The 70,115-nt window shown below is 41.3% G+C and overlaps 5 protein-coding genes across 11 annotated transcripts in view; 2 read left to right on the top strand and 3 right to left on the bottom strand.

The window, feature by feature from the left end:
* cdh4 (cadherin 4, type 1, R-cadherin (retinal)) overlaps nt 1-19,496 on the top strand; it is a 265,718-nt gene extending 246,222 nt beyond the window's left edge. Inside the window, exons 9-16 of one of the 2 annotated variants that reach the window (XM_086198562.1) lie at nt 2,475-2,660; nt 2,760-3,013; nt 5,897-6,039; nt 10,440-10,676; nt 11,361-11,594; nt 11,714-11,853; nt 15,290-15,463; nt 16,361-19,496. In XM_086198562.1, the coding sequence (XP_086054688.1) occupies nt 2,475-2,660; nt 2,760-3,013; nt 5,897-6,039; nt 10,440-10,676; nt 11,361-11,594; nt 11,714-11,853; nt 15,290-15,463; nt 16,361-16,567 (1,575 nt within the window). In that variant the 3' untranslated portion in view covers nt 16,568-19,496. Of the gene's footprint in view, nt 1-2,474; nt 2,661-2,759; nt 3,014-5,896; nt 6,049-10,439; nt 10,677-11,360; nt 11,595-11,713; nt 11,854-15,289; nt 15,464-16,360 lie in introns of both variants that reach the window. The other variant, XM_086198561.1, reaches the window with a different exon arrangement.
* A 10,768-nt stretch (nt 19,497-30,264) lies between these two features.
* On the bottom strand, nt 30,265-46,999 carry LOC147267619 (transcription initiation factor TFIID subunit 4-like). 4 transcript variants are annotated; one of them, XM_086198556.1, is made up of 16 exons: nt 46,674-46,999; nt 45,528-46,129; nt 45,162-45,295; nt 44,885-45,004; nt 43,202-43,291; nt 42,327-42,449; nt 42,063-42,152; nt 41,737-41,952; nt 41,475-41,616; nt 41,260-41,359; nt 40,855-41,024; nt 39,596-39,726; nt 39,312-39,437; nt 38,443-38,499; nt 38,240-38,356; nt 30,265-31,575 (listed from the first exon to the last, which is right to left on the bottom strand). In XM_086198556.1, the coding sequence occupies exons 2-16, from the start codon at nt 46,096-46,098 to the stop codon at nt 31,411-31,413; spliced, it is 2,352 nt and encodes a 783-aa protein (XP_086054682.1). In that variant the 5' UTR covers nt 46,099-46,129; nt 46,674-46,999; the 3' UTR covers nt 30,265-31,410. The 4 variants fall into 4 exon arrangements, with proteins under 4 accessions (XP_086054682.1, XP_086054680.1, XP_086054681.1 ...); XM_086198554.1 differs by lacking the exon at nt 46,674-46,999 and having other exon boundaries at nt 30,266-31,575; nt 45,528-46,661; XM_086198555.1 differs by lacking the exons at nt 30,265-31,575; nt 46,674-46,999 and adding an exon at nt 35,708-37,170 and having other exon boundaries at nt 45,528-46,661.
* On the top strand, nt 46,647-51,592 carry LOC147267618 (protein LSM14 homolog B-B-like). Of its 3 annotated transcripts, none has more exons than XM_086198558.1 (9): nt 46,647-46,665; nt 47,992-48,133; nt 48,236-48,399; nt 48,506-48,632; nt 48,732-48,923; nt 49,003-49,080; nt 49,280-49,420; nt 49,501-49,627; nt 49,702-51,592. In XM_086198558.1, exons 1-9 carry the CDS (start codon nt 46,654-46,656, stop codon nt 49,856-49,858), a joined length of 1,140 nt encoding a protein of 379 aa, XP_086054684.1. In that variant the 5' UTR covers nt 46,647-46,653; the 3' UTR covers nt 49,859-51,592. The 3 variants fall into 3 exon arrangements, with proteins under 3 accessions (XP_086054684.1, XP_086054685.1, XP_086054686.1); XM_086198559.1 differs by lacking the exon at nt 46,647-46,665 and adding an exon at nt 46,777-46,930 and having other exon boundaries at nt 49,702-51,591; XM_086198560.1 differs by lacking the exon at nt 46,647-46,665 and adding an exon at nt 46,970-47,872.
* Nucleotides 50,478-58,054, bottom strand: cdh27 (cadherin 27). The gene is made up of 15 exons (XM_086196700.1): nt 58,034-58,054; nt 57,385-57,507; nt 57,067-57,216; nt 56,172-56,313; nt 55,912-56,075; nt 54,296-54,478; nt 52,883-53,190; nt 52,666-52,808; nt 52,324-52,560; nt 52,023-52,244; nt 51,479-51,600; nt 51,280-51,390; nt 50,977-51,036; nt 50,795-50,875; nt 50,478-50,678 (listed from the first exon to the last, which is right to left on the bottom strand). The coding sequence occupies exons 1-15, from the start codon at nt 58,052-58,054 to the stop codon at nt 50,478-50,480; spliced, it is 2,268 nt and encodes a 755-aa protein (XP_086052826.1).
* A 1,194-nt stretch (nt 58,055-59,248) lies between these two features.
* On the bottom strand, nt 59,249-68,912 carry LOC147267616 (dysbindin). The gene is made up of 4 exons (XM_086198552.1): nt 68,691-68,912; nt 59,990-60,142; nt 59,753-59,896; nt 59,249-59,654 (listed from the first exon to the last, which is right to left on the bottom strand). The coding sequence occupies exons 1-4, from the start codon at nt 68,731-68,733 to the stop codon at nt 59,422-59,424; spliced, it is 573 nt and encodes a 190-aa protein (XP_086054678.1). The 5' UTR covers nt 68,734-68,912; the 3' UTR covers nt 59,249-59,421.
* Between the last annotated feature and the right edge of the window lie 1,203 nt (nt 68,913-70,115).

Genomic DNA, 70,115 nt, shown 5'->3' with positions numbered 1-70,115 from the left:
AGCCACTCTTCTGTTAATTGCATGATTTTTTTTTAATTCACAAATTAAACATAGTATACACACAACATTAGTAAAATATTTTTTAATGTTTGTCAAAATAAAAAATCTGTTTTGTGTCATATTAGAGCATTATGTTCAACATTTTCTCAATTAAATGATTGTAAACATAACTGTAATCAGCAGAAGATAGATGAAATAGTTTTCTGTATTTTAACACTTCCTCTATTGTGATACATTAATTTGAGTGTTTACCCCGCTCCTCAGACAGCCCAATCTCAACCTAGCCCAGGTTGAAAATTACAGGCCAGTCTTACCTCTGCCATTTCCTGTCCAAAATATTTGAGCAACCAAGTTTCAGAGCATATGCAGAAGAACAACCTGATTGACTCTTATCAGTCTGGCTTTAGACGTGACCACTCCACTGAAACTGCGCTCCTGTCACAGAATTACTGTGACTGGATAGAGCTGCTGGTCAGTCCTCTGTCCTACTGCTGCTGCTGGACCTGTCTGCTGCCTTTGGCACTATGAACCCTCAAATTCTCCTCTTCACACTCTTTAAACTTGGCATCTCAGGATCCATTCTGTTGTAAATGAAATTAAGCAGTCATGGAGATTTCCTTTATGTAGGAATGGTCCTGATCAAAGAGTACTCCTTGATTCCTTACGTTAGTGCTGGGGCCAGGGTGATACTATCCAGGGTACCTATTTCATTAGATAGGGTGTCCCTAAGGAGTTTTGGGCCCAGCACAATAACTTCAGTTTTGTCACAGTTTAATAAAAGTAAATTGTGGGTCATCCATTTGATTCTTTTAGACAGGCCTCCACTTTAGTCAGCTGATTTGTTTCATGTGGATGCACTTATAAGTACATCTGTGTGTCGTCAGCATAACAGTGAAAATTAATTGAGTGTTTCCTTATTATGTGACCTAGTGGAAGCAGATACAGAATGAAGAGGAGTGGTTCAAGCACAGACCCTTGTGGAACGCCTTAACTGACTGTAGTGGTTTCAGAAGAATAATCATTCGCAAGTACAACCTGAAATCGACCTAGTAAATATGACCAAAACCAGTTTAGTGCAGTTCCTTTAATGCCAATGACATGTTCCAGTCTCTGTAGAAGGATATAATGATCAATGGTATCAAAAGCTGCACTAAGATCTAATAGGACCAGCACAGAGACCAGTCCCTCATCTGATGCTAGTAGGAGGTCATTGGTAACTCTGACAAGTGCTGTTTCTGTGCTATGATAAACCCTGAAACCTGACTGGAAATCCTCTAATAGGCTGTTGCTATGAAGAAAGTCACAAAACTGTTTAGCAGATGTTTTTTCCAGAATTTTGTAGAGAAAAGGAAGATTTGATATTGGTCTGTAGTTGGCCAAAACTATAGTTTTTACCTTTGTTGACAGGGGATAGTAAGTCCTTAATGACAATAAACCTGCACCTGAATCTCATTAATTCCACACTTGTCTCTCTGACTCCAAATCTCTGTTGAGTTTACCATGTTATAAGCCCCCTCCCCAACTTTCACCACAATTTTGTATGCATTAAAGGGAGAATGTTCCATTTGGCTGCCTAACTGCACAGCCAAACAGTCTCAGAGGGTATTTGGTAGAATTTGCGCTCAGATGAAATGAAGGGGCAAACACATCAGAGAATGAGAGTGCATATTTAATTTGTTCTGAGCTTATCAGTCTGGTTGTACTGGAGAGGATGGGAGAACGAGGATGTGAGGAGGGAGCAGGAAAAAGAAGGTGGCTTCAATACCTTGACGATGAAGTCATTAAACCTGGCAGACACACTTCTTAAACAAGTTAACACTTCACAAGAGGATACATGGATCATCATTTGACAATGAGAGCTTCTAGTTTGTGTGTGTGTGTGTGTGTGTGTGTGTGTGTGTGTGTGTGTGTGTGTGTGTGTGTGTGTGTGTGCAAGCAACCAGAAAAATTTCTATAGTCAGACGTGTATCCTATTGCACTGTAAATCCCTCCTCAGGCTGAACAGCTGTGACAAAGTTTCCTCCAGAGTTATTTCAGAGGGGATTTGTTTGAGATTGCAGCATAATGAAGATCATTAGCCAAAGATTATTCCTACTGTTGCCTTAATTACAGCACTTATCTAATTGCTTATTAAGCGCTAGATTTGGGGAATGCACCAAATCTAAGCACTTGTGATTGAACAAATCCATTAGTTAGTAGACATTGTGTAGAATAAGGGACTGAATTAACATAATGAAAGAATGATTCCCCATAATTCACATTTAAACCTGCCTGCTTTTTCCTCTTCTGTCCAATTTGTTTCGTCTCTCTTTCAATTCCCTTTTTTTAATAGAATGAGCATCATTAGCTAGACCTTTAAAAAAGTTTATTTTTATAACATTATTCTGGACATTGCTAAAAGATTATTGATAGCATGAGCAAATGAATTTATTAGATTGCTGATTCCTGGAACATATCCTCCTCATCCTCTGTAGTTTTCTGGAGAGGTACCGGAGAATAAAGTGAACGTGGTGGTGACCAACCTGACAGTGGTGGACAGGGATCAACCCCACAGCCCAAACTGGAACGCTGTATACCGCATTGTCAGCGGAGACCCCTCAGGACATTTCACCATCCGCACTAACCCCATCACTAATGAAGGCATGCTAACTGTGGTAAAGGTAAGAACATGAAATTGAAAAAAAAATTATGTTCCATAAACATTCAAAACCTGTTGTGCTGTGTCTCTAATGTCCTGTAACTAATTATCTCTTCTACAGCCGGTGGATTTTGAGATGAACCGTGCTTTCATGCTGACAGTGGTGGTGTCCAACCAGGCCCATCTGGCCAGTGGCATACAGTCATCTCTTCAGTCTACAGCGGGGGTCACAATCTCAGTACAAGATGTGAATGAGCCACCTGTCTTCCCTGTCAACCCCAAGTTGATCCGCTTTGAAGAGGGAGTTCCAGCAGGGACCATCCTGACTGTGTTTGCCGCTCAGGACCCTGACCACTTCATCCATCAGATTGTCAGGTAAGTTCAGTGCTTGCTACATCCACAGCATTTGCAGACTCCATACATTCAACCAAAGAAACATCATCCACCATACCACCATAACTACCATCAACACCCTGAAACGAGCTTACTATGATATTTTTTTCAACTCGAAATGTTTACCTTCACCAAGGAGATAATGTTGTCAGCAAGGTTTGTCCACCAGTCAGCAGAATTATGCAAAATATATTATGTTGAGGGGGTGGCACGGTGGTGCAGTGGTTAGCACTGTCGCCTCACAGCAAGAAGGTTCCGGGTTCGAGTCCCAGCTTGGCCTGGATCTTTCTGTGTGGAGTCTACATGTTCTCCCTGTTCCTGCGTGGGTTCTCTCCAGGTACTCCGGCTTCCTCCCACAGTCCAAAGACATCAAGAGAGGACGAGGCTGATTGATACTCTAAATTGACCGTAGGTGTGACTGTGAGTGTGAATGGTTGCCTGTCTATATGTGTTGGCCCTGTGATGGACTGGTGACCTGTCCAGGGTGAACCCTGCCTCTCAGCCAAAAGCCACTGGGATAGGCTCCCCTCTAACAGGATAAGCGAAAGAAAATGGATGGATGGATGGATATTATGTTGATTTTCACCAAAGTTGTTGGAGGGGTGCAGGATGGGCCAAGAAAGAATCTAAAACATTTATGGGATATTAGTTATAGCACCACCAGCCTCAAAAATCAACAAACTGACTTAGAGCCTCCTAACACTGGGTGATTTGCACCATGCCAAGTATGTTTGCCACTTAAAGGCTGTTTTGTTATATTTTTGCCTAGTGTGAGTGCTCTTAACCACAGCCAGGCACAGCATGCTTCCCTGGCCCTTGCACACACAGTTTGAAAAAGTTAAACTGATTTCATGCACATGAATGTAATGCGGAGAACAGTTTCCTATTTTAGCTGCACATACATCAAGTGAGCAAACCTCTGCATTTGGAACATGAATAAATGTCCACATAAATTTAGATAAAAAGTGATGTTACTGCACAGGGAGGACATGAGAATATTGTTTCTGTGCCACTCGTGCTTTGTCTGTTTTTTGTATAAGTGGCCCCTGTGTATTAAATCAAGTAGAACCTACAGTTTGAGATGAAAACTAGGGCCTCCCTCAGAGTTTCCCTGTCCTCCCATATTTGACTCTGGTCCAATCCTGCTCTTGTCAATCAACAAAATATGAAATCCTAACCCTGACCCAGAAGATTCCTGATCAAATTTAACAACACAATTAGATCGACATCAAAATTACCCTCTATTGTCTTCATGTAATGTACAACAACATAGTGTTGAGTGTTCTTGAGCATCACTTACTGGCAACAGGAATTGATATTTGCACCACATTGGACACATCAAGCTATAATCAGGTTTCTTTATTCTATTGACCACCCACACACTGCAACAAGCACTTGTGTTGCTGGACCCACTCATTGCTGTGTGTAGCTTCAATTAGAGCCCAAACATGGGTGAAGAGCTTCCTAGTTTTAGATACAAGGTAGCTAACTCTAGCTTTTGGAATATGTGACCCGATAGGGTTATGGGCGGTCTTCAATCCTTATCATAATAAACCTTCTGCTCTCAACAGAAAAAGTAAAAAAATGTGTCACTCATAGTGTTGTTTTTGGCAGCCATTTTAGATTTCGTCTTAGTCTTAGTCTTTCGGACTAAAGTGCTTATTGGTTTTAGTCAAATTTTTGTCATTTTCATATTTGATAGTGTTAGTCCAGTTGTAGTTGACGAAAATTCAAAAAGGTTATAGTCTAGTTTTAGTCAGTTTTATATACAAAAAAGAAGTATAGTCTTTTAACAAATTAATTTAGATCATTAGGTATTGGGGATTGCTGTTGGGCAGAAACTTTTAATTTACACACACACACACACATTTTTTTTTTTTTTTGCCCCCCCGTCAGACTTTTCTGATCTTTGCCACAGCAGACACAGATGCTCAGCTCAATCTTAAACAGCCTCTTTGCTGCTCTATTCCCCAGATGGCCATGCTTGAACCTCTGGACCAGCACACACAACAGACACACAAGTGTACACACATAAGTTTGCCAAAACATGTGAATGTGATGCACATGTGACTCCGTAAGGGAGAGAATGATGTGAGCAGTAAACGGGAAATGAGCCAGATGGGTTTGCTACGCTTCTTGTGTTCTCTCTCTCTCTGTGGAGACTATTTGATTCTTAATTTTTAAAAGAATTTTTTTTATACGTAGATTAATGTTTGAACATTACATCAAAGAATAACTTAACATTACCTTTGTTAAATTATTGTATTTGCACACAATCCATTTATTAAAATGTTACTTCTCAAGGAAAATCATCATCTTGCATTTCCCAGGTAACCAGTAATGCTGCTCACAAATATAGCTCTGCATGTAAAGAGCTCATCTTCTTCCTTTATCCCCTCCATGTCAAAATAAAATGCACTTACTTCAGACCATATTTTTCATTTTATAATCATATTATTGCACTTATTTGTGTTTAGTTTAGTCAAATGGACAGGTGAAAATCCCTAATATGTTGTCTTAAAATGCCTGTTGTAAATTTAGGGCCACATTTTGAGAAATATCCATGTTCCTCCAGTTTTCCTGTGTTTATTCCCACACATCTGCACATTGACATTAACCCTGTTCTACTTTGCTATGAACCATTAACTAATGTACAAAGGAAAGAACAGAGGGCATTTCTTGCACAAGACATTGTATCTTTGTCTTCAATTTGTACTGAATTTAATTTTTTATCCCTCTCTCTCTCTCTCTCTCTCTCTCTGCCTGCCTGCATGTGTGTGTGTGTGTGTGTGTGTGTGTGTGTGTGTGTGTGTGTGTGTGTGTGTGTGTGTGTGTGTGTGTGTGTGTGTGTGTGTGTGTGTGTAGATATTCCAAGCTTTCAGACCCAGCCAACTGGCTGAAGATCAACAGGACCAATGGTCAGATCACCACCATGGCACTACTTGACCGAGAGTCCATGTATGTCAAAAACAACGTATATGAGGCCACATTCCTGGCCTTCGACAATGGTAAGTCTGGTAAGTGAGGGTGACTATTAATGTTGTGATTGTCAGTAAATCGTTGGAAAGATGCCTGCCCTTTTGATCAAGACCCTTGTCGCTGTACTTGTGGAAGAGTTATATTATTTGTCAGTTGGTCAAAGTTTGGCTTTCAGGGAGTGGTGGAGGTGTACTGCTGTCAAGGAGTCTCGGGCTAGGGGGAATACAAAGCGAGAGCATCAATGCAAAATGGAATATGGCACAATCACTTTATGTCCTGTCAAACTTTTTAGAGGCCAGAATTGGGATTAAAAATAAAATCTAATATGTAATTTGGTAGATATGATTAATGGAACCTATAGCTGGGGAATTGATCCAACTTTATTTTAAACAAATATTCACTACTCGGGCAGCTTGGTGGTGCAATGGTTAGCACTGTTGCCTCACAGCAAGAAGGTTCCGGGTTCGAGTCCCGGCTCGGCCACGGCATCTTTCTGTGTGGAGTTTGCATGTTCTCCCTGTTCCTGCATGGGTTCTCTCCAGGTACTCCAGCTTCCTCCCATAGTCCAAAGACATCAAGAGGGGACGCCCCCCCCCCCTGTGACCATTAACAGGAAGAAGCGGAAGACGATGGATGGATGGATTCAATCACAACTCTCCTAAAACTGGTGCAGGCAAAATCAACATCCAGAAAAAAAAAATCTGAAGGGTGTGTGGTTTCTGTAGCTGTTGGTCATTGGCATAGAGATTCAAATGTGTGTTAGCATGATGACAGTAAACTCTTTATTAAAAGTAGTCAGTCACCTTAAGGAACAAAATTATGCTGAAGCTGAGCAACAGAACCTCTGTTGTATAAAGAATGCCGTTCCATGCTGCAACCATGTGCATGCTACTTCACTGCCAAAGATCTCCCATCAAATGGATGGACTGAGAATGAATGAGTGAGCATGGGACAGTCTGTTTATATACCATACCCTAATCTACATAGCCAACTTTGTGTAAATATACAGACTGATAGAATCATAAAGGTCTGATTATCACCTGCTCTAACAATTTGCAAACTAAAGAACTCAAGTAGCACAAACAGAGGTGCCTACTCAGGCGGTCTTACATCAGTGGAAGCTGATTGGTTCCCCTGAAGCATGCAAACATCAGCTCAGAGTGTTGATAGTCTATTGATTCTGGCACTCAGACTTTCAACAAGGGGATATCCACTCTGGTTGAATTTTTTTGTTGTTTGGGCATAGATGCCTTTATTGAACAATGAACAGACAGGAAACAAGGGAGAGAGGGGGGGGTGGGACATGTAGCTAAGGACCTCCGGCCGGGATTCAAACTGGTGTCAACTGTGTATATGACATGCGCTCTCACCACTCAACCACCTGAGCGATTCTCCATCCATCCGTTCATTTTCTACCGCTTTTCCTGTTAAGGCTCGCGGGCAGGCTGGAGCCTATCCCAGCAGCCTTCAGGCGGTAGGCGGGGTTCACCCTGGAGTCCATCACAGGGCCAACACATATTGACAGACAATCATTCGCTCTCACAGCCACGCCTACGGTCATTTTAGAGTATCCAATTAGCCTCGTCTGCATTTGCATGTCTTTGGACTGTGGGAGGAAACTGGAGAACCCACACAGGAACAGGGAGAACATGGAGACTCCACACAGAAAGATCCTGTGCCTGAGGCACGAGGGCTCAAAACCGAAACCTTCTTGCTGTGAGGCGACAGCGCTAACCACTGCACCACCGTGCCACCCCTGAGTGAGTCTGTTTGTAGTTATTCTACTCAAGTGAAGCGCAAGAAGCAACACAGCACACAGCCAATCATAACGGACAAGATAGTCAATGGGCCCCAGGGCCTTTACATAGTTGTTAGACCAAGTTCGAGTCTGATAGAGAAAACAGTGTTGGAGCACAACTCTGATGAGCTATTGGGTTGTGCCGCATCAGTAATTTAGTTCAGCTTCCTGACAGTCTGTTTGTGGGGGGGGTGTTGTCAACTGAATAACGAGGCCAGGATTCACTGCAGAGCAAAACATTTGTTCATCTGCTGTTTATAGAGAGAATATGGCAAAAGAAATGGTATTAGTGGTTGATACATCCACTCTTTCAAAGCTGTGTTTCTCAACCACTCGGGTGCACACTCATGGGTGGGCATGAAAGCCACTTTTGAGACACAAAATGCTTTCAAATTGAAACTCTTTGAAACTTTGTTAAAGGAAAATTGTCTTTTTAGTATTGGAGAGTAATAATGTGAGCATATGAAGCAAATTATAGGTTTACGCCAGATGAGACTCATTGGTGTCAAGATAGGATCTGTCCCAATAAACAATGAATTAATGAGACTTATTACATTTAAACATGCACTTCTAATTTAACGGATGCAGCTTTTTAAGTACCGATGTAGTGTGCCAGGAAACAAATGGTGTTAAATTATTTGTTTGTTTTTTTCAAGGGAGTCTGTTTCAAGTATGAATATGTGGGCCTTTATTGTAAAGGTGGAGAACAGCCCTTATAAAGTACACTGCTCCATAAGTGCGTTTGTGATTTGAACCATGTTCTAGTATGAAAACAAATGCTTGCAATTGTAATATCCCATGTCCACAAGCCAGGTTCCCTTTTGTGTTTTTGAAAGCAAGCAGAGTTCTTTAAAAAGAAGGCAGTGCTTCTTCCCAGCACCTTGTTGCACAGCATCAACTGCAATTTAAACGGTTAAAAAAAAAACAACAGCATTTCACAGTTCAGTTACTGTTTGTACTGCAGTGAAGTACATTAATGATGCACGAACCGTCAAAGACGTGTCTCTCAAACTGATGGGTCTGTGCTGGTCTGGTACTGCTGAGAAATCCTGAATAAGTCATGGTAAGATTGTTTTACTTGATGTTGTAAAGATTAGCATTTGAGTTATTTCCAAGTGGCAAGAGTGAGCGTTGTCCCATCCAGAATGAGTCTCTCCTCAGCCTCTCAGGAAGTTCTTAACACAAAGACGAAAGAATGCATGTGTTCTTTCCTATATTCTCTTCAACTAAACACACACACTTGCAAGCCCTTGGGGGAAGAGAAAAACCTGTCCTCCTGATTGTTTCTGTATCTGGACACCTCATTTTCACAGTTTTACACATGAATCACCAGGAGGTCATTCGAATGGAAAAATTGGGCTTTATTCAGCAACCATCTTAAAAGCCACTGATGCAGGTTTCACAGAGATGCTGACATTTACCAATGATTTAATTATTTGGATTGGAACTGAATTTGCAAACAGAATCTCAACAGAATATGTGAAATGGGCACAACTTCTTAACATTGCTTTACTTGGTGATGGCAGCTGTTAAAATTGTCAGTATACTACAGAAACAATGGGCATTATTCAAGAAATGATTTGTTCTTAAACACTATCAAGCTTGTTTGGCCCTAAACTTAGACTTACAGACTACAAACAAACCTGATGGCTATACTTGTGTGTAACTCCGTGCTCCTGACAGTTTAACAGAGAAGCTTCCGAACTTAACATTCTCTCAGAGTTAATTGTTAAATCGTAAAAGTATGATAAGACAAGTGGCAATTGTTGGGGACAAGAGCAATCTAGACTGAAATATGCTTATCGTTTATAAAATTTCTAATAATAATTTTCTTTTTTTATTTTATGCTATTGTTTTTATCAAAAGGATTCTGGTGGTTCCTGTGGGAAGCGGGAAATGTTATCTTTAAATAACAAGACTGCAGCGGACCAGACACTGACAGGTGTATGGCGGTGCTCAGATGCCGCAGCAGCAACACCTCAAAGTCCCTTTCTAGTAACTGTGGTAAAACTGTAAAGTGGCAAAATGAGACTGCAGAAATTATGGACATTAAAAATCACACAGAAGATAAAGGAAGTGGTGCGTCTGTGGTATAGTCCATTTATACTAACATTGGCTTTGTGCTTCTAACAATGAAATTTATGCTTCAGCAAAATGGTGTTTTCTGCCATTTGTATGGATTATCTTGCTGGACAAAACCACAGAGCAATGACCCCAAATTCATTTAAGAATCTGATTAGCCTTTGGCTGTGGGAACTAATGGGGATGCTTACTTCCTGATTAGCTCACAAAAATATATAATTCTCGTAGCATTCATGGGGAATTGCCAGGGGTTTTCCTGTGCATAAAAGTAACATGTGGCTCCTGCTTTCATTTACAAGGACCGTTATACTGGTTAAAACACATTGTGAACTTTCCTTGTATGACCTTTCTGAAACAAAATTGACTGAATATGAATGAGGCCCACAGTTGTTTATCAACCTTTCAACACTGACATTTTCTATCATTATTGCTTGAAGGGAGACAGGTAAGTAAGAATTCATTGTACGATGTAACCACTGTGTTTTTATTGTGGACATGAGTGGACATGACATCTCTTTGTCGCTTGTGCTTCCTCTCACTTATTCGTAGGTTCTCCTCAAGCCAGCGGGACAGGAACCCTACAGATCTACCTGATTGACGTGAATGACAACTCCCCTGTGCTGATACCTCGGGAGGGTCAAGTGTGCCAGCGTGCCCGCCCAAACTCCTGGATAAATATCACAGCATCCGACGCTGACGCAGACCCCAATGAAGGGCCATTTATCTTTGAGCTCCCAAAAACTCCTGTCAGCATTCGCCGTAACTGGACCATCTCTAGACTTGGCGGTAAATAAATGCTGTAAATTACCTTGAAAATATTTAAGAATTACATTGCAAACATAAATGATTTACAGTTACAGTTAAGTCAAAATTTAGGAGGTTCAAGGGACCTTAAACAGGAGTAACTGGTAACATCAATAAGGGCACCAGGGATTGCTTTAAGCTGTCCAAGTCCAAGTTTAACAAAATGTCTCATGGTGAGGGACATGGGTGCCAGTGCTGACATATGATCTATCATTTGTGGCAAATGAGTTACATTCATCTTGCTGTCCCCCAAGCATCCAATCTGTCAGCCATCCACTCTGATGGATGTATCACAGCAGCTGTCTTAAGGACAAATCTCATCACATACCTGGATTCGTCTTCCACAGAGGCTGTTGTCCAAGTTTGCCTGAGTGATTGATGCTGAAGGTTATATGTTGTGGGTTTTTCAGTCTTTAATGTCTCTTCAATTCACATATATGCATGTCAGAATGATTGCTGCACATTTTATTCCTTTGCAGCTTTTATTTGTCATTCACTCCTACCCACGCACATGATGACATGATATCCTGCGGTATACAAAATGTTTCTCTGTCTAATCTTATTTTCCCCATGCTCTTCCTTCATGTCTTTCTGTCCTCCTACACATTCCCCTACGTCTCTTCATGTATTCCCATTTTGATTTGTTTCCTTTGCTTCACTCTCTAGGTGACTATGCTAAACTGAAGTTGAACATTCCTTACCTGGAGGCAGGTGTGTATGAGTTCCCCATCTCTGTATCGGACTCAGGGAACCCTCCTATGTCCAACCGTTCCTTGATCAGAATCAAAGTGTGTCCCTGTGATGATAACGGGGACTGCAGCACCACAGGGGCCGTAGCAGCAGCTGGCCTTGGCACAGGGGCCATCATCGCTATACTCATCTGTATCATCATACTGCTGAGTGAGTGCTACGAAGACGGTCAACAACAGTTTACAAGGGCAACTTAAATGTAAAAACTGTACATCCTCCTCTTCTCTCTCCATCATTTTCCATTGATGTTTGGCTGTCTCTCCTTGCAGGCATGGTTCTCCTGTTCGTGGTGTGGATGAAACGCAGAGAGAAGGAGAGGCAGGCAAAGCCCTTGCTAATTGACCCTGAAGATGATGTCAGAGACAACATCCTCAAGTATGATGAGGAAGGAGGAGGAGAGGAGGATCAGGTATTGTTTGGAGAAAGTGAATTTATTTATCTCCCAAAATCATGAAAGGTTGTTATTCAACACAGCTCAAACACAACAGCAAGCAGGACTGGCAAATGGAGGTCAGCTAGACAGCAGCTTGAGTCTATCAGATAGTTTAAGTTGCAGTCGAGCTTTAAGAGGACTTTTGACAATGTTACTGTGTACAAGAATACGGGAGGAAGGGATTTATTGATGAAAGAATGTTTGCCTGGGAAAGAGGGTTAGGTGGCAGTTTGTCCTCTTGCTGATTGCAATAAGTCATTCTTCTGTTCACCTTTTCCATCATGTTCCAAACAATTTAGCAAGCAGCATCTCTGGCAGTGTTTTTCACTCTTCAAATAACCATGCAAACTTTTTAGGAACCACCCTCATTGTCAGTCATTTTTTACAGCCTGACAAGCATATAAATACCTTTCTCAGGTTTCTGAATGAATTTCTGAGCTCCAGACCAACAATAAACACCTGACTGCTAGTTAGTTCAGCTTTAATGAATGCTAGTGGTGAGGCACAGGACTGTCTCCCAAGTCAAACAGAGTTGTCACCAAAAAATTGGGAGTGAGATGTTGCTATTTTATGTGATGCATAACCTGAGCTACCTCTTCCACCTCAGTCTAACCTCGCTCTCTCAGCTTCCAAAACGAGCGGTTTCTCCTCTGTGAATATATCCGACCCCTTTAGTTGTCCAAAGTAATCTACCCCATCCTTTCTTAAAAAAAAATTGGCCATGGTTTGTAGCAGCAGTTGGTCTTTGAATCATCAATAAATGTTTAGTTTTGTTGACTTTAATTTTAATAAAGCTATTGAGGTGTTGTGTCAAATCAGTGTGGCTACCTAGGAAAGTAATTCAGGGTTTATATCTGACTTTAAAATAACAGATTGTTTCCACAGCGTTTTCACAGCATGTTAATGTTAAAGACACCCTAGTTCTATTTATTTCTGTATAAAAAACTGTCAACACGATCAGGGTATCGCAGCGGCTGCACTTGGCAGGAGTTACCTCCTGCAACTTTGTGGGGTGGTTAGCATAATCACTCACTTCAGACACTGTCCTAACGACTAGACACAGAGCTGGGAACTTCAGACCTTGTGACTTTATAGGGTTTTCAAGTGGGCACCCAACATCTTTGGTGGTTCATGAACTAGCCCACGACACCTCAGTGGGGCTCGACAGCAAAACCAGCATCCTGGAACTGCTCCCTCAGCCCATCAGGTCTTCCGCACTCAGCTCTGCCCCCCCTTTCCCCTGCCAGCCTGATTTAGCCACCATTTGCCTTTCTTCAGCCAAAGCCACCTGGATGCTGCTACCTCCTTTGTGATGTTTTTCGCCAGGTTCTTATGGGTTGACCCTCTGACCCCAAGCATTCTCAGTACGCTCCAGATGAGCTGTCCTGGGAAGCCCCTACAACTGACTTCCAGTGGTAGGTTCCAGACTCTCCGCACCCTCTGCTGGCTCTCCAGGATGAAGAACTGATTTACCCCGCTTGCGCTCATGTGCCTCCTCAATCCTTTCCTCCTTGGGCAGTTCTCAGTTCTATAAGGGCCACCTGTTTGGAAGCTTGGAACCAAAGCATAGTATCTGGACAGAGACTTGTGACGGCAGTCTCTTCTGGAAAGTTGTCTTCCGATGTCAACTCTCATTTCCCAGTACTTTGCTGTGCCGTGGATCCCTGTGCCCCCATCGTCCTTTCCTGCCTTCTCCCCTGGCCTGAAGAAGGCAATTAAGTGAAGGCCTTTGGATGGGCATTAGTGGTCCTCCACTTCCTCTCTTTTTCCAGTCTATTGGCCAGTTGCGCCAGCACCTGGTCATGTAGCCATCTAAACCTCCCGTTAGGCTTGGCAAACAGGATGACAGGATGTGTCCCAGGTTTGCTGGTTTTCCACATGGCGCACATCATCTGCAAACCTCCACCTATGGAGATTTGTTGGTCTTGGTAGCATGTCATACACGGAAGAGAGGAGGAACTTTATACGATGCCCCTCCATGTTCCAAATGTCCTTCCAAGTGAGGGATCCTCCTCACACACTGTCCCACCTTGTCCAGCTGCCCTGTTGGCTCACAGCTACTCCCTGGCTTGCCTGCCTTTTTCCTCGGCTGCCTGAATCTCCCTCTGCACCATGCCTCTCCTCTCCTTTGCTTTTGCCTCCTTCCAGCTTGTTCGTGTAATGCAGCCAAGGCCCAGCCTTCCTTGGTTCACCGTGCCCACGATGTCTGCATCCTGACATTGAGTGGTTTGAAATAAAGTGTATTTGTTGACTTTTGAGACAATGTATTCTGTTGTAACACTGCTAGCATTCATTGCAGCTAAACTAGAAGTCAGCTTTTCAGGAAGGTTCCTGCAGGTTAGCTTGTGTCCTCTTTTTTCCAGAAATGTGTTTTTTCCCCCTTTTACCCCATTATGATTCCTCCCTTGACACTGCATTGTCCAACTTAGGTGGAACCTTTAGTCACACTGGCCAGTTTTGGGCCAGTTGAAGCATGCTGGAGTAACTGAGCTCCAACAACATTATCTACAGTAAATATGTGACATGTTTCATGGCATAGATTTGGCATAAAGGTGTGTGAACAAGATTTAGAGGTTGTAATATACTGTTTACCTTGGATTCCACGTGTTGTTGAAAATGAAACTCTTTGCAGATGACACTTTTCAAGAAATTAACATTTTTAAATACACCTACAGCACGCTCTTATATCTTATATCTAAGATATTTAACAACATCAATAAAAACCTTCAACATTGATTTGCTCTAATATACACTATGTTTTATTCAAGAAAATGTCTTTGATACTTGCTATTTTCCAACTCCAACTCACAACCGTTGAATTAATGAACACACACAGTATGAAGCAGCTGCTATGTGTATAGATGTATTTTCATGCTTAAGCAACTGTGAGGATTTAGGTGCAACTATTTACAGTATCAGCTGCAAGAGTGCAGAAACCCAACAAACAATTCTGTCCATGACATGGAGTTTAGCTATTTGTATTGAGAAATTAGAGTTAGTTTCGCCTCACAGACATCAACAATTTATATAAATAAAACGGCAAACAAAAATACAATAAGAATAATGATCACATGAATATAAAAAAAATTGAGAACAGAACACAACATAGCATGTGTTTTGCTGGGGAGAGACTGTGAATTAATGACTCCAGCGGTGTGATTTGTTCATATTATGAATTTAATGATAAATGTTTAATGAATTTACGGAATATAGTCAGGGATGTTACAAACCACAGCAGCTATCTGAATTCATCGTGTGCTTGTATTGCTGTTTTGATTTGTTTTTATACATTGAAAGTGAATTTTGGGTAATTTTATGCAAATCTATGATCGTGGTGATATGATTGCAATGACCTGACAACCTGTAGGCATAATGCTTTTGTTTGTCTTTTCCTCCATGGCATTTCCTCCAGGACTATGACCTGAGCCAGCTGCAGCAGCCTGAGTCTCTGGATCACATCATTAGTAAGATCAATAAGCCAGCAGGGGTGCGCAGAGTGGACGAGAGGCCCGTGATCCCTGAGTCCCAGTATCCCGTAAGGCCCAGTCTACCCCACCCTGGAGACATAGGAGACTTCATAAATGACGTAGGTTTAGACTGCATGTACTTTCTGTGACTGTTTCTATTCCTAGTCTTGTCTAACAGTTATTTAAAGATTTACAAATGTATTATCTCTAAATATTTCAAGGAACTTTTTTCCTGTCCAGAATTTAGTTCCTGAAAGCTGCTACAAATGTAAATAGCTCACTCACCTGTGTGACAGCATTTAGCCATCAAGCCATCAATAAAAAAACCTTTTGTGAATATTTCAATGTGCTTGAGTGGGATGAGACAGGGTTTGTTGCAGCTTCCCTCTGTGCCCATTGCAGTACAAATATTTTATACTTGTGAGTGATTCGACCCCCTATCCTCCTTAAACCTTAATAAAGGAAAACTGCGTCAATAACAATGCATTCTCTCTCACACACAAACTAGCCGGACTTGTAATGTTAATGTTGTAAAAAGAGGTATTACCTTTATTTCCTGTCATGCGACATAGAGCATATTTAAATAAAAGGATACAGTTCGCTGTATATGACAAAAAAAATGAATTGGTACTGGAAATAAAAAAGCCTTGAAGCAATTTCTCAAAGGCAGTACTGACCTATTTGGCACTCATTGTTTCTCCACATATAAGTCTTAAGTATTTTAATTTGATTTAATTAATTTAATAATGTTTTCTTTTTTCATTTTTATTTATTATATTCTTTCATTTCCTTTTTAATTTTATAAACTAGCTTGTCTTAATACATTCGTTTTGTTATCTATCTGTATTAAAATATTTAGTATATGTGTTCCACGGCGGCACGATGGTGCAGTGGTTAGCACTGTCACCTCACAGCAGAAAAAATAAATAAATAAAGAGACTACTTGATGGTGGTTGGGGTGGTCCCTGTCACTCCAAGTCGGTTTGGAGAGTTCATTCAGGTCTCTGTGTTTCCAGGGTCTTAGGGCAGCAGATAATGACCCCACAGCTCCTCCCTATGACTCCCTGCTGGTGTTCGACTATGAGGGCAGTGGTTCAACTGCTGGCTCTGTCAGCTCACTCAATTCCACCAGCTCAGGGGACCAGGACTATGACTACCTCAATGACTGGGGTCCTCGCTTCAAGAAGCTGGCTGACCTTTACGGAGGAGGAGATGATGACTGAACAGAGGAGGCGGGGTTGGGTGGGACTGTGGCAAGGTCAGGAGAGGTGGGTCATTTGGATGGATACTCCTCTAAACCACGGGCAGGGACCAGGATCATGACGCAGGCTCCATGGTAGACATGTGAGGAGTGGACCCTTAGGCAGACTGCCTTCGCTCACTGCAACCAAGCCTGCAATCATGAATTCCGCTGCAACGCAACTGTATTCTGGCTTTATACTTTTTAATGGCAAGTTTGTAGTGTGATGAACTTTTCTTTTCTTTTCTTTGTTCTCTCACCGTGCTGGACCCCGAGCACCCTGGGGACGAATCAAGGCGGTCGTGAGAGACTCACATGGTGAATTTGTGCTTTGATTGTTAAAACGATACCAACTCTCGCTTTAGTCTCACACTGAAGAGAATGTTTTTTTCCGGAAGATGCTCTCTGACTTTCTCTTTCACTCTGTCAACTTGAATTTCCTTATAACAGAAGCACTGTCATTTTATAAAGTGCCTTTTGTGGTGTGTTTTTGTATCAGACTCCTGCTATCTCAGGATTGGTTGCCATTCATGCAGTACAGTGGAGGGGCTTTCTCTCGCTGCCTCCTCTGCACTCCTCACACCAACCCTGCCTGTCACTCTCCTCTCCCCTTCACAGTCCCACGAGGGAAAGACACAACCAGGAAAGACTATTAGACATCCCCATGAAATACAGCCTAAAAGAAGCCAATAAGAGTTCTTTCAGTGAGGACAAGCCTCTTCTAAAAGGACCTGCTCAGTTTCACAAACATAACGACAGCAACACACTCATATTGTGTGAAACCATTTTTATACTTGTGGGGGTTTTCTAATTTAGTGGAGAATGCCTGCCTTTCCTCTGCGGACTCATGAATTTTGGAGCCTTTATGACGAGACGCTTGCCTGCCCTGTATGGTTTTGTGTTGCTTTCTCCACAGCGTAACGCTTATGTAGGCATGATCTGATTAGTCAGACAGTGTAAGAAAGTGGAACTGGAATTAAGGCCTCTGAGAAGTACATTTTGTCGCCTTGAACATTCCCATTTTTATAGGCCAACAAAACTATTAAAAAGGTGCATGATTTTTTTTTTCATGTTTTACTCAAAGCACTTGTTACTATGTGGTGAGAATGTGAAAATAGTCAGCAGAAACTATATGAATATACTCTGTATAAAGACACGAGAAAATAAAAAAACTGTAAGATACCTATTTTTGAAGTATTGATGAGGATAAAAAATGCTGCTCTCGTTCTCTGGCTCGACACAGGGCAAAGGGGATTTTTTGGCCCATTCATTTTTGATGTGTGATATTAAGTTTCTTTGTCAATCGTTCAATCATTTCAAGATGCCTGCTTACACATTCTTTGTTTTGGTTTTCTGCCTTCCTTTTTTTTGCGTATTTTTCTCTAAAAATGCTTTGTTATACTCCTTTTATATATAAAACACAGCCTTCCCCTTTCACTCTGTACGGTCTCCACAGACTTTTTCCTCCTGTTGACCTCTAACCTCGGGACAACAGTAGGTTCATTGCCCATGCCTGCTGATAGTTGTTCTATTATTCAGTGTACTGCGGTTATTTTATTCATTCATATAGATACTGGATGTGTACTTCAGAAAATAAAAGAGAACTGTTTTGGAATCTTGCCTACATGCATCATTTTCAGGTCTTTGACATGGCTTGGCTGGTTTAACAAAACAAAGTCAAAGCTTTAAAGAATAATGTGCCACGTTGATCCTCTTCTGGATTTATTATAGCTTATTTTCAACTGGCCAAGTGTCAAGGCTACTACATGTTGAACTTAAGCATTTCTGACTTTGGTACACCTTAGTGATGGTACCAATGTGGACTAACCATGAAAATACTAATTAAATCAACAAAGTATTTCTCCACAATATCCATTAGAATAATTGTATGTTTTGAAAAATGATGTAGCTGCTTTAAACCCACAGTTTTGTAGAACACGGTTGTTCATGAAAGGATTGTTTTATATTTGTAATCTATCAAGTCTTTACTTTAAAGTGTTAAAAACACTCGTGACGTGGAACTGACCCCTTTAGATTTACACAATTAATTACTGACCCCTTTGTTTGGCTGTAGCTGTGTTGCTGATTTTTTTTTTTTTACATTATTAAAAACTCCACTATTTGTCCTTGTATTGCATCTTAGAAGAAGGAGCAAGATAGCAGCATCTGAGGTCAAGAGCTAAATTTGTGTCCATTCCTGTGATTTCAATTAGTCAGCTGAAGCACCAAAAAACCCACTGGGGACTTAAAGGGATTTAATCCTCTCCGGCTGTGTGTCTATCAATTAGCCACACCATTAATCCCCACAGCGTAATCTCATTAGATGGAGCGCCTTTAATGAGACACCCAGAGAGAACGCAAGAGGCAGGCAGTAAGCGAGAGGGAGAGAAATGAGGTGGTGGAAAGATCCAGGTAGGCCACATGGAGAGGTGATTAGTAGGATGGACGATGAGGGCTCACACAGGGAGGGACCTCGAAAGTGAGGTTCAAGAACAGCAGGAATTTAGAGAATGTCTGGAAATGAAAGGAAGTGAGATTCTTAACCTTGGACTGTCCACTGTGGACATAAACAAGAGGGACTAAAGGATCAGAGCAAATCTTTGATCCTTTAGTTAATCTATGTTGAATATCAGCAATGAGAATAAGATCTAGTAATAAACCTAATTTCAACTTTTAGTTATGAATTAGCCCGCAAACCTGTCAAAGCCATCTGTTTTGGGCCTCACTGCTCCAAAGTGTTAATCACATTGGTTAAAAAGCCATCAAGGTCATAGCTACAGTCGTCTGATGAGACGATTATTTTCAGAAAAAGTGTCTTTGATGGTCTTTACTGCGTTTCACTCATACAGATGAGCAGAGTGAAAGTAGAAAGCAAACTGGAGTTGCCCCTATGATCATGATGGCGTATATAGACTGAGAACTTTGCTGCTGGCTTGCAGCCAGTGCCTTGTGTGTTGTAAATAAAGTTCTACTCTTCAAAAATGCCTTGCCTTTTTATTTCCGCTTCATATAGCGAGTGAGCCTCTGGTATAGAATGGAACAGTTCAAACTTAACAACACCACTGGATGTTTGCTGCTTTACTGTTTGGTGTTAATATTCAGCACAAATATGAATTGGCTCCGCTGCTTGTTTTACTACTGACACCAGTCTGGGTGTTCTGCTATTTTAGAACTAAAAGACTCAAATGAGATCAAAACAGCAGAATAAATGTGATGTCTGAGTCCCCCTAGTTAACTAACTTACTTGAGGGCTCTTAAAGAGCGTATACCTCTGCCGAGGCAAGCCAAACCATTGTAAAACAAGCAGGCATCAGGAGTCACAGTGTGTGGCAGTTCTTTATAGCAAGAGGGTAGTTAAACCTGGTCATATAGATTTTGCATGAAGGAACATGCTAAGGTATGGAATGTGGTGAAAGTATCACTGGTGGCATCCACTATATAGCGCTGGTGAACACAATTCAACATAAAATATGTTGCTGTACCTCACACTTAGTTCATGCATTAACCTGCCGATAGACGGACAAATGCCGTCAGAGTTAAAAATAAGAACAGAAAAAAGTTTTCCAGCGGAAACAGAACTCAGCTCTTCATACCTGATATCTCAACCACCCTGAAGCAGCAGATAAAGGCAAGAACTGTGGACTCAGCACTCACTTGAATATAAGTGTGTTATGTGCTGTTTCTTAATCAGTGGCTGACAGATTTCTTTTTCTTTTTTACCATTATCTACCATCCATGAAACCTTCTAGGGTGTAGGCATCAAATTCACCATCACCCACCAGATTATTTCTGTTAACAAAGATATGATGCTCATTTGAGGACGTGAGGGATGAGAAGGTTTTTTTTGGGGGGGTGGGGGGGGGGGGTTGGACAAAAAATCAAGCATTCAATGTCAGGATCAATTCTTTCATTACCAGGGTGTATATCAAAAAAGTTTAGAACAGAATTATATATTAAAGTTCAATAGCCACAATTTATAGACTGTGGAATGACAGGAACATTTTAAATAAGACAAGCTCTTAAACAGGCCTGGTGACATAAACAGCATTATCCTCTACATAAGGGGTCAGCGATTGATTTTGGACCAAATTTTCTTTAGACATTAGATGACAAACCAGAACATCAGATTATGAAAATTGGCAAAATCAAAGGCTAAATTTTGAAATTGATTGATAAAATACTGTCTTGATGATGGCATAGTCCACTGCTCCACCCTGTGGTTTAATTGTGAAGAGCAACCCTAAAAAAGGATCCTCAGTTTTTAGGTGTTTGAGCTGCATTAAAGAATTCAGTGGTAGTGATAATGGAGCTAGCATCCTGATCAACCAGTGAACATGACAATCTACCCTAAGATGCCGAGAATAAAATGTCATGACATGCAGTTAATACAGTTTTATTTGCCTTTTCCATTATGTGAATAATTAATGTGAATTGCTTTAATTTGAAAAAATGATTGATTGCTTCCTTGTCATGCTTTGGAGTTTAACAAATTACAATAATTATTTGACGGTCTTAGCTGTCAGAATTATGTTCCTTGCCTGTGTGTTGGAGGTTCCAAATTAAATTGTGTGCAGTTAGCTAAACATTGTAAGTCAATGAGAGAAAAATGTCACTATGAAAAAGTCTGATGAGGAAAATTTAAGTGAAAATGATGAAGTGTATTGTCAAGTCAAGTATATATATTTTTCTAAAGGACCAAATCACAGCGAAAGTAATCTCATGACAGTTTACAGGCAGAGTAGGTCCACACTTTTCAATTTAGTTTAGAGACCCATCCATCCATTATATATACCGCCTATCGGTTAAAGGTTACAGGGGAGCTAGAGCCTATACCAGATGACATTGGGTAAGAGGTGGAGTACAACCTGGATGGATACTTTGACATGGTAACCGGGGGGAAGTGAGGTTCAAACCAGCCACCCTTGGGTTGCTAGATGGACACTCTGCCTCTGAGCCATGCCCCAGTTCTGAGATACAACAATTCAAAATGAGCAAGCCTATCAGCAACATCATCTGCTCTGACCAGTTGAGGTGAAAGGGAATAGGAATGAAAGAGGTGGAGACAAAGAGACAAGGAAAGACAATTGTAACAATAGTTGCTTCATTCAGAACCTGCTAGTTCATTCATAGCATGCTCAAACATTATGCTCTGCATGCTCATGTTTTGCTAGTACCATATACTCGAGGAAAAATAAATGGAAATGCAAACACAAGAGAGAACACATTGGATGGACCCCAAGAGATGAACACATTAATGTACTCCCAAATGTATTTCAATTTTGGAATTAATCCAGAACCAGATCCACGTCTTGCCTAGGCAGAGGATCAAGAGCGCCCTCTAGTTTTAGTTTTGTTGGGATTGTTGGTAGGCTTATCATCCATTCAAATTACCTGGAAACTGTGATGCTTGTGAACTTCATCAAAATATTCATCCTGTGCTCTTCAACATTTTACAATGAAATTCAAATGATCAACTAACAAGATACCAACCTGCCTCATCATTCAGATCTCATTCCAGAGATGAAGAATTTAAAGTACCGTTTTTTTAGCACTTCTCCTGGAATCGTCACCTTATCGTGGTGGAGGAGTTTGAGTGCCCTGAGGACCCTAGGAGCTATGCTGTCTGGGGCATTTTGCCCCTGGTTGGGTCACCCAAGGCAGACTAGGCAAAGGGCCAGACAAAGAACAGTTAAAAAGACCCTTCATGAGAAGAAGAACAAGGAGTCTGTGTACCCAGTACGGAGGGTTACTGCCCCTACCCCTTGGGCCCTGGCTTGGCTCCAGGGGTAGGGGCCCGTGGGCGAGCGCCTGGTTGTCAGGTCTTAAGCCATGGGGTCCAGCCAGGCCCAGCCCAAAAAGGTTACATGGACTCGTCCCCCCGTGGACCCGCCACCCGCAGGAGGAACCAGATGGGTCCAGCGCAATGTGATTTGGGCGGCAGACCAAGGGTGTTGGCTGTCTGATCCCAAGACATGGAAGCTGGCTTTTGGGACATGGAATGTCACCTCTCTAGTGAGGAAGGAACCAGAGCTGTTGGAAGAGGTTGAGCGTTACCAGCTAGATATAGTCAGCCTCACCTCAACACATAGTTCCGTGTCCAGAACCCAACTCCTTGAGAGGGGTTGGACTCTCTCCTTTGCTGGAGTTGTTCCAGGTGAGAGGTGGAGGGCTGGGGTGGGCTTTTTAATAGCCCTTTGATAGCTGGGTAGTGGAGGGTGTCAAGTTTGGTGGCAGGAGGATGTCGTCTCTGCTTTTTGCTAATGATGTGGTCCTCTTAGATCCATCAAGCCACAACCTACAGCTCTTCCTGGGACAATTCGCAGCCGTATGTGAAGCAGCAGGGATGAGAATCAGCACCTCCAAGTCTGAGGCCATGGTCCTCAACCAGAAAAGCGTGGACTGCCAATTCCAGGTCGGGGGGGAGGTCCTGCCTCAGGTGGAGGAATTTAAGTATCTCGGGAGCTTGTTCACGAGTGAGGGTAGGATACAACAGGAGATTGACAAATGGATCGGGGCAGCATGTGCAGTGATGTGGGTGCTAAACCAGTCCGTTGTGGTGAAGAGGTAGCTTAGCCAAAAGGCAAAACTCCCGATTTACCGGTCAATCTAGGTTCCAACCCTCACCTATGGTAATGAGCTTTGGGTGATGACCGAAAGAACAAGGTCGCGAATAAAAGCGGCTGAAGAGAGTTTCCTCTGCAGGGTGGCTGGGCTCTCCCTTAAAGATAGGGTGAGAAGCTTGGTCATTCAGGAGGGACTCAGAGTAGAGCTGCTGCTCCTCCATGTTGAGAGGAGTCAGTCAAGGTGGCATCTGGTGAGGACGGAGGCTTCGGGGCCGACCCAGGACATGCTGGAGGGATTATAACTCTTGGCTGGCCTGGGAACACCTTTGGGATTCGGACCTGGATAAGTGGAGGATGAAGAAGACACTAAGACACTTTCGTAAAACTTTTTTTTTTTATCTTGTCCATTTTTTTTGCAGGTTATTTTGAGAGAAATTGAATTTTCTTAATGGTCTGGCTGTAATTTGTGTTGCAGTTGATCTATCCAAAGTTATACCTTGAGGTGTTCCCAATATCTGTCCACACTTGGGCAAAATAGTTGAAACACCATTCGGTACAGCATCAGAATTACAGCCTCCAAAAGGACCAAAGGCAATATCTTCTTTGCAAAAAAGGTGCTGGAAACCTTGAAAGGAAAATTTCATGAAAATTCTGTCCATTTCTGTTCACTCTCATGGTCATAGATGGTCAAGTGATATTTTTAAATCCACCAAATCCTCCTGGAGTTTCACAGGAAAATGTGTTACAGTGATCGGCCAGACAATTTAAGTAAATAATGACCAATTTTGAAACGTTAAAAAAGTACATAATAAAGCCACAAAATTCCCCCATACTACATGTCCTAATTAATCCAATTGGTAAAGTGGATGGTGAGGCTAAATACATGGGTGTCAGTGACTTTTTTCCAAAAACTTGGCATGTTGGGTCATCAGGATTATCAGATTAATTCCAGAGAAAATCCAGCAGTGTTTTTTTAATGTCTAAAAATACTTCACCCAACCTTCCATCTGCATTCAGGTGATTAGATAATAAGTTCATTTTTGTGTGAACTATCCTTTACTACATATTAAAAAAGATGTCTGGTAGAAATCCATCAGGGCATACTCCTCCCTTGTTCAAGATTTCAAGATTTTTTTACTGTCATATACAGTATGTAATATTCAGATCACGTCAGTAGGCCGAATCAGTATTAATGTTTGTCATAAGCTTGCATGTACTGTTTACATCATTACATTAATATAAGTGCCAACCAGAAGTATGTGATAATGCTTTGAGTGCGAGTTCCCCAGCAATAAAGCAACATAATGCAAAGCTCTGTTTACTTATAAATATCACAAAATACTTAACAACAAAAGCATTGTTACCAGCAATGAAATTCTTTTTCTCAGGTTACTTCAACTTTTGAAAAAAAGCAGCAGTAGAAAGTAGAAATGACTCAAGTCACAGATAAAATAGAATAACATAAAATAGACAAACTAATACAATTAAGCACATAAATTCTAGAGGATAAATGTTGTTATAAACAGTGCAGAACTGGTAAATGTAAAGAGGAGGGAAATATAAGGAATTAACGGGAGAATTTAGTGGCCAGTGTTTGTACGTAGGGTCTCTCATCACAGCCTGGTGGCCTGATGGTAGAAACTGTCTCTAGACCTGCTGGTCCAGGTTCAGATGCATCTGAACTGCCTGCTTCATGGCAGGAGCGTGAACTGACTTGCTGGGGTGGCTGGGTTTAGAGAGAATTTACAGTGTCTTTCTCTTGCAGTACTGGCTGTAGAGGTCTTGGATGGCTGGAAGCTCAGACCTAGTGATACACTACGCTTACCTGACTCCTCTCCACAGAGCTTTGCATTCAAGGGCAGCACAGCTGCTGCACCAGACCCTGATGCTGTGAGCCAGGATACTCTTGATGGGGCATCCATTAAAGTTGATGAGTATCCTGGAGTCCATGCTCTCAGTCGCAGGAGCAAGAAGATCTGCTCTGCCACTGTCTTGATGACCACATCCATGTGGTGCATCCAGCTGAGATCCTTGCTGATGTTCATCCCCAGGATTCTGAAGCTGCTGATTCTCTCCACCGCTGTTTCCTCAATATGGATTGGGGTGTGTCTTCATCCCCACAGCCTCCTGTAATCCACGATCAGCTCCTTGGTCTGGTTGATGTTGAGCAGGATATCCTTCTCTTCACACGCCAATGTCAGGAGTCTCACCTTATCCCGATCCATCAGTGATACAGCAAATCATGGTGGTGTCGTCAGCAAATTTAATGATGGTGTTGGAACTTTGTTTGGCCACACTGCTGGTGAACAGGGAGAAAAGCCCAGGGCTGAGCATACACCCCTTTGGGGCCCCAGTACTGAGAATCAGTTTCAAGGAGATGGTGTTACAGATCTGTACTGCCTGTGGTGTGTTCATCAGGAAGTCCATGATCCAGCTGCACAGAGAGGGGCTTCAGTTGCAGGTCTCTGAGCTTCGTGACAAGTTTGGCTGGTAAGATGTAGGTGGTGAGCTGTAGTCGATAAACATCATCCATATGTATGCACTCCTCTGGTCCAAGTAGGAGAGAGCAGTGTGCTGTGCATCTGTGGACCTGTTTGGCCTGAAGGCAAACTGGTGGTGGTTGAGAGTGGTGGGCCGGGAGGCTGTGATGTGGGCTTTGACTGTCCTCCGAAAGCACTTCATGGCAGTGGATGTGGGTGCTATTGAGCGATCGTCATTTAAGCAACTCACTACAGGCTTTTTTGGGACAGGGGTGATGGTGGTCTTCACTTGTGGGGAATGTTGACTGGGACATGGAAAGTTTGAAGATGTCAGTGTGGACATCTGTCAGCTCTTGTACTTGTGTGCTTTGAGAGCATGGCCTGGGATGTTGTCCGGTCCAGGAGCTTTATATGAATTAACCTTTTTGAGGGTTTTATACACATCTGTCCAAAACCTACAGCTTGGGGTGATCCTCAAAACAGGCATAAAAGGAGTTCAGCTCCTCTGGCAGAGAAGCAGGGACCTCCCCAGTGCTCCTCTGTAGTCTGTGACGGTCCTCAGCCTTTCAACGTCTGTCTGGTGTTAGAGCCACTGTAACACATCACTACCTTTTCCCTGTAGGTGAGGTGTTTGCCCTGAAACTGGTGTGAGCTTCATCACTCTCAATGAATATTCATCCAACTGCCCAAACACACTTTTCAGGAACATCTGTAATATCATCGTGGAGCATGAATCATGCATGATGAATTTGACAGTTTCCTTTTGAGACAAGAAGGCCTCAATGTTCATGATGCAGAGCCCATTTCTCCTGCTGTGCTGCTGAGTGTGCTGCGGGAAAGCTGCTTTAATCCACTGCATATAATTCTCCACCTAAACTACAGGTTAAGTGCCTTCCTCAGGACACCGGCTACATCTGTAAATGGCAAACCAGTCCACTTCACCACCACATCCAGCTCATGTCCTTTACAATCAATCGAGCATCCCCTTCTTCCCCTCCATTTCTCTCAATCAGTGTCGCTTCAGGAAGATTGTCCAGGGTAGCCATGAATAATGGATGCATAGCAAAGTCATTAGTATAAATAAATAATTGATCACCATAAGTGTGCACCGAGATTAGTCTTGTAAATGTTATGATGATATTACAGTAACATGACAGGGAGGAATGCAACCTATCTGCTCTTGAGCCGAATGAAAGCTGATCAGTCACAGCTTGAAGCCTCTGTTCTAACGGGCTCCGTATATTAACTCCTCATTCCGTGATGTATGTTTCATGGTGATTCCCCATCAGAACATTTTCATACATTATTTATCTGTGTCTTTCTGAATCATAGAGTGCTTCAAGGTGGGTGAGTTCTTTGCCTCAAGATGTCTCGAGTTAATTTATATTCTTTTTCATGTTTTATACCTTCATGCCAGCAAGAGCAGCAGGCTGGAGGCATTTAGTTTTCCAGTTGTCCGTAACATATTGCAGGTACATATGTCTGTCTGTGCATTCTCATTCTCATTAGCTCAATATCTCAGGAATTTCTTTAAGTACAAAATCTGGCACAAATGCCCACTGGGACAGAGGGATGCATTAAAAAAAAAATTTGGTGGTCAAACTCAAAGGCCAGTGTCATCACACATGAACGTGTATCTCAGGAATGCTTTGAGGAAATATCTTCTAATATACAATATACTAACATACAAACACCCACCGGAACAAGGATGACCTGGAAACACTTTGATGGTTGAAGGTAGTGTGACTGCACACATTGTGGAGACTTACATGCTTTGACTTTATTTCTGCCATGGAATTTTACAATATTTTATTCCCATGGTTTATTTTTTGGTATATTTTCAGGAAGCTGTTGACTGTATGAAAATTTTCACGCCAGGAGGATGACCTCTATCTGCATGGGATTCAAATTTAAAGCTATGACCTGCAGCACTTTGAGTCACCACCTGACAATGGAAATGTACACATACACACACACTGAACATCAGCATATTCTCCGTGTTAGTATTTAGCTTCAAGCGCGGCTCTTGACTCATTTATTCTTGTTATTCATGGGCGCAACTGCAATCTCCTGACATAGCACTGCATTTACATTAGCCAAGCATCTTGAGGATCCTAATCAACAACAGAGTGTTGTTGACTCCAATATCAAAACCAGTTAAAAGATAAGTGGGTTCAAATGCAACGAGTCTCTCTGAATTCTACATCAACCTGTGCCATGTATAAACAGTTGGCGGATGGCGCTTCGCTTGTTTGTTTCTGTGAGTGTGCAAGGTTACAGGTTGTGCAAACTCAACACATTTTGGTGCCTGTTCCACCTCACCTAGGATATGACTTTATAAATGGAGATGGTCGTCTCTTGTGGGCTGACACTGCCTGCTGCTAGGCCTGATTCAGCTCCATTAAAGAGGCCAACAGGCTATTAACCCCCGCATCAATACCTCACAGGTTCAGCCACACTTACAAAGCCATTTCAGCAGCAGTCATAAACACAGGCCTTATTATAGCATCTCTGGGCCAAAGCAAAACTGCCCTGGTCGACCTCATAACAAAAGAGTCCTCAAGTCAGCATTAACCTGGGTGGCACAGGGTCATGGGCACGCAGGAAATGGAGTTGTGAGGATGTGTAAACTAACGAACTGGTGTTGCATGCTATATTTTATGGTTTGAGTCATCGGCAGAGGCTGAATATAATTCTCTGGTTTCAAGATAAAAGCGGTAATAAGCCAATGGAAATTGTGGATCGTAATGGATGATAAAGTGCACCGAGTGAATCACAGTGTGCCACATCAATTCATCCAAATCACATTCTCATGTCCCTCCTAGGAGAGATTTTATTCATAAGCTCAGAGCTTAATCAACAATATGCAAGGAGGCGTTGAAAGGGATAAAATTAATTAACTGACTTTTAGTATTGCATTTGTCTCACAGCATGAATATGAAGGGATTATGAAAGGATGTCACTGGTTTTTGCAAAATAATGCCAGTGAAAAAAATATATTACAGCCTCCACTTGGCTAGAGGGGTCTCGCTCTAATAAAGTTTACAACCCTCCATTTCATGTAAGTAATCGCTGCTGGGGGAGCTTTAATCAGCCTTGGACCGTCACGAAAACTAAGCCCCTCTGCAAGTTTAAACAAGCACCAAATTGTATACTGAAGACTTATCATTTGAGTGCAAGAGCAACACCTCGCTGAGACACTGTCAGAGCAGTCAAACCACATCTCAGAACAAGACAAAAGCACCGAGTACAGAGGTACAGGTGAACTGTTATCAGAAAGGAGCGTGCCTGCACACTTGCAGACACACATAAATTAGCTTTATGCTTTATAATATAATCTCTCCTCAAGTGAAATAGAAAACTTCAATGCTGAATGTAACAAATAAATAACAGCTCCCTTTAAAATATGGAAGTAAAGCAACCATGATGTTACTTTCTCTCATTCCCTCTGGCAAGCTCAGGGTGTTTACCCAACACCCTCAGGTGCAGTGACTGAGACGTCGCTAGGCAACCGCACCATCCCTGCTGCTGCGCTGCCTCTGGCACTCAAGTGGGAGCTTATGTGGCCTTAACTCTGAAAGAGCAGCAGTGTTAAGGAGTGGAAGGGGGGATTACCAGGAAAAAATATTGGATTCGGTTGAGGCACAAGGGGCGAAGCCTTACCTAAATCACCACCACCATCCACAGATGTGTAACAAGGGCTGTTGGGCCACACTGGTTCTGGATACCCTGAGTTTATCTGGCTCTACTTTCTTACAGCAGAAACATGCTTTGACATTATGACACTCCAATTTTTCCACAAAGACGCAAATGAGACAGCTTATCCGAGCAGAATGTAGTGGTTTACAGCCAGCCAGGTCATATTGATTGAATGTGGCTAAAATTTGCCGTTATTTATCCTCTTTGGGGCGTGGCATGGCTTAAGAAGTAGCATAGATCTCTAGCAACCGGGTCGCTGGTTCAATCCTCCCTTCCCCGGTAACATGTCCAAGTGTCCTTGAGCAAGATACTGAGCCCCTAATTGCTCCTGATAGCCCTGCAACACACAGGTGACCCATCTAAGGTGCACCCCGCCTCTCGCCCAATGTCAGATGGGATAGGCTCCAACCCCCCTGCAACCCTTAATGGATAAGCGGTCTTGAAAATGGATGGATGGATGGATGAATGGATGAACTTCTGCGGTAGAAAGCTGCTTCCTGTCGTCTAACATCAGGCTGCTCTCCAGTGGCAGAAAGGCCTCCTGAATTTTTCTGTGTTTGTGGTGAATGTTAGCACCTGATGTGGCAGATGTTACCAGTGCAGCATGTGTTTGACTGATAATGGACATAGGCTCAAAAAAAAGCAGCCCAGGAAGAGGATTGGTAGAAGGAAGTGTGCGGGCTTTTTTTTGTGCTCATGGGAGTTCTCTTCAGTAGATGGGATGCACTCATGTGACTTCACGGATACTCTGGGACTGAGAGAAATCATCAGTGTACAGGTAGAGTTTGAAGAAATTAGAGGCAATCAGTGCATTCATATCTAAATCCTGGATATGTATCCACATATGTAGTACCTTTCCAGGTAGTTTAAGAAAGGCAATGCTGCCCCCCTGTGCATAACTATGAAAACAACAACGAAGAAAAAAAATTACTGTAAAAATCATTATTTATTCAAACTTTCAATAGAGAAAATCTATTTTTCCTTTTGAAGAATTGGTAAATTCTCACATCTATACAAAAACCTTGTAAAACTTTTGGTGTAACATTTACAAATATACATGAAAAGACTAGATTCTTAGGTCATATCCATAGATAAATCTGGCCAGTAGCACACCTAAATATAAGCAGAGAAAAGTCAGACGACACTGTAAGTTACCACTGAACAAGTGAAAAAGTGTGTCAATGGCATCTAAAAATAAACAGAAATCAGTTTCAGGTAGATGCATGTTTGGTAAAGCAATACAGGTTAAATGCTTTCTGAAACCTGCCCAAGTCTTGTAAATCAACACAACAAATTTCAGTGAGAGCCGATTTAAAAAGAAGAAAAACACTTGTGTACTGAAATCTATATAGCCAACAAAAGATTATAAACACCAAATCAAAACATTTTCTAAGCAGGAAAAACGCAGTTTGATTTGAAATTTAAGCTACATGAACTAACTGACATGTCAACGATATCAAATAAATAACTAAACATTTATTCAAGCTTGGGATTTAGTAAATAAATACGCAGAAAATAAAATCAAGTAAGAATGATGGAGATGACAGTGAGCTACTGCGTCATGAGTTACAGCAAGGTACATTGCTTCAGGGCAGCTATATGGCTTATTTATAGTTAGGAAGGCAACTCAGTAGGTTACACAGGTCAAAATAATTCAGTTGACAAAAAACTAAATTCAGTACAAAATAAAACTCAGTACAAATCTGTTGATTTTCAATGCTGTAAATCCTAATGCACATACAAAGAGTCTGAAAATAATCTAGTGTATTACAGTGCATATATGTAATAATGTTAATTATTCATAGAAAACCCCTTCATCATAAAACATAATCAAATTGAGCTAAGAAATAAGTAAAGGAAGTCCACAACTGCTCTGAAAAAGGCGCTGTCTGAGGAGGGAGGTAGAGAGGCCATTAGAAATGGCTGCAATTGTATTTCAGGTTATGGGATGTTAACTGAAAACCTTGAAAAGGACCATGGTCGTCTCTTCTTCCCAAGTCTCTTGTGCTCCCTCAGTGGTGGGAGGGGTTGATCTCTCCACACACTCCTCTTCCTCCTCCTCCTCCTCCTCCCTGACATCCATCCTATTTGAGAAAGCCCTTGTAGAGGAAATGGGAGCAACCAGTAAATCTCTCATCCTCCAGGCAAAAAAGCAGGTCCCTGAGACTGATGCGAGTGATTCGCTGCCGTGTGGGTCTGGAGCCTGACAAACCAGCCCCACTGGAGGGACAGGGACCTATTCCTGATCCCTGCCAAGAGACAGAAGTGGGAGGAACATGTAGAGGGGAGGACATTAGTAGACCTAAGAACCAGGGGCAGTGCATGCCTATGTGAACATTTGTACATGTTTTTCTTAATTAATATTGTCAACCATCTAATGTATGTACTGTCTGTCACCATCCTCCTGTGTGGAGTTGTTGAAGTATATCAGTCATACATATTGGACTCTCTAGGAACTTTCAATATATCAAGGTCCAAAGGACACCCGGTCCTGCCACATTCATGATGAGGGAGACTACTCAACAGACACAACATTGCAGGTATTCATCTGAACTCTTGTGAAAGTGAGCTAACAAAGGGTCTAGTGTTTGACTGCAGCATACAGAAGAGGAAGACGTCAATAATAGATGTTTTAGATTACTTGTGTAACATCGACCCCCTTTTCACCAGGCATTAAAGCAATGTTTTTGGGATCGGATGCATTCAGACAGCACTTGAACAACTGAAAGTACAGGTGTAAACGCACCCTAGACACATTGAGGATGCACTGTGATCTGATCAGCCAAACCCCATTCTAAGGCGGTGGATGCATTCTGAACACATTCACCTAAGGTGTAACTGCAAATGTGTTTCAAATCCGCGTAGAACTACTTTATGTGCTGGAAAACGTCATTGATGTGGCAGAAACTACTGGAGGAGGAGATGGAGGGAGACGGGTTACTTCATGTGGTGAGTGATGATGAGACAACAGCTTTGAATGAGGGAATGTGTTCCTTTCCAGCGTTTTAATATTTCAGGATTTTGTTTCCTAATGAAAACTAATGATGTGGTTCTGCACTGACCTTAAAGTCTGACACATCCCCAAAATGCAAAGGCACAAGGGCCATACAACAGCATTATTTGACAGACAGGGAAAAGTTTTTTGTTTGTTTTACCAGGGTGTAAATGAGGTGATGATGTCTCCTGCTGCCAAAAACTCTCCATGGATATTGAGCAGCACAAGATGACAACATGGTGTTCCATGTAGCAAAACAAAGCGCAATCGGGCTGCAATCGGAACTTAGTCTGGTCATTTGAGAGGCATGTTGATACCGAGTGTAAATGTATGCGCTAAAGTAAAATCTGATTGCAATCCAATCACCATAAACACATTTAAAGCCACGTCTAGAGGGGCCCAACTTCTAATCATTTCCAGCAGGTTTTTTTGATGCAGTTGCACTGTATCACCATGAACAATGCACGAGAAACTTCTGTTATCCACAAAGTCACTGCCCACCACTTCAAAATCCTCGTTCATTCTTTTCTGAAGAGGGGTGTCATTTTTTAGCTGCTTTCATTCTGTTCAACAACTGCTAGAGCAGCATGCACTGAACTGAAAAAGAGAACAATGCAACTGTGACATTTTATTCTGTATTCTATGTAAAAAAAAAGTGAACTACCAGAAATCAGCAAGGTTGGTTGGCCATTCCTATAACAAATCAGCCCTGCTAATTTGGGTGCTCCCTGTGCGAGCCAACCCACCTAACACTAACCAGATCAGTAGAGAGAACAAGGCAAACTTCACGACTGCACAATCATCCATCAAATATCTAGTTTGCTGGTCAGGACGAATGAATTGACAAACCTCATAACAGCGATGTGTAGCAGCAGGATCAACACTAACTTATTATGCTACAAAAATAAAGTCCACTGGAGGCAGCTCTGGTGATAAAATGTCTCGTGATAACAGAAAACTTGATGTGGCCGCAAAAATTATATTTCATCTTGGGAACCAATATTTTTCTTAAAAAGAATAATTAGGTCACCATCATAAAAATGACAAAACAAATATGTTTTGGTGTTTTAATAAACACCTGCAGTAACCACTAAACACCTGGGGTTTAAATTGTGTGTAGAGGGGCAGTGCTTGATTTTAGCTAAAATGTTCTCATGGTCGCCAGTTAACAAACTAGCTCTTTTTATACTGTGACACTGTAAAGTAGAGATACAGAGTTACAGTTGCTTAAAACATTGGACAGGAGAAAAGAGTTCCTTCTTTCTTAATACAGTGGCTGGCAAAAGTATTAATACCCCTTGAACTTTTCCACATTTTGTCACTTTACGACAGCAAACATTAATATATTATACTGGAATTTTATGTGAAAGACCAACACAAAGTGGCAAACAATTATGAAGTACAAAGAAAATTACATATGATATTAATTTTTTCGGGCAAACAAAAAAACTGAAAAGTGTGGTGTGCAAAGTATAAAGCCCCCCCCTCCCCCCGAGTCAATACTTTGTGCAATTACAGCAGCAAGTCTTTTGGTGTACATCTCTACCAGCTTTGTAAATCTGGAGACTGAGATTTTTGCCCATTCTTCTTTGCAAAACAGCTCAAGCTCAGTCAGACTGGATCGAGAGTTTGTGAACAGCAGTTTTCAGATCTTGTCACAGACTCTCAACTGGATTTAGGTCTGGACTTTGACTGGGCCATTCTAAGACATGGATATGTTTCGTTTTAACCATTCCATTGTAGCCCTGGCTTTATGTTTAGAGTTGTTGTCCTGCTGGAAGGTGAACCTCCACCCCAGTCTCGAGTCTTTTGCAGACTCCAACAGGTTTTCTTCCCAGACTGCCCAGTATTTGGCTCCATCCATCTTCCCTTGGACTCTGAATATCTTCCCTGTCCCTGCTGAAGGGGAGCACCCCCAGAGCCTGATGCTGCCACCACCGTGTTTGACAGTGGGAGTGCTGTGTTAGGAGTGATGTGCAGTGTTGGTTTTCACATCGGGTTTAGCACCTTCTTCAAACTTCTGTTTTTTTTTTTTAACACTGATTTACTTCTTGCCATTCTTCCATAAAGGCCCAATTTGTGTAGAGCGTGACCAATAGTTGTCCTGTGGCCAGATTCCTCCACCTGAGCTGTGGATCTCTGCAGTTCATCCAGGCTCACCATGGGCCTCTTGCCTGCATCTCTGATCAGTGTTGGGCCTCCAAGTTTAGGTGGACGGCCGTGTCTTGCTTGGTTCGTCTCCACAACTCTATCCCCGACCTGTCTGGTGTGTTCCTTGGACTTCATGGTGCTGTTTGCAACCCAGTGTTCTCTTAACAAACCTCTGAGGCCGTCACAGAACAGCTGTATTTGTACTGAGATTAGAGAACACACCGGTGGACTCTATTTAGTCATTAGGTCATCATTCAGCAATCATCAGGCAACTTCTGAAGTCAATGATTGCACTCAGAGAAAAGGGGGCTGAATACTTTTGCACGCTGCACTTTTCAGTTTTTTATTCGTAAAAATATTTAAAAACATGTAGAATTCCAAGCCAATCGCCCTTCCCTAGATTCATGTGCATAAATGAGTGCTGTTGAGGGAATAAGATGATAGCAGATTCTCGCTTGCTCTTATGTCTCCCCAAAGTGTGGACAAATATTGTTGAGGGCTTGCCTGTGGGAATAAGGCACTTCTCCCCTGATGATGACGTGCATTGACCAAGTCAGCAGTCATCTCACTTGCTGCAAAAACTGCATACATGAACACTCTTCATAACTGAGGGTTTTCATTCAGCCAACCAGTCTTCACATCTCTGACCATTTTGGAGTGTAAATTTCCAAATAGGTATTCGGATAAACTGATGACGCATACGAAATGAAAACAGTTATATTCCCTCAAAACTTATCAAAACTTAATAAAAAGTAAATTGTACATTGCATTCGCTGAATTAAAGAAAAGGTGTCTACCTTCTCTTGTAATAACAAAAAAATATCTTAGTCATGAGAAAACATCTTGTCATAATAAGAGCAGGATCTTCCCTGTAAATCCTTGCTAACTGAAAAAAAAGGTTGGCAATGATAGTGCTACTGCAGTTAAACTGCTGTTACTACCTTCTTTCCAGAGGATTTCCAGTCAGGTTTCAGGACTCATCATAGCACTTAAACAGCACTAGTCAAAGTTACCAATGACCTCCTACTGGCATCAGATGAGGAACTCGTCTCTGTGCTGGTCTTGTGAGATTGTTGTGCAGCTTTTGATACCACTGACCATCATGTCCTATTACAGAGACTGGAACATGTTATTGGCATTAAAGCAGGGGTGGGCAATCATGTGCCATGGAGGGCCATGTGTATGCAGGAAAACCTGCATACACATGGCCCTCCATGGCATATGATTGCCCACCCCTGCATTAAAGGAACTGCACAAGACTGGTTTAGGTCATATTTACTAAGGGTGATCTCAGTTTGTGATGGCTAATGATTATTCTTCTGAAACCACTATAGTCAGCTTTAGTGTTCCACAAGGGTCTGTGCTTAACTCTTGTCTCTTCACTCTATATCTGCTTCTTCTAGGTCACATTATAAGGAAACACTCGATTAATTTTCACTGCTATGCAGACGATATGCAGTTGTACTTATCAATGCATCCACATGAAACATACCAGCTGACTAAACTGGAGGCCTGTATAAAAGACATAAAAACATGGATGACCCACAATTTCCTTCTGTTCAACTCTGACAGTACTAAAGTTATTGTGCTGGGGCAAAAACACCTCAGGAACATCTAATGAGATAGGTACCCTGGATGGCATTACCTTGGCCCCCAGCACAACCGTAAGGAACCTAGGAGTTCTCTTTGATCAGGATCTGTCCTTTAACTTCCACATTAAGCAAATCTCCAGGACTGCTTTCTTTCATTTTCGTAACATCGCAGATCAGACACATCCTGTCTCAAAATGATGCAGAAAAACTAGTCCATGTTTTTGTCACCTCCATGCTGGAATACTGAAACTCCCTCCTATCAGGCTGTACTAATAATTCCCTGAAGACCCTCCAGCTGGTTCAAAATGCTGCCACCTGCGTGTTGACTAGAACTGGTAGAAGAGACCATGTCTCTCCTGTACTGGCTTCTCTGCATTGGCTCCCTGTTAAATTCAGAATAGAATTTAAAATTTTTTCCTCTAACATACAAAGTCCTCAACAGTCAGGCACCTTCATATCTGACAGAGCTCATAGTCCCCTATTATTCAAGTAGAACCTTTGGCTCCCAGGATGCAGGGTTACTTGTGGTTCCTTGAGTTCTAAAAGTAGAATGGTAGCCAGAGCCTTCAGTTACCAGGCTCCCCTCCTGTGGAACCATCTCCCAGTTTCAGTCTGGGATGCAGACACCCTCTCTACGTTTCAGAGCAGACTTAAGACCTTCCTTTCTGATAAAGCTTATAATTGGGTCTGGCTTAGGCTAGCCCTTAAATATGCTGCGAAAGGATTAGACTGTTGGGGGATCTCCCATGGTGCACTGGGCTTCTCTCTCTTCCTATACTCATGTGTGCTACTAGCTCGTCTTCTTCTCTGGAGCCTTTGTACTTCCCCACTTCCCAGATCCCTGGCTGCTGCTGCTACCGGAGGAGGCTACAGACCTGAAGAGGCTCAAGCTGCCACCCGTAGCTCCACCTGCTCAAGTACCCATCTGTCCATCAGTCTCTTCCCTTTCTCTCTCTCTTTATCTCTGTCCCACTCTTTCCTTCTGCATATCTGTCTTCCTCCATTATCTCTCTTTGTCTCTGCCCCGCTCTCCTGCTCTCTTTCCCCCCAACCGGTCAAAGCAGAAGGCCGTCCCCATTGAGCCTGGGTCTGCTCGATGTTCCTGCCTGTTAAAAGGAAGGTTTTCATCACCACTATTGCAGGACGTGCTTGCTCATGGAGAATTGTTAGGTGTAAATTATTGAAGGAGTGTGATGCTAGACCTGCTCTACTTTAAAAGTATCATGAGATAACTTGTTGTGATTTGGTGCCATACAAATAAAACTGACTTGACTTGACCTTCTCTTAGATGTGCGCGATTCATTGATTAATTCGAATTTACAGTTCAGGACAATGTGTTTTAATAAAAATTGATTTTTTATTATTTATTTTACACACGAGTGTCAAAAGTGGAACTAATGCACTGTAACGCTCTATACAGGTACCTTTATGGGGCGCACCCAATCATTGTAGATTCACAAACATGGCAGTGACTGAGGGAAAGCTGGAGCTTGTACTGTACCAAAGTAAGGTTTTGCTACATCTGTTATATGGAATTGGTTTGGTTTTCTTGCTCGCTGTAACGTCTGTTCCAAAGCTGTTGCAATCAAAGGAAGCGGCACAATAAATTTATTCCAGCATCTAAAGCAGAGACACGTAAACAAGTGTTCTTTTTAATCATTATTCTGTTATCTTTATCGAAAATGACTTTTAAACTTAACATTTTCAAGGTGTACTGTATCATTGCCAGGTTGAAAATAAGATATACTTAGAGATACTTACTTTCTAAAAGTTCTCAAAGTATTTACAATGCCATGGTCTGCCATTTCACCTACAAGCATGCTTTTGGCTCATCAGATTGCACTTTAATGTAAGAGTAAAAAATAGAATAAAGTTAAAACATGTTTTGAGCCATTTATTTCTCAGTTGTTGTTTGTTTTTGAGTAGGGCAGAGAAAAATTGATTAAAATCCGAAATCAGGTTTGTTCGTTTTTTTAAATCTGAGATTTCATTTTTAGGCTATATCGCCCAGCTCTACCTTCTCTGTATGTAATATCAGGAAATACTGCTGCTTTCGTGGTTTAACATGAAGAAACACATCAAAGCAACTCATTTCCATACAGCTGGACATAAATTGGTTAGGCTAGGCTAGGTATGCTGTTGAAGGATAGATAAAACAAGTGCGGTGAATGATACCTCCGCTGCAGCAGAGGATGGAGGATCAAGAATCTTCCTTTTCCTCGGGCCTATGGCTGCCAAAGCTGTCAGGTTGGCCTCCCTCTGTCTCATCTGAGCCAACTCCTGCTGCTGCATCTGGACCAAACACACATACCAACAAAGAGATCACAGAGCCTAAACCTGCAGAAACACACTTTTGGTTTGTCAGGTTCACATCCCACCTCCTTTGCTTTCTGTTTCAGACGCAGCTGCTCTGGGTCCTCTTGTCGAGCTCGAGACTGCATGGACAAAATAAACACACATTAATGACCGATGTTAGCAGAAAAAAGACTGACCATAACAGCAGGAAAACCATGACAATGAGACAACCATTTCTTATTCTGCAAGAGTTGTGATTGAACTGATCAAATGTATATGTGGTCTGGAAGATGAAGGTAAAACAGTTATCATCTACCAGGATAATGGAATACATTTCAGAACACGAGCTTCACACACATTTTTACCAATTCATTTTTCCTGATTTTTCCCATGGCTTTTAGGGAAATGTTCATGAACATACAGAGAAACAGAAGACTATTTCAAAATCTGTACATTTAAATAAAATTAATAACAATCTATGTGGCTGATTTGACTTAAACATTAATTGACATAAATCCATATGAACCGAAGGAGATTTTTTTTTCTCTGACTGAATCACTTTTTCATTTACATTTCTATGAATTTTCCAAAATTGTCCAGCTTTCCTTTTACAGGCCTGGAAAAGGCCTGGCCACTTAAAAATATAAATTCAATTTTACAGTTTTTACATTTTAACTCTCTAAAGGTCTTGATCAAGAGTAAGATATATGTTTCTCTAAAAAGAAAAAAAATTCACATAATGGTCCATTATGAATAAATAATCTACTACACCTAATTTAACTAAATCAAAAAATATCTGGCTGCTGCATATAATAATAAAGAAATAAAGCGCTTGTCTTGATGAACGTTGTTGACTAACATATCCAGGTATTCTTATATTTAACCCAACCTGAATTTGTAACTTCAAGGAGCAGGATTTCAGCTTTGTCTTGTGGATGGATTTTTGTGATACCTTAGCTGCCTTTAGGAGGATCTCTCTCTCCTGCTCCTCCTTACGCTGTTTCTCTAGGTGGTCTAGCTGCTCAAAGAACTTCAGCTGAGCACGAACATCACTGCTCTGTTCACAGTTGTTGTCCTCCTGCAAGCAGACAGCTGTGTGTTGATTAAATAACCAAAACATGGAAAAGAAAATGAAATGGTACTGAGGTTATTGCATCATAAGCTGTACCTGACATCTACATGCTCATAATTTTGTTCACCACTGCAACCATGTCTATAATGAGGCTCTAAACAAACCTTGATATTGCAGTTTTTGTGCTGGGCCACTTGGGAAACCTTCTCAAGCAGGTTCTGGAGTCGCTGCTGAGTAGCGTGGGAGACACAGTTTACCACCTCTGCACTGAAATCAGTCACCTCAAACCTGCGACCTGAAACAGAAAAACCATAGAACAGTTTGGACCAAGGCCCAGGCTGAACTGCAACTCAGTCCAGACCATGGACACTGTCATAATCAATGTAATAAATGAATGCACCAAAACATGTTTTCTTGTGTCCAACACATCTTGTGATTGACCGCAGATTAAAGTGTTTGCACATTCATCACAAATCACAGCCCACAACAAAGTCACCGTCACAGAATGCACCAATGATGCACATCACAGACCATAAACTAGGACTGTCACTTGGAAAAACTGCTTATTAGCCTTGTCAGTTGTTTATATGGATCCAAGGAGCAGTAAGAGGAGGGGGTGCAGCCTGTAGCCATCAGCCATGTATCTCTAACATCATACTGTTCTTGAAGTTTGTTAAAAGAAAAAAATAGTTGATCAACAGAGCAGAGAGAGAGTGGACAGAGATGGATGCATTTATTCTCCAATAGGCCAACTGGAAACCAACGAGCTTGATTTGGATTCAGGAAAGCACTAAACGCATTTCACTGACACTGAGGTGTACATGTCCAAGACAAAGGTAACTAAGGCTTTGTTGAGTGTAAGAAGAAATGTCTGAGAAAATTAAGTACATTCCCTTCTTACACTGAACTTACGATCTGATGTATCCAGACCTATTTCTTAGACCTCATATTGTGTTTGGGTAGTTAAAATTTTCAAGAATAAAAATGCATTTATTTTTAATCCACGAAAAATCATTTCGGGTCATCCTGTGTGAGAGACTTTTTCCAAATGCCTCTCTGTTGCAGGTTAGTGTCGTTTATAATGACTTTCAATTTATAATGCTGTGAGGTGGCTCAGTAAGGGAGGGATCCTACAATGATTTTGTACAATCAGTATAGACCTGCAGATGTTTTTGTAACAGTAGAAATATGCAAAGCTGAACAATAACTTGATTTTGCGAAAAAGATTAAAAGATGGTGTATGCAGCCCCTAAGGTAGATGTGACATTTCATTAACATCATCAGTTTACTGACATTCTAATGAACATTTCAAATTTTGAAAAATGTATGCGTGGACCTTTGATAATAAAGTTTCAGAACTTTTTCTGTAGAGGTTTAGAAGCTGGTGGCTTGATGTCATTTAGTAATAGTGCCAGAGTCTCACCTATTTCCAGCATTCTCCTCTGCAACATGGTTTGAGAGAGAAAAGCCTCATCCTTACAGGAATGTGTCACCACTCCCACCAGTCCTGAATTGGTTGCAAGGATGTTGGCGCTTTCTTCTGAGAGGTTTACTCCGGCCATGGAGGCCACATCGTTTATGTCGTCATCGTCTCTGTACACATATATAATGTAACAAATATGTCAGGCTGATGGTCGTACATCCAGATGTCTCACAAATTTGAAAAATAGAACAATCACCAACCTGTTTACTATCATTTATTATACTTTATTCATGTTTATGTCAGCAACATTTTTGTCACAATATGAACTACACCTTTCAGTAATAAAAACTGCATGATTACAAACTGTATTTAAATTGATTTACATTTGAAAAATCTTGCCCTTACTTAAAAGTGCCTCCTTCTTTCAGCTTATTCTTTTGAGCCGGAGTCAAGGCTGCAGTAGAGACTTGTTTAGAAACAAATGACCCCTCTGGCCTCACAGGAACTGGCAGAGAAAGAGAGTGACAGATAGATGGATGCAATTAGTGAACACTACTACTGGTAACACAATGAGAAACACACACAGGCAGCAAAAGGTGGCATTCATGTGGCATCCTCACGTGGTTGCAGCTCTTTTAGCTGCATCTGTGGTTGTCCGAGTACAATGCGACCAGTGGTCTGATTCCTGAGAGTCACCAGGGGGGTCGTTGGTACGGTTACCTGAGGTCTCAACATTGCTCTCTGCTGCTGAGACTGGAGAACCTGAATGGGTTAAAATATTAAAGGCAACTGGGATAAGTAGTCAGATAGAAACAGGATGTGATAGCTTTTATCCTAAACTAACAGGAATGTAAAAATATTTGTATCACAGCAAATATTTACCAGTGGTGGGGTCTGTCCTGGCTTGCTTATGCCTGGTTGCAGCTGGGGCCTGGTTGCAGCTGGAGCAGATAGGCGAGGGGCCGGGCTACCAAGGACCACCGTGGTGGGCGTGGGAGAGGTGGGGAGGACTGAACCTGAGGCTGGCTGGGGGAGCTGACTCTGTTGGATGAAGGCTGCTGAGTCTGGGGTGAGCTGCCTCAAGGCTGGAAGGCTTCTCTGCAGACAGGTCAACAAACATCATTTATCGGACACTTAATTCATTTGGTTTGAGGACATACACCACACTCTCCACTAATGGTATAAACACCTAAGAAAATGCTCCTTACCTTGAGGAAAGGCACGAGGTAAGGTTGGGGCGAGGAGCTGAGCTCTTTATACAATCTGCTGGTGAACTCCTCAGCTTCCAGTTTGCCCTCCTAGTGTCACAAAAAGAGCTGCAGTGAAGATCCTTCTCCTCATAGAATATTTCACACTAAAAAGCTGAGAGGGTTTATATTTCTTTCACAAGATTATTATACGTCACACCTTTCAATCGAAATGTGAGAACTATGTGGAATAACAACTTAATACCATTCATCTCCTCCACTCACCAGCAGGTCTTTGATCAGCTGTCTCACACTGGCTGCAGTCTCTGATGACTGCTTCCCCGTGGATGCCAGCTTGATCAGTGTCGACAGGAAATTCTTACATTTCTTCACATTCTCCATTGTCTCCTGACAGGGACACAGAATCCCTTTCGATCAGGAGATTCAAGAGAGTCCTCAATCCTAACCTGAGCCCAAGCCTGACCCGACAAACTCGACCCGACAATTTATATTAATTGGTCAGGTTCGTTTTTTTATCTGTTTTATTCCATTAATAATTGAAATGGAATAATAACTATGAAGGTTACAGTTCATTTTTCACTATCTTGGACAAAGTGTCCTCTCTGAGTGATAAGAGAGCAATTCAAATGAAGCAAGAGCATGCAGACTATACACCAGTTAAATTCTGAATTCCACTCTAATGAAAAAAATGCTACGGAAAATTCTACTGATACATGGCAAATGATTAAAACAAGCATGCTGCTGCAAGGGTAAGAGTTTGCATAGTCGGAGACGTTCAGCTTCACGAGGCGTGTCTTGAATATGAGGTACATGACACGCATTGACTAATTAAGTCTCTCCTTGGGGGAGGTGCTGCACATGAAGAGAGAGCGTACAATGTTAAGAGTAACAGAGGAAATCATGCGCATGGGAAGAGCATGTTTTCTTGAGTTTGGTCTGGCTCAAGCTCACTATTGTATGTGATATTCTCAGCAAGCCAAGCTTCGGCTTCAACTCACTCGGGTCAGGTATGGTCTGAATTTTCAGGCCTGTTTAAATCTCTTATTCAAGCTTCTGGTGTCCAAAAACGAATTAAGCTACAGGATGGAGTTCTGTAGGTACACAGCTTGATTTGGTGCCTTGCAATCAGTGTGACTCACTTTGCTCACTGTGACTGATGTGACCGTGGTCCCGGCTATTTGGCTGACTGCCCTCTGGGTCATTCCAGGTAACATAGTCCTAACTGAACTCTAGGATGAGAGAGATTATTGCTGTTATTCATCTTACCGGCATCCTTCAAATACTGATTTTATTATTATGGAGAACTGGAAAACAGAACATACACTATATTTCAGGTTCATAAGAGGAAACACATGTGCTTCTCAGAGGCTCTTCCTTCAGAAATCAGATATATGTATTGATCCCCAAGGGAGATTGCTCCTATTCAACTACAGGAAATGTATAAGATTAAAAGAATAATAATGCTATGACAAATTTATGTAAAATATGACACATCAATAAGATGGAATCTATACAAATCAGAAGGAGGTAAAAAAAAAAAAAAGTACCTTAAATGTAAAGAAATGAAATTCAATATATTTGTTTTCAACTTGGTTATTACAGGCATTGTGCAACTTTTCGAAGATCACTTGGAAGGTACCCAAACCAAAAATGTCCCGATGGGTAAAGCCTTTATGGCTGCTTACAAATATGTTGTAAATGATAGAACAACTACACTTGAAATGCTCCTACAAAATGCAATTGTGACCAGTAGTGTAAAGAATTCCTTAATACCCACAAAAGTAAATGTCTTGGTTTACATAAACAGCAATATTACGATTAGGAAAATATGGTTAAGGTGATTTTTCGTCACACCAAAAATTAGATATAAACCCATGCACCTGCATCACAGCCATGTTGGAGAGAATGTGGGGATATGAATGTAGGCCATTCACACGTTTTTTTGGCTTTGCCCTAAAATCTTAACTTTTAGGGAAATATCCACCTATTTATTTTTAAAGTTCTGGGTTATAATATACCTAAGTCATGCATGCATGGTGCAAACCAGACTCACCAACAGAGGATGATGGGGAAAAATAGTGAACGAAATATATGTTATGGAACTGCTGACTCATAAGACATGGACCCAAGAAGAACAATGTTGAGAAAAATGGGACAAGTGGAATGTTTACAAGTCAACAACAAGACGAGAACTATCAAACTCACAACAACACAGGAACAAACTGTAAAGACATGGCAATCAAGCTTGATGTTTTTTTTCTTTCCTTTTCTTTGTTTCTTTTTATCTTATCTTCCATGGAGTTTTGCATGTACTTATTTTTTTCTTTTTGTATTAATGCCTTTACTGGCAGTATCCTCTCAAAAAAGAAAAGGAACAATAAAGAGAAAGTATTAAAACAAAGACAATATGGTCAAGGCACTGCCGTGCTGTGCACTGGAAGCTACTAACTTTACTTCTTACCTGATTGAATTTTTTTTTTCATATTTATCTAAAGTGGATCTGATGACCAAAAAAAATCTGTGTAATTGCATGTTTAGGTTCAAATGTCTTAGTTTTTGCCCAGTTGTCTGATATTAATTATATATCAAAATATGGCAACAAAATTATCATCATCATAAAAACCCCTCTAATGTTGTACTGACAGATTCTCTAGTAATGTGCTATTGAATCAAGTATGCTAACCATCTGTGTTGATTTCTGATCAATACACCAAGTGAACCTGATGAGAGATATGCATCCATCATATTTACAGATGTCACAGCACTTCTACTCTACTTGCCGTCATGATCAGAAATGATCTACCAAAAAATGATGACGTTACCTGAAGGATAGGAGGTCTATGAAGAGTGGTGGTTGCAGCCATTGATGTTGGTGTAGGACAACCCTGGCGGATGATAGGGCAAGGGGCCACTTGTTTGCTGATGATGGTGTTTGCAGTAGCCTGACAGAAGGCAGAAATACCCATATGTATAATACAATTTCAAAAGACTAGAAAATGAATTAAACTGTCACATCTAGCTCTACAGATAAAATACAACAAGTCATCAAATGACACCCTTGGCAAGTAAGAGCTTTTTAAGCAAAATGTGTGATCTGACCTGGACTGGAGGGGTGTTTGTTGGCGTGGCATTCCGAGGTGTCATGCCCCCCTGTGCCTGCGCCTGCATCTGGGCCAGAGCGTGCTGAGGAATCATCAGCAGCTGTCCACTCTCACTCCTCACAAGCACCATCCCTGAAGCCAGTCAGAAAATATATCAGGATACTGGGTCTCTACCATCACTTGCATCAAAGTCAGTTTTTCAAAATAAATTTGACCACAGAATAACTCTACAATAAAAACAAACACTTTTTTTCGACACTGTACTACATTCACAAAGATTGGCTAATGATTATTCATTGTTTATATGATATATTCAATGTGTCATGTGAAAATGAGTACAGTCAAATCGACAGAGTGCACTCACCCGGGGGAAGCTGGATGTTATGGATACTGGGCTGGGCGGGGGGAGTCTGGGGGAGCCGCGGGGGCAATACCTGTGGCGTCAGGGGCTGGATCCCTCCTGGACTAGCAGTCACTGTCCCCGGAGCTCGGGGAATGCAAACAGTCTGCTGCGGCGACGACTGTATTATCGTGGTAAGGGGCTCTGCCCTGATCATGTGCGATCCTGGGCTAACACATACCGAGGTGGATTGTTGACTATTGCTAACAAGCAGGTTTTGGGTCGCAGTAGTCTGACTTGTGCTGGCTACTGCATCATTCCTCCCGTTTAAAGTTGCCCCCGACCCCGCGGATTGCATAGGCGGCCGGACGAGTGTCACCGTAGCTCCCGCTGCCGGAACTGAGGCGACAACACTTGCTGTGCTCACAAGAGGTGTCTGAATGACACTGCTGGGCGCGGGGGGCATTATCGGCCCTTTAGACAACACTGGTCCACTGTTGACAGATATGACGGTGCTGCTGCTGCTGTCACGAGCGCCACTTGTCACCGTCGTCCCCGCAGGAAGAGCAGCCTTTCCTGAATCGTGAGAGTTCATAGTTTGGCTCCCACTTAAAGTCTCTTGGTGACTGGGGAGAAAAGTTACACCACTGCTAACAAGTGTTTTACCGGGGTTATGTCCCGCAGTTGACTCCGCACTGGCCGTCGATGTGTCCATAGTTGAACCATGGGGACCTCGTTATGAAGAGACCCCCTACACTTCAACTTTACAAGGAGCACAAACAAACTTGAACGTGCCAGGGCAAGACTTCGACACATCTACTTGTATTCTCTGTCCTCTAGCTGCTGGTGTGTAGTCGGAGCTACAACAGAGAAAACGGCGTTAATAGTTACAGCGTACCTGCTTAGCACTCGTCTTGACCAAGTCCCAGCTGGACATTAGCTCGCGCTGCCCCCTTGTCCTGGAGCTATGAATAACGTTAATTATCAGGTGTCTCGTGCCTGTCCCGGTGGTTAATGTGACACAAGAACGACAGTTGTGCGTCTACAGACCGTTCAGGATGACCAACTACCGCTTTATTCACCTCTGTGTATAACACAAGCTTTTCCAGTTGACCAGGGACAACCGCCATCTTCACACCCCCGAAAGCTTATGAGATGTGAGGTACTTACCAACTGTAGTGCGCCTGCGCAAAACAACTAACGCCTCCGTGGAAGCGTTTCGGCGAGCCGTGATTGGCTGCTACGCGTGGTAAAAGGCGGTACCAATGGCTTCAGCTGTCATTCCTCGGGATGCACCACTCGCATTAACGTCGTCGCGGACTCGAAATGTGTTCTTCGAGTGTTACATAGTAGACAAGTTTTTATTCCTGCTACGATAGCTGATCCGTTTTAGAAGTGTACCTTGTGACGTTTAATGGAGCGCTAAGGTAGTTTACTGCAAGCTAACAGTCCGAATTCGTGCGTTTAATCACTGTCAAAACGCTAAGCAAGATGGCTCCGCTGCTCTGGGTAGCGGGTGAAATTGGTGTCGTTAAGAGGTGTTTAAGGGCGTCTCCCCAGCCACGGAGAGAGGAAACTCTTTTGGCACACGGTCACGGTGTCGTGTGTGTGGTCGGACTCCGACATGTCCGTTTAAAATAAATGTACCATAGAAAACGCTTATCGTGTGTCATCTCTCGTGTATTCTTTGACTAAAACGACGATATATTCCAAGGTGTTTGGTTTGCCACGACCTGGGTGGCTGAGAGACTTCACCAACCCACATCGTACATGTTCAAGAAGAGTGATTATAATTAGGAATTAGAAGAAAATGGTTTAAAATATGAATTCTGTTAAATATGAAATAAACAATTTACTGTGATGCAAAAAATGAAGTAAAGTGCGTACCCAGTATATTAAATTTAGTAATGTTTGAATTTTAAAAAAAAAACATCTGAGGGAACATGCAGATCGAATTTTTCCTCAGGCTTATTTTATCCGTGAACAATTGATGCCGCGCCTATACCATTACCTGGATGATAAGAAACGATCCATTTTACAAATCCCGAGAGAAACTGAGATGTCAAGCATCTCACATTAGAAACAGAGCGACAACAGATCAAACATGTCATTCAAAGATAATTTTGTTTGTTGTATTGTGTTTTTAATTGACGTTATTTTAAAATTTATTTTCATTTTCAAAATTCTGATACGTGGGTGTTCTCGAAGCAGGCCAGAAATGAAACTTTTAAAAACAGAATGAATAAAAGTAATACTGCAGTCACCGCCTGCTCACCTGTGGTGCACGCCGTTGTAGTAAAGAAACAAACCCCACTGCAGGTGACTTAGCAACGAAGAGGCGTCACTGCCCATCGTTATAAATTGCTCAGGTGTGCGCTGATTTTGCACGTTCCTGGTGAATTAATGTCTGATGAGGGTCGTGGGTTAATGGTCTGAAATTTCTCCGCTAGCCTACTTCTTCATTTGATGATCTGTTTTTTCTTTTCAGTTTTTTGCTGCAACCATGAGCGCCAGAGGCGGAACTCCTTACATTGGCAGTAAAATAAGTTTGATATCCAAGGCACAGATTCGTTATGAAGGCATATTGTCCTCAGTGGACACAGATAGGTCTACTGTTGCTTTAGCAAAAGGTAAGGTTGATGAGTTGTGGCCTAGTAATTAGCTGTCGACCTTCTTCAAACATTTTCTGGAGATTAAACCACATAATTTTCCTGTCACCTATTTTCTAACAGTTAAATCCTACGGCACAGAGGACCGGCACACCGACAGACCAGTGCCACCCAAAGATGAAATTTATGAATACATAATATTCAGAGGAAGTGATATAAAGGACATCACTGTGTCTGAACCACCAAAGCCACACCATGGACTGCCCCGAGACCCTGCTATTGTACAGGTGTGTGGTCCAGCTTTTATTAACCTCATCCAATTTTGAGGTTTCTGATTTTTTTTTTTTAAAGTAACGATTCTCACCTTCTTTTTTCTTAAATTTGCGGTCACAGTCATCCATTGGAGGCTCCCCTGCATTTCACCCACGCTGGAGCCCATATAGGGAAATGATACCCACCTATAACCAGCTGGCTGCCAGTTCTTTACTCAACCAGCAGTACAACGCAGCACTTGGTTTAGGTATTGTTGGTGACCCCTTGGACACCATATCTTTGGATTATGGTTTTAAAGTTTCAAAGCTTTCTTCGATAACATCATCTGATTTGTTTGTCCATGTAGTACCGGGATTTCACGGCATCCCCGCCAGAAGAGCACCCATGGTGGAGCAGGCTGTCCAGACTGTGCCACTGGCCAGCACTGTTCAGAAAAGAGGGAAGTCCTCCACCCAGCCAGAGGGCAGACAGACCGTCCGTCCAAGTCAGCGCTATGGCCGGGAGGCCTCACAGGTTCAGAAGGAGAATGTTCCCAACAGTAAGATCACAGCTTTTTTTATTTTTTATACCCAATTCAGGTAGAATGAACTTTTTTTTAAATATAAATTCATTCTTAGATCTGACACCATCCCAGCCAAGTGTCGGCAAGATTCAAACCCAAAATCCAGATAATCAGAAACAAAGGCAAAAACAAGGTATGGCATTGAAAAGATCTTAACATAACAATTGTTGGTGACATGATGAAAACATGTTTGTTCTTGATGGTAAAATAAAAGACAGGACACTGGAAACTGGCAAAGTGAGCCAAATGGCTTGTCTGTAATTATGTTTTCTAACAAAGCTAGAATAAACTATTTTTTTTGTATGCGTTTTGTTCTTTGTGCTGATGTGCAGGTACTCGCAAGTCAAGGAACCGGAGAAGAGGCCAGCTTCTTGTGAAGAATTCAAAAGCTACCACCTTGAAGTTTGAGTCAGACTTTGATTTTGAGACTGCAAATGCTCAGTTTAAGGATGACCTTACAAAGACGGTTGTAGGTATGTTTTATATAAATATATCAGTCTTCAATTTCAATGAAAAACACAATTCTGACCTGTATTTATTTATACATTTACAGTGGAGAAGGTCGATTCTGGGCAGGACCCTGGAAACCAGAGTTCACAGGAGGAGGAGACTCCTGTAGATAAGTACTACGACAAAGCCAAAGGCTTCTTTGACAACGTCTCAGCAGACTTGAAGCCCAGGTGACTATTCAACCTTTGCTGTTTCTTTTGTATTAATGCAGTCATCCTGCTTAGTCATGTCAATCCCTTCCCAGGAGGACCACGTGGGCAGAGGAGAAAAAGTTGAACATGGAAACATTTGGAGTACCTGGCCGCTTCCTGAGAGGCAGAGGATTCAGGGGGCGAGGACACAAAGGCCAGACCACAACTGAGCAGCGACCTCTCCCAAAAATTGGTAGTGGGAGGGTTTGAAGGATTTTCTTTTGTTTTCTGTAAATTTGGATATTGTAATTTTCCACTAATTTAAAAAGTAGCTCCCTTTTTGAAGCACTTTAGTGAATACATTTTGTTCTTTATCCCAAGTGTGCATTTATGGGAATATTGTACTTTGGACCTTTTTCTATTATACAAAGTGGGAGAGCAATTTCTATCAATCCAGCAGCTGTGCACTATAAGTAAAGTCATTGGTAGTTAGTTTGGAAGCATGCAATGTGAAACTTGTCTATGAAAAGAGCAGCTGGCTTGAGTTTTTTTTTTTCTTTTTTTTACTTAATGTTTTCTACTGTCTGCTTGACTGCCCACATGTAACAACAATTTTGCTCTTGACGATAATTTTCCCAAAACTGAATAGACGGCCAGCTGTATTTTTTTTTTTTTCCCCATTTGTAACACCTTGTGAAACACTGATCATGGAGAAAAATGTGTAACAGTTACCATTAAATAAGGTGATTAATAGAACAGCTGTCTTTGCCGCTCTAATTTCTAACAGAAGAAACCTAAACACTCTTGTATCCAATGATACAAAATGAACTTTTCCATAGCTAAATCTATGGATGCATCTCGTGGTGTAACCAACAGACATATCACAGGATCAGTTTTGTAAATGTGGCTGCTTGCAAATGGAAGCCAACTGGTTGAATTTTGGGCCTAGGTCTGTTAGCACATCCGAGAAAGATTTGTCATCAGGAATGGTGATGTTCTCCAGCTCGGACAGTTTGTCTGAGTCCCCCTCATCTGCATAGCAGTGAGGCAGATAGTCCAGCTCCTCAGTCTCCTGGAGCAAAGTGAGCCTCTGCAAGCATGGGAAAATGTCAAACTAAATATTGTTCATATTTTACTGCTGCTGCCTTTTCATTTAGACCTATACCAGCAACAAATGATCAGTGCATGTGTGCACAAAATACAAACCCGATGAAGCAGTGCGAAGAGCACCGAGTCTGTCATGTAGCTTGAGTCCGTTGTATTGAGGATGTGCATGGTGCTCCATTCCTGAACCACAGTCAAGTTCACAAAACTTCTAGTTATTTAAAGAGTTCAAGTAGACCCGAGGGGAGGTTATAACTGAAACTCAGGTAGAAAAAAGGTATCACCTGATTCCAGGTGTTCCTGGACAGTTCTTTGTTTCTGTAAAAGAAGTTTTGCTCCACATACTGTTGAACAGATGAGAACTGTAATCAGGTACCACCTCCTCTCTGTTATCACTATAATGTTTTCAGTGCTATTTGTCTGGATTGCACAAAGATTCCAAACTTGGTGAAGGGTTGGAACATGATATAAGGAGGAACCCGTTCAATTTTGGGATAGATTTGGTAATCATAGCGAAAAGAAGCACAATTTTTACACTGGATTTGTAGCTCAGTAGCTGTTTATGTCTTAGTTTCATCAGTACCAACCTTTGAAGACTTTATGTGCTGCATTCCATCATGCTCACAGTGCCATTGAGATGGATCGGGATGGATCTTGTCTGTCTTATCTGATGATATTGCCAGGCCATCATCAGGTATCTTAAAAGAATGTATAAATATTTTAATAAAGGGAAATCTGTAAATGTAAAACAGTACATATGTCTTTTAAATGTTTGGGGGCAGTGACCTTGCAGTCAGTTCCTGGTTTCTCAATGTTTGATGCAAGAAGAGTTTCTCCAGAAGAATCGCCGGTCTGCAAAGTGGTGAACTCTTTTTTGCAGGAGATCATGATTGCCATTAGTAGAAGAACTGTTGCAGATAAAAGGGGTGTGTTGTTTTTGAATAACAGATCATTTCTTCTCATTTACATTTCTGAACCAAAAAAGCATTTTGAACGATTACATGCTGCTTCCTGTAAGACCTGAGGAATGTTATTTTAGGGCTTCTTGATTGATTTTTTTTCTGATATGAAATGTTATTGAGGTGCAGGGCAACGCAGCATCATTTTACATAAAAGCTAAATGTGTACTCTTTTATTCTTTATTTCATGTTTCTATCTGCTACAGAGGCTGAGAAATAAAGCTTTTAGCCATATGTTTTTCTAGGCATCGTTAGGTCTACACATTAAAGTGATATGAAGGATGGTTGGACTAATAAGTGTAAACTTCAAATTGTCTAAAGGCATGTATAGGTTAGAACTGTGTTTGCTGGGATTAAAAAGTGATTCTTACACAGGAGCAAGATGAGCGGGGCAAACATGATGCATATGGCAGGAGACGCTACTTTTGTAGCAGCATGTTGGTGGTTTCGGCAGTTGAGTGTCACAGTGCAATCACATATGATCACACTGAGGTTGTAAATACCAAACACTCCCTGCATGTCTGAGATCTTCAGATCAATTTTGTGTGGGCCACTGTACACACCAGGCTCTTTAACCAGACCAGCTGTGTAACCTAAAAGATAGAATGATCTATAGTTAAATTGCTGCTTTTTAAAGAATTTTGCTCCACTGTTTAACATTGCTGTTTGTACCATGTGACGGATTCAGGCTCCATTTTCCCTTGACATCCCCCAGCAGCTGAAATATAAAAGGTCCACCAAAAGGATTGTCGTCCAGGTCAAATGCTTCAATATTGGTGATGGTGGTGGTGGTGGTGGGGTCATCAGACAAACATACATCCAAAAAGTCCAGTGTCAGCTGGGGGATGTTGTCGTTCTGGTCAGTCACATGGATGTTCAGTGTAGCTGTGCCTGTCAGAGGGGGCTCACCTGCCCAGTGTTTAAATCAGGATTAGATAGATTTTATTCAAACCTTTCTATCGTTTGGTCCTGACAATATTAAATATTAGGTGTGTGTCCATGCCAGCACTTTACCATCATCCACTGCATGTAGTAAGACTGTATAGACACCATTAACAACATGAACAGACTCTCTGTCTGGTGTCATAACTGTAGTGATGTCACCAGTGTGTCGATCCACCGTCACCCAGCCAGCGGGATCATGTCCAATCGTGTAGCTGAGGACAAATATACATCAACATACCAAGTTCAATGTAAGAGCTAAAACATGAGAAAAAGACATGGGACTCACACAAAGTCTCTTGCACGACTGGAGTCAGGATCAACTGCGATTATTTGCTCTATCCAGGTTCCAATGTGTGTGTTCTCCTCTATCATGGCCTCTTTGACCGCCACAGTGAAGGTTGGGGGGTCATTGATGTCTTCAACTTCAATAATCACTTTCACAGTCTGAGAATGACCTATATCATCAACTTTAATGGTGTCAACTTTCCAGAGGCCTGAGGATGTCCTTTCTGTGACTGTACAGGAGAAATATGGCACCTCATTTTCCACTGAGATGGACAGCTCCTGCTGTGCTCCCTCCTCAAAGTTGAAAGGCTGAAATTAATTAAATGCAGGGATAAGGAGTCATTCCATTGCTACAAAATTTGCCACGTTTATTTCGGATGAAACATTGATTGTCATATTGATTTTTGCATGATTATACAAAAACTACCAGGTTAATTTTCACAAAACATGATAAAAATGTGGAGCATGGCTCAGGGAATAACCTTATATATATATATATATATATATATATATAGAGAGAGAGAGAGAGAGAGAGAGAGAGAGAGAGAGAGAGAGAGAGAGAGATTTTTGACATCACACAATCGGGGAAGAGGGAGTTCAATTTTTGTTAAACGCTTCTTCACAGTCAAAAGTTCACATTTCACACATAGTTTCACACCAGAATGTAGGAGAACCTTTCTTTTTCTCAAGAGCTCAAGAAGTGTCTAAGCTGAATTCATGTCTCATTCAATAAAAACTAAGCAGTTACTATCAGTTTTGTGCTACTTCTAAATTTGGTTTAAGCCCCCAGCTCATTTAGATGCACCATGTCATGCATTTGTGTGGAGGGGAAAGACAAAGTAGATTCAGACTTGGAGAAATTGCTGTTAATTCCTTTGTGAAATTGTTTTGTTTTGTTTTGTTTTGTATTATAATGTTTTCTGCAATGTTTTTGTTTGTTTGTTTGGCACTAGGTAGGATAACACAAAAACTATAAGGCCGATTTTCACCAAACTTGGGGGAAAGGTGTATATGGGCCAAGACAGAACCTACAACATTTTGTGGCAGATCTGTTCAGTACAGCTTTTTCACTTTCAGTCTGGCTTAGGTCACCTTAGCACGGGTATCTGCTCTCCTAACACCCTGATTAGAATGCAGTTTGAATAAGTACACCAGAACTAGGTTTGTTTTGTCATTTAAATGTGTAAATCTTATTTAAACTAAGCCTGGGTTATGGCCAGACAGTCTTTATTGCATTAAAGGGATGTTAGGACTTAGGTTTGTGCTCTACAGGGTCCCTGTCCTTTTCACCCAAGACTTACATTATGTTAACCTCCAATAGAAGCAGCCATTTTACAGTCAGAGGAAGTTATGACAAGTCAGATTAGAGGTTGGTGTCTCTGTAATGTGAAGCATGCAGACAAACAGCACTTACCTTTACTACAGTCAGGATTCCATCATTAGTGTCTGGGTCTGTTTCTATCTTAAAATGCTCTCCTGTGTCACCTTGGAGGGTGTACTTGACTCTCCATGCCAGGCTGTATGGACTGTCTATGTCTGTCACATGCAGCTGCAGAGGCGAGGACCCAGTCTCATCTTCCCTCACTTTGCAGGTGCCCTGTAATATGCGCAGGTTGCAAAGGTCATGGAGGAGAAAAATGACCCTGTTATTTCCATAAGCCCTGAATTAATGTATACACACAACCGGCTATGTTTAAATTACTATTGATTATACTGTTTTCAATTCATAGCTCACATTATCTGTATTCATGATCTACAATTTAGTTAAAACTGTATTGCGGTTTGTTGAGATTTCTTGCAAATGAATCCAAAATGTGCAATATTTTGAGATATAGATTCACATTTACAAGAAATTACTTTATTTGATGAAGTAATAAAAAGTGAAAAAGCAAAATCTTGCAGTTTGTTAGGGTTACATTGAAGTCATGTTCTTCTAGCAAAAAAGTATTCACATGTGCAGATTATCATTCCAAATAATGTGTAAATGTCATAAAATTTTGTCTGCCACAGAGTTAATTTTTTGCAATAATCCAAAATCCAATTTAAAAATGTTTTGTCTTTTGCTCGATGTCTTTTGATCGATGGTGATGCTAACTTCCAGGTTGCCAGACAAAAACACATCATCCTTTTGCCACTCTCTATACATTTAACAGTGATAAATATGCATATGTTTAGAGACACAAACAAGTACTGCTGGGCGTCCTGCCTACTGTTTGTCCACTAATGGATGGGAGGTGGTTGTTTCCATCCTGGATGTGAATGATGACTGTGGTTGAACTGGAAAGACTGACAACCTCACCATGGTCCTTGGCCTCCACCAGCACGGTATACATTTCCGCTGCCTTTATAAGCAAATGAAGAATAGTTCTTCTTGCATGAAAAGGGAAATAAAGAGACTTTTGGCAACATATGTATAGAAAAAGATAGATCTTAAGGTTAGCTTATGTTTGACATGCTGCTATTGAGACATACAACACCATGTGTCGTGCATTACATTGTGAACACCTTGCAGAACAGGAATGCTGATTGATGTATAGGTGTAACAGACATGTTACACCTACACATAAGAATGTTCAGTCAAGATTTTGGATGTCTGATAATTCAGGGGAACCTTTTTTTTATTTTTATGCTTTCTGTCTGTCTTTATCAGATCAGTTGTAAATGTATTGCATCATGTCTGTTAGTCTAATCTGTTAAGGCAGTTCCTGAGACCTTATTTTGGGCTATATTTTGTGATATGTTTCTGCTCCCTCTCCATGTGGCATATGCTTATTTTCTACACTTGGGCCAACCTGCCATTTAACATAAAAGGAGCCTCCAGTAATGGCTGCAATAAGGCTTTTTCACACGAAACACACCGTTTTCAAGGTGGGAATGGAAAAAGTGTAAAGCATTAACACTGGTTTCATACTGTAAAGTTTGTCAATGTCTGGCTCATCTAAATAGAATGCAGTCTATGTTCTGTATTTATCATGTTGTTTATTTTATCTGTGTTTTTCCTGCTTTGACAAGTCAAGAAAAGTCACATACCGCATGATCTAAACATCCTTTGAAGGAGATGGTTCCAGTGTCATCAATGAAGAATTCTGTATCTGGAGTGTTGGGCGACACTGACTTGATTTCATAATGGAACGTTGAGTTTGGTGTCCCTCTCCGGTCTCTGTCGTAGGCTGCCAATGTTAGGAGATGGAGGCCTGTTGGGAAAAACCCTTCAGATTGCTTCCAAAGAAAAATCACAGATGTCCTCTAGGTAATTGTGACAAAGGGATATGTTTTGTCAAATTCTTTACCTTGAGCAATTTCTTCATCGATGCTGATTTCATACAGATCCCTCAGAAAGCGTGGCGGGTTGTCATTGATGTCTCGTATGGTGATCTCAATTCCTAATCTAGTGTCAATTGATGAATCAGCTTTTCTGGCTTCAAATTTCAGCTATGGATTCAAAAGTGTGATTCAAAATTAAACCCTTTTAAAAAGAAAAAAATATGTTTAACAGTTTGATACTGTGATCTTTGGTAAAGACAATTGCAACACAATTCAACACATATTCACTAACCCCCTGCTTGGATGAATTCTTTGAATAACTCATAGCTCAGTTTGACAAATTACCTTGAGCAGTGAATCCAAGCACTTCTAAAATTTTTATTGAGCAAGCTCAGGTTGCAATAAAACCTGTAACATTTTAAACCTTTTAGTGCAGGACATTTTTCTCCAGTGAGTTATTACAAACAACTATCAACATGTTGAAGTCATTGACTCCACCGTAGCCTATTCCATTGTTACTGTGTTGACAGAAAAACTTTGAAAACAGTATTTTGGGCACCACACAACCCTCGTTAAATGTCTGATTTTTCTATCAGAATGGGTTCCATTTTGTATAGAAACATTCGGAAGGTCTAGAAGGACTAATGAATTAAGTTATTTGTCAATAAGTTAGCAAAAGTAACTAGAAGCAGCTTGGCTGGCGTAAGTCACAGCGCATGCTCTTTATACATCCATTCAGTAGTGTAGGAATGTTGTAACAGACAGAAAGTCCTTAAGGTATTGAGATTTACCTGGTGGGGATTAACTCGATAGGGATTTTCATGCATTTATATGAAAATAGGATGTACTGTAGCTTTAACGCAGTAAAGTTCAGCATTGGTTGATATAAACAGATGTAAGTATATAAATGTGAGCTGTAACCTTGAGTGTTGTGTTCTCCTCATAGTCCACCGCCTTATGGACAGACAGTGTGCCAGATTCTTTATGAATAGAGAGGACACCCTTCGGATCTTCATCTACTCCTTGTCCGTAGAGGTCAAAGTAAACTCGATATTGTCGCTCAATATTAATCTACAACACAGCAGCAAATAAGAAGATCTGTGTCAAGAGTTCATAAACTAAAGACAACGTATGGTTCATCATAACTAATAGGTCAGTTCACTGGTTAAATTTGGAACTTAAGCTTTCCAAACAGACATGAAAAGTGAACAAGTCTGATTTACCCAGTAGTTTTCTCACCTTGCCCAGCACATATGGGAAGGGTCCTGGATGCCCCTCCTCAATTACAAAAGAGTCAATTATCCACCATCTTCTGTGACGGCTCAGCAGCTCTGAGCAGGTTGAACTTGACAAATAATACATCTAAAAGAGCAAAGCCAATAAAATGTGAAGTGCATGATGCTTGAAACAAGACAGCAGGAATGTTTGAGGCGAGAGGAGGTTTTGGTTTATGTCATCTAAAGAATGAGCCTGTCATTGTTTTACATATATGCGAGTCAGGAAGTATCTACTCAATTAGTTAAGCAGAGAAAAGACATTTTTCAGTGAGAAAGTGCACTTTCATGTGGGAACACAGTATGATAACACTTTTTTGTAAATGCAAAAAAGGGTCTTTTTTTGGTCAATAACTAAAGTTAAAATAGTTTTATCCTTTAACATACATTTTAGGGATTAACATTATTCTCAACAAAAAAAGATAGTTCAAAAGAATCTTTCTCTAATATGGGAATACATTTCTGTATTTAGCAACATTTTGACAAACTATTGCCGCAATTGAAGTACTCAGATAATGACACATATATCTTTAAGTCTCTCTTGATTATAGCAGAAACTAACAGCTATTAAAGTCTGTATATTTCGAGTAAGAATTGAAATGACGCTTACATACCATGAGGACAAAGCGAAGCATGATGTTAGTGCAGCTCAGAGAGGCTCAGAACTGGCTTTTTTGGCATTTGAGTTAGACAAGACCCGCCCCTCTACTTTACACACCCACATATTGAGGGCTGCACATTGTGGTCACCTGGTCGCGCACGCGCGTATGTGTGTGTGTGTGTGTGTGTGTGTGTGTGTGTGCGTGCACGCACCTGGCTTTTTTTTTAACCAATAAGAGACTTTTTTCTGGTATAAACACAAACATTATCTGTACCCCGAGTCTTCATCAGGACCAAAGACCAATTCTAATACTGCCCAACATAATGTATGAGTTCCTGGTTGAAGTTAGAGTTCAGGCCTGAGGATGAATGTGTGTGTGTGTGTGTGTGTGTGTGTGTGTGTGTGTGTGTGTGTGTGTGTGTGTGTGTGTGTGTGTGTGTGTGTGTGTGTGTGTGCATGTGTCCATATCAAACTGCCTTATTTATGGGACAATATCTGAAAAAACATCCTTCAGTCTCACAAAATGATTGCTAATCCACTTTGTACCCCTATCTGCACCCCCTAAAAAAACCAAAAAATATTGACCATCTTCTACTTATATCTTTAATGATCATCTCATTGATAAGCACCTTGTGGCAGGCCTTGGGCAGTTTTCTGTTCATTTTTAGGGTGGAAATCAATCAGACATGGCAACCCTTCCAAGCCCAGTATTCGACTGAATCCGCCTTGGTCACCCAAAGTCCTCCCCATACAAAAAATTCTGGTGACAGTGGTTTGCCAACTTGATGTTGTTCAAGGCTTCTTAGCACATTTCAGCATTTCAGCAGCAGCAGCTTGAAATAATGACTCTTAAATTCTTAATAATACAACAATTTATTTTCTGTTCTTTTTATCAAAACAATAACACATTATTAGACAATTACAAAAAACACTAAATTTACTGATCTGAAATCTCACCCTTTATCAAATTAGTATTACAATTGTTGTTATTATTAATCATTCCTGTCATTCTATTGCTATTCTGAGTTAATGCTGTACAAAATATAGAAATGTACATCATAGTACATGAACTACAAGCCCTGTAAAGTCCAAAACTGGGCAGCAGATCCTGACCCCCTGAAACAAGCATAAACACAAATGAATCAAGGGCAAAATAAAAAGATATTTACATTTCATGGCCCCCGCCTCTGAAACACACAGCTTGTAACTCAAACATCATGGGCAGGCCGTGTGTGTGTGTGTGTGTGTGTGTGTGTGTGTGTGTGTGTGTGTGTGTGTGTGTGTGTGTGTGTGTGTGTGTGTGTGTGTGTGTGTGTGTGTGTGGTTGTGTGTGTGGTAGTAGCAGTTAAGAGGCCGCTGGAGGCACAAAGTCCAGTCTTAACTCCTGGCTCACAATTGACCTCATGCCTTCCCTGTCTCTGGGGGCGCAGCTCTCCGCTTGATAGTACTGCTGTGTATTTCTTCATCATCTGAACCTACAACAGGGGTGTGTCCTCCATTGGTATCTGTTGTCTGGCTGTCAGAGGAGGAGTTTGAAGATGAGGAGGACATGCGGGACTTGGGATCCAGACCCTCAAGGACATCTCGAAAGTTTCCTTTCCTAATAACTTCTTCACCGTTGTTGTTTGCTTGGGCTGTAAGTCAAATTAGGCAGGAACAAATAAACAAAAAACAGTGTTAAGGATGCAGTTGTATTGTACATTTAATCTACATTTCTGGTAAGTTTTCTTACCTGGCAACGGAGAGGACAGACCTCCATCGTCTCCCCCAGAACTGAAGAAAACATCTAATGCTTCCTGGTCAGAGATATCGATCAGCTCCATCTGGTCTAGCAGATCTACATTCACCTCCATTGATGAGATGCTTCCGATAGGAGCTGCAATTGAAAAATTATATCTGTAAGAATGTGTGTGTGTGTGTGTGTGTGTGCGTGTGTGTGTGTTTGTGTATCTTGATTTACACAGCTTACGTCTCTTGTAGTCTCTTATACAAAGGTGCGCAGAGGAGAGGTAAACGTCTACATCGTGCTGGAAGACCTCTTCAAAGAATCGTTGCCTCTCTCTCAGTTTAAGCTGTTGTGCTGCATCCACTTCTGGAATCCTCTGGCCTCGCTCAGACTCCGCTGGAAACAACAACATTAGGTTTTCTGGTGAATATTATGAGTCTACTCCTGGTGGGCATGCTACTCTCTGAGGTTTACATTAGGATGTGGCACAAAACCATCTTGCAGCCTCACAGAGGTTGAGTTAACAACCAGTAGGGGGAGATGTTGAGTTAGATCTGTGTCCAAATCTATATCTCCTTTATTTTCTTGACTTCTTGATATTATCTGATTAATTAATTACGATATAGTTGAAATGCAACACAAAAAAGAAAATTTGTAAAAAATTATGTGAAGCAAAATTTATAAAATATATTGTTTGTAAAGGCAGATGGTGCAGTGGTTAGCAATGTCGTCTCACAGCAAGAAGGTTCCAGGGTTGAGCCCTGGCTCGGGCACGGGATCTTTCTGTGTGGAGTTTGCATGTTCTCCCTGTGCCTGGGAGGGTTCTCTCCGGGTACTCCTCCCACAGTCCAAAGACATCAAGGGCTAGGCTAATTGATACTCCAAATCGAAAAATTGACCATAGGTGTGGCTTTGAGTGTGAAAGGTTTTCTGTCTATTTGTGTTGGCCCTGTGATGGACTGGCAGCCCGTCCAGGGTGTATGCAGGCTCTCACCCGAAGGCTGCTGGGATAGGCTCCAGCCCCCCCCCCCCCCCCCCCCCACACACACACACACACACACACACAGCCCTTAACAAGATAAGTGGTAGAAAATGGTTGGATATTGTTGGATATTGCTCATATCTGAACTGATACCTGAGGTCAATTTAATTCAAAAGGCTTCATTACCATGAATGTGTGTGTGTGTGTGTGTGTGTGTGTGTGTGTGTGTGTGTGTGTGTGTGTGTGTGTGTGTGTGCGCGCGCACGCATGCATCTGTGTCTGTGTCTATGTCATTCATATTCCCTCAGGTTCTGGAATGTTGATACATACTGGGCAGCATTCCATTGTAAATCTGGGAGGTCATGAAGTTCACTGAAATGTGAAATGACTGAAAGGGCCCGATTCAAATACATTAGCATACGTCCAGCTGTTGCTGTTGTCTTTGTTCATTAAGAGAATGTAGAACAAGGTCGTCACCATAAATCAGACTTCAACTAAGTAACAGCACTTGGCAACTTCATTTACAAATATTGTTGCAAGCCTTCAATACTGTTAAACGGCCTCTAGTTTTGATTAATCTGACATGACTATGACAGGAGTCCTGTTCATATAATGCATTCATGTTCCAATCATATTAACTTTGGTCATGTCCATTCAGGTTATGTCATTTAACTCAAATGTAACAGATGCATGTCACCACAGCAAACTTTATACAAACTTGTGCCATCAGATGAGCTAGCTTATTTATATTTATTAACTTTTTATCAGTGGATGAGCTGTTGTTGCGAACTTTATGTTAACTTGCAGTTTTGCAAATAGGTGAGCAATACTAACATTATGTTATGTTGATAATTTACCATTTGATGAGCGATCTTATCTATCTTTATATGAACATTCTATTTTAACTTTGGATGAGTTATTATTGCCAACATTAACTTGATATTTTGCAATTAGATAAGCCACTGTAGTTTACATTTGATTAACTTCAACCTGGAAGTGGCCCAGTAGCCTACTGTTTAACAGTAACTCAAGAAACTCCATGAGCATGTTGAATATTTTTAACTTACACATAACTGGGTGGCTGCCGTGAGCCATGTATCATAGTAGTGCATTTTAGTAATCTCAATCAATTTAAAAAATATCAAATCAATAAATTTTGTCTCTACTGGATTGCTGTAAAAAAATGGCATACAAACAATGGAAAAATAGGCTGTGTGGCTGGAATTCTGTCCCTCAGCTTCAAACATTATTAGAAACAGTAGGATGATGTAAGTTAGCGCACAAATAAAAGACCTCTGCTATTTTTAATATTTCGGTGCTTATTTATTACAAATTATATTATTGATATGCCTTGCAAAAGCAGTAATCTCTTGTATTAGCACAAAAATAATCTTGCTTTAGATGCAGACAAATTACATTTGCCTTCTCATCAGAACAGGGGGAGCACATGCAGTATGTGAGTGTGGAGGTGTGAATGCCTGAAAGCTCTCATCTCTTAGACCTTGTCTGTGAATGAAAAGATATAAAACATTGAAAAAGTACAGTAAAATTCAAATTGTTGGTTTACATTCAGTGTACAGGAAAAATCAAAATATGTTCCTCCAAGTGTAAATGGAATGGTAAATAGATCCAGTCTTTCATTAGGCTGTATTTAATCCTACACAGTGAAGGGTTTTACAGAGCCTACAGGCAGCGACAGAGCTAATTAGATAAGGCTTTTTAGCCTCATCTAAACCAGGTATAATGTGAAGATTATCTGTCCAGGAGCACACAGCTCTATAAATTCATCAGATGAATGAGCACAGAAATACATTCAGTTTAAGCTATTTACAATAAAAAAGGAGGATTCCAGGAGATTCCCTCTGACACAAACTTCTTCAGAATGAACAATATTAAGCTGCTGCAATCTGGATATAGTTGCAGAGACCAGTTTACTTCCTCAAAGTGCTGCATCAGCACAGCCCCTCCATGAGTCAAGCCCAACTCCTGTCTCCACAACTCCACTCTGGCCTATGCGACAACCTGCCTCCTGGGCTCTTTTGACAATCTGTAAAGCTTTAGATGTGAGGTTGTCAGATTGGGATGACTGATGCTACTTATGGGCTACATGCTAGAATGCACAGCACCTACAAATAGGGTTTAGATTCCTTTCCCTGTGGGAATCTCAAAGCAAAATGACAGCAGAGAGTATTGTTTGAGCAATTTGCTCATTCATTGAAGTAATTTCATGGATTTTTAGATGCCAAAGTTGGTAAACACTGTGTGGTCACCGAGTGACTGACTGACTGAGTGGACAAGTTGAAATGCACATGTACAACATCAAGAGTGCAGTCTTCTCCTATGTCTGCCGGGCTGATACAGCATGCAAGAAGAAGGAAGTTACTTATTCAGATTTTTCTAACACTCATATTGCTCCAAACTGTGGGATATTTTTTTCCTTGTTCTAATGAGTTTTACACCTGGTGAAATCTACGATCTGAAATACAACTGATTTAATCAATCAGATTCCAGAAGACCACTGGCCATTCATTCTTCTTTCTGGGGGGGATGCCATTTGGGACTTTTAATGTCACTAGCAGTGAAGACAGAAAAGGAGTTGTTTCCTGATGGAGAAGGCAATACCTGTTGTCTCCTGTCACACTCAAAGTGGGCTATTAGTTGAAAGTGAGCCAGCATCCATCTTTTCTAGCACACTGCAAAGATACTCCATCTTTCAGCTTCTTCTCAGATAATCACACAGCACCTCCAGGAGGATGGTATGTGTGTGTGTGTGTGTGTGTGTGTGTGTGTGTGTGTGTGTGTGTGTGTGTATGTGTGTTGGGGGGGTCTTGTTAGCTCCTCCATTTGAGCCACATTTCAACACCTATACCTACCAGCTCTTGCTCCATTCATCATAAGATTGTTTACGTTACTATTGTAACTTATGAATTAAAGATGAGCTGATATTTTTGTGCTTGTAATCTTTCAGCCTCCAACAGAGGTAAGCAGGTTTAATTAAAGGCTTACTCTTGGAGAATTACTTTTAAAATCCCAATGTAATACACTAATCAAACCTCAGAAAATATGAGTGTTAAGTTTGGCTCTTAAAACTGCATTTTATCTCTAGTTGAGCCATGTAATGTGTTCAAGAGCTTCAGTACTCCACAAAGACTAATATTGCTCTGCTACAACAGAAAAAACATGAACATACAATATCCAAGAATGTGTTGTATAAACCCAACTACAAACTTATCTGTGCAAAACTTTGTCCACATTTTGGCTCTCTGATCATGGATCTAGCTAGTTATTTGTTAGTCACCCAGCAACCATAGCAGTTGTCTCTTCAAATTATTGAGATGATGACTTGCACAAGACTATGATTATTAGATAACCTCTGTGTCACAATATAGGTACTTTGCCTTTGAATTTGTCCTTTACAAGTTAAGGATGTGGTAAATTCACACAGAATTTGAAGCAATACTTCAGTGTATTTTGCCTTTGTGTACTCACAAAACCTTTAATGATGTTTTACCTCCTTCATTACTTCTTTGTTACTCCATACCAGACAGAGCCAGCCACATATGTTTAGCATGAAGCTAATGGCAACTGAGAGCTAAAAACAGCACCAAAAAAGCAGCCAAACTGTCCCTATGTCATAATTAGCTTAAAGCTAAATGTACATGGCAGGCTCTTAATACATTTTTAAATCATATTTAAATCAAATGCAGGATGTTAGGAAGACAAATTTTTAAGAAAATTTTAAGAATTTAAAAGGCAAAAAACACTTTTAGATCACCAATGTCCTCCATGGTTATTACAAATTACCAGAGGCCCCAATAAGGCAGGTCCTGTTCAAACAGGAGGTTCCCCCTTAACAAAAGTGATTTCTTAATATTCCTCTTTACTTTAGTGAAATCTTGAGTCATTTCAGTGACTGTTCTGTTTATTGCTTTGTTTATTATTGACAGTGTGTGTGTGTGTGTGTGTGTGTGTGTGTGTGTGTGTGTGTGTGTGTGTGTGTGTGTGCGTCTGTATTTTTGTCCTTTCTTTGCACTGTTACACAACCTGAATTGCTCTTGTGTATTAGGGAAGCAGAGGGGGCCACGCTCACAAAGCAAGATGTCAGTAAGCATTTACTGTTATCTGTTTGACATGTGTGTTCAAATGAAAAGGGAACAGCTGAGGATGTCGTGTCTTGACAGAACACACAGACTTGTTTTGGATGAATGAAGGCTTCTAATTCCCTTGAAAAGGAGAGCAGACAAGATTCAAATCACTCATCTGTGGTGCAGCAGAATATGATGGTTTTCATTACAGGCTACAGATTTGTGCTTATCATGGAGTTTTCCATCCTACTCAGTTGAACCCTGATTGATCACAACTATTGACTGCTGCTACTTAAAGGCTGCAGCCCACTGAGAGCTGAAGGTTAGCTACAGATGCAAATGCTCAAATTGATTTTGCTTCCCTCTTTAGGTCTGTTTTTTTTACCCCCACCCCCACTGAATCACCTTGATCGAAGCAGGCTTCCAAATGTGGATGATCCCTGTGACCTCTGATTAGTGCAACCAGTCACACAGGAAAATCCCCTGTCACAGGAGAAGCATGACCACTGTGCCCACAATTGATCACATGTCCAGCCTGCTCCATCTCAACAGCTAGTTTGAGTTTCATGACACAAGACAGCTGAAAGGATCAAGGGACACTGCAGACTTTCTTGTCTTTTATATGTCCACCCTTTTCATCTTGTTCGCCTCATTCTCAGTCTTTGGGAATAGGGGGAGAAAAAGCCACTGATCAGGGCTCAGGACCAGCTTGAAGTGCAGAATGATGAGAACACACAGAAAGATCCAGATAAATTAACAGAGCCAGTCGGAAGTGTCAGTGTGACACTGCCTCCCCATTTAAAGACAAACCCAGGTCCTTCTCTGTGGGGGCCGATAGAGAAAGAGCTCATTCAGAGCTGCACAGAGACAGAGATGCAAGGGAACAGGACTAGCCTGCACTCCTTTGACATGATGCAAGGTACAAGAAATCATTTAGGTTTTAGTGGAGGGTGAATACACCGAGATCAAACCTTTTACTTTAAATGTACCGGTACTTAAAACGTATTTCTGATACAGTGCTGATATAATATTATCTTTTTACTTTTGTTTAATTTCTGTGAAACATATTTGATGATGATACAGATGTTTTATAAGTAAACACAACAAATCTTCCAGCAGATATAATGCATTATCTCTGCATGATGCTTAAGACATCATTCAGATGTCTACTCCCGTCTCCTTCTGCAAACAAAGCCCATCTTTCAGTAGCTAAACTATAAATATAAAGATTTGGCAAGACCCTCTCTTTTCAGCTTCATGTGCCTCTCACATTTTCAATGACAGAATCTGAAACTCTGGTTTAGAAACACCAACAGCAGAGGTAATGCAGTGATCTGGAGGCTAAATGCAGCCATGTGATGGCTTGGTGTCACCCACAGGCTACCATTAGCCACCACTGTGCAAAATCAAAGTGTTTCCCCTGTGACAGGGCAAGAGCAGGTCAGAGACTCTCCAGCTGATCTGGTTGTTTTTGTTCATCAGAGCAGATCGGGCTGTAACCCCTCAATAAATTACAAGTTAAACTGAAACCCCTGTGGGAACCATCACTTCCTCCTCTACTTTTGCTGATTACAGAGTAGTTTGCCAGAGTCTCAGTTGGACTCTTGTCAAGCGAGCTGACGCTTTTTCTGAGAAGTGGTTTTCTTGTACAAATGGATGAAGTCACCTCAATTTAAAAGGCTCTTGTGGTTTGTACATGTCCATGTGTTGCCGTGACCATCCAATTACTTTGAATAAGTTCTCGAAAAGACAGCTATAACAGCAGTTGGGGCAACGAGTAGAAGTAATGTAAATACAAAATATCTCATGAGCTCCTCAGAATTAGTTTGGTCTGCCTCTTCCTCTGTCTGGTAGTAGTTACTTGACATGCTGGCACTGAGCCAGCCGGTACCCCCCACACACCTTAAATTCTGAGTTGACACACCACAGAAATTCAATTTCAAACAAGAATGTTTGCCGAAGGGGGAGGATGAGGCTGTTAAGTTGCCAAAGTTAGCCAAAACTGAGTCAACATGTGGGTTGTACAGATAGATAGAGGGGAGGAAGTCTGCATGGGCTCATTAGTGAAAACGGATGTCTTTTTATTTTTACAAAGCGTCTTTTTCCGGTGCAACATTAGCCTCAACAGCAGTGGGGTACAGCTGGTCATTCGTGGATCAGTGAATCAGTCTCTTTAAAAAGGCTGTTAGAGTTACATTGAGTGCAGTCTTGCCCATAAATGTGGTGTTAAATTATCTACCACATTTTAAGTGCTTGAACACACATTGGTGTTGGTTTCTATTTTCAAGACATTTCTGTCTCATTATTTCCTGGTTATCACACACAAACCTTGAACTGAAAGTAGAATCCACTGTCTTATCCCTCTCTCTCAGTTTTGTTTTGGGTTTTTTTTTGGTTTCCCTTACTCACTTTTGTGTCTCCAAAACTGCCATTCCCCAGCCTCTGCATGCAAGATGAGAGGACTGATGGCAGTTGTGTTTCTCTGGTTCTGGTTTGTTTTGCTCAGGACAAAGCAGCATCCAGCACCAACAATGACATCAGTGTTAACTCCATTTCAGTGGATTACACCAGACTGTCAATAGGACCGTTTGTAGGTCATTGTCCTGTCCAACTATCCCCCATAAGTCCACAAGCATACTGTCATGGGTTCTGACCAACATAAATAGGCTTCACCAGCTGACAAAGTGATGACATGTCAGCAGCTTTAGCGACATGTACAAATCCCCTTATTCAGAGTGACTCAGTAATTAATTAACTCCACTGTAGATGAGTCATTGCCCTAGTTTTCCCTTCCTGCATTTGCCTGTTTCTTCCCTTATATGTGTAAGAGAGAGAGAGAGAGAGAGAGAGACTCATTACCCAATAATTTAAAACATCTTCACCTGCCAATTGCTAGTGAGAGATCCAATTGTGTGTGAATCCATCGGAGCCTGATCAGTTAGCCATGCAGGATGTACTTGGTATGGATTTTTAATCCTCTAGTTTTCTTGTTAAACAGCATCCATCTCCTCAGTCTTATCTGGGTCATGCCCGAGGGGATCGAACTAAGAATTCACCCAATCTCCTGACTGCCATCCCTGTCTGACATGCTTTCAACAGCTGGTCAGTACTTCTCTCCTCAGTACACCAACATGCCTCTCTGGTACATTCCAACAATAGTCGAGATATGACAGAATGGACGACAGAGGCCCTCAGCAACAGATGGGAGACGTCTTGTCTGAGTCTCATCCTGATCCTGTTCAGCCTCACAAAATCACCCACTGATCCAACCGGAACTAGTTCACTCACAGGTCTGTGTGTCCTGTCAGGGTGGGTGTGTTCATCTGTCAGACCTGATGAGATCTGCAGGCTCAGTGCCATTCAAAATAACTTTAACTCAAGCTCTGCACTGGCCACAATCCATGACTGACTCAGTGTCTGTATGAATACATCCTTGTTCCTGTGCAAGTGACCTCTTAGAATTGGTAGACATCACTCAGGATGATGATTCAACATTCCTGTCTGGTATTTGGCTGGCAATGCACTCTTCACAGTGCTGCACTCTCAACATCCACACCACTGCAGAGATTTAATACACAAACTGAGCTGTCACACCACTAATAGTGTGTGTGTTTTCCTCATACTTTCCTGCATACCATTACTTTTTTGTCAAGTGAAAAACATACAAAAAGGAATTGGGTTAGAACAAATTATCTGTACTTCCCAGACAAATACTCTCTGCTACACACATACACACGACCACTGAATCACCTTTGGGATGATTACATGACTTACATTTATTTCCAAGAGATATGCCTTTACAACTACTTAACACTAACCTTAACCTTAACCACTGACCCAGATTTGGCAGTTTCACACACTTAAAAATATTACTCACAGGTCAGACACTTGCTGTGTAGGTTGGCTGATGAGGAGCTCATGTTGGTGATGAGTTGAAGGAAAGAAACAATCAATCAGAGAAGATGATGACCCGTCAGTCCTGGGAGAGTTCAGAAGAGAGGCTGTCAATCATCTCTCACCTACTCGAAAGCTGCTGAGAGACACTCTGCTCTTCTCTCCCCCTCGCTGCTGGACTGTGAGAGCCACTTGAAGGAACAAGTTTGAGGCTCTGTTAAAGTGGACCAGCTGACCAATGATAGGGAGGAGGGAGGAGCTGAGGGGGACAGGAGAGGAAGGGATTGAGAGGAGGGATAGAGGGATTTTATGTAACAGAGTGGAAAATACCAAGGAGAGACAAGACACATGCCTTTGTTATTTTTATCTTTTTACACACCCTCCCCTCCCCTCCCCTCCCCTCCCCTCCCTTTCCCTCCTCTGCCTTTGCCTCTTGTTCCTTTTCTCCATCTGTATGTGATGTAAATTTAAACCCTTTCATTTCATCTTCATTGTCAGATTATGTTAAATTTTCACATGGACAACTTTATTTATCTCTTAACTGTACCTAGGCATTTGTCTGCCTGAGCAATTTTAAGCATTTTCAGGCATCCAGCTCACAGATTTGTAATAATTTTTTTTTCTGAATTATGTGTCTTTTTTAAAAACATTACTGATGCTCCTTCCATAAAAGTCTTTTTAATTAAATCTTTCAATCAACTGTCAGGCCTCAACATATCAAAGCTTGTGTGTCTGTGAGTCCATCTAGTGGACAACAAATGTCAGTGCTTTTATTATTATTATTATTATTATTATTATTGTTGTTGTTGTTGTTGTTGTTATTGTTGTTGTTGTTGTTGTTATTGTTGTTGTTGTTGTTGTTATCATGATCATTATTATTGTCATCATCATCATCATCATCATCATCATCATTATTATTATTATTATTACTACTACTACTACTACTACTACTATATTGATGTTGTTATTTATAGAAGGCAATCCCATGACATTAGAAGCTTTTAAAATACAACACAAGTAAAAATAAGATTTTCATTTAAGTTGGTATATTCAGAAAGTGGAATTTAGAGAGTTAGCCTCATCATATAATGACTTTCCTCCTCTATACTTTGGTTTCATATCAATTAATTTGAATGATCTAGTAGCTTATTAAACCACAAGCAAATATGGAGAAAAAGTCTAAAAATTAAAAAGGGATTTGTGTATCATAAATTTATATTTCCTCCTTTCATGAAGCATTTCACAACCCCCAGTGGAGTCTGGTGCACGAACACCATGGCTGGGCTGGTGGAATTTATTTCAAGACATGATAGTCTTGAAGTCTAGCCAAGTTACATTTACCTGTATGACTTGTACTTGTAATCGAGTTTTTTTGCCGTTTTGGTACTTTTAAGTAAATGATTTGAGT

Source organism: Aulostomus chinensis, chromosome 3 (assembly GCF_037954235.1).
Source record: "Aulostomus chinensis isolate RoL2024-O1b breed Wild chromosome 3, RoL_Achi_v1.0, whole genome shotgun sequence".
Taxonomy (NCBI): domain Eukaryota; kingdom Metazoa; phylum Chordata; class Actinopteri; order Syngnathiformes; family Aulostomidae; genus Aulostomus; species Aulostomus chinensis.
Note: the sequence above shows the minus strand (reverse complement) of the source record. Positions and strands in the feature narration are given on the sequence as shown.

Excerpts from the sequence above, each read along its gene's own strand:
- LOC147267619 (XM_086198554.1), bottom strand. The coding sequence starts at position 46,218 with ATGGACACATCGACGGCCAGTGCGGAGTCAACTGCGGGACATAACCCC. Across the intron at positions 41,953-42,062 it reads ACCTCGTGCCTTTCCTCAAG|AGAAGCCTTCCAGCCTTGAG; the intron begins GTAAGGAGCATT and ends ACCTGTCTGCAG. Across the intron at positions 41,617-41,736 it reads CAGGACAGACCCCACCACTG|GTTCTCCAGTCTCAGCAGCA; the intron begins GTAAATATTTGC and ends TAACCCATTCAG.
- LOC147267616 (XM_086198552.1), bottom strand. The coding sequence starts at position 68,733 with ATGAGCTCCTCATCAGCCAACCTACACAGCAAGTGTCTGACCT. Across the intron at positions 60,143-68,690 it reads ACACAGCAAGTGTCTGACCT|CGGAGTCTGAGCGAGGCCAG; the intron begins GTGAGTAATATT and ends TGTTGTTTCCAG. Across the intron at positions 59,655-59,752 it reads TCTGTCCTCTCCGTTGCCAG|CCCAAGCAAACAACAACGGT; the intron begins GTAAGAAAACTT and ends TTTGACTTACAG.
- LOC147267618 (XM_086198558.1), top strand. Across the intron at positions 48,400-48,505 it reads GAGACCCTGCTATTGTACAG|TCATCCATTGGAGGCTCCCC; the intron begins GTGTGTGGTCCA and ends TTGCGGTCACAG. Across the intron at positions 48,924-49,002 it reads GAAGGAGAATGTTCCCAACA|ATCTGACACCATCCCAGCCA; the intron begins GTAAGATCACAG and ends ATTCATTCTTAG.
- cdh27 (XM_086196700.1), bottom strand. The coding sequence starts at position 58,054 with ATGCTTCGCTTTGTCCTCATG. Across the intron at positions 56,076-56,171 it reads CGATGAAGAAATTGCTCAAG|GCCTCCATCTCCTAACATTG; the intron begins GTAAAGAATTTG and ends TTTTCCCAACAG. Across the intron at positions 52,245-52,323 it reads GAGCCTGAATCCGTCACATG|GTTACACAGCTGGTCTGGTT; the intron begins GTACAAACAGCA and ends TCTATCTTTTAG.